Raw genomic sequence first — 62712 nt, 5'->3', positions numbered from 1 at the left:
CTCGTTTGATGCTTCTGCCTTCGTCCTGGAAGAAGACGGTAAAGCTCAACAAGGAGACGGCCATAGTTCTCTAGGGATCTCTAGAGAGATGTAGTTCACTAAGCGATCTCATACAAAACCTAATGTTGTTCAGCTTATTTACGTCAAATAATTTATCTCTTGACGTGAAAAATTATCTTTTAAATTCACACACATCATATGTGAAATTCATGCCACAATTCGATCGGGACCAAAAAATAATTATTATCTCTCCATAGACTGCCGTTCATATTTTTTCGAAAGATAGGTCCCATAACCCGGAAGTAGGGGGGCGGGACTTCGCCTCTCTATTAGTTCCAAAACATGCGCTGGCTGTCATGTTCTTCTATGGGACAGACAGCAGCGATTGCATTATTGAACGGTAAATATAAAATAAAACACACACCCAAGTACTTTTTCAGCTGTTATTACATTATTGCATTTTTGTTAACTAGTGCAGTGCCCGTCGGCACTATTCCTATGGGAATGGCTAGGCGCTACGTCATCATGCCCAAAAAAGCCACTTCCGTGTCCATTCGCTAATATTCTAACGGTTACGGTGCTCTGTCAAACTGGACTACAACGGCATTAAAATGGTGCAGATCTCTTATTACCGATTTCCCCTCGACGAAAAAGAGAAGAAGAGATGGCTGAAGTTACGGTAAGTTGGATCTCAAATGATGAACATTAATAATAATAACAAAAATAATAATAATAACCGGCTAGTGATTACTAGCGAGCTAACGTTACTAGCTTACTGTTATTTTGATTAGACTATACCCAATTATTTCACATTTAAACACAATATCTAAATAAAAAATAATACATTTAAATACCACCAGCCATCTCATCTTCAGCAGAATTTACATGCACAAAACTATCCTGTTTTATTCTTATCTAATGTATGTTGGGAAAGTTACTAGCGAGCTAACGTTACTAGTTACTAGTAGTACCTAGCTAGTAACGTTAGCTCGCTAGTAATCGCTAGCCGGTTATTATTATTATTTTTGTTATTAATGTTCATCATTTGAGATCCAACTTACCCTATCAACTTCTTCTCTTTTTCGTCAAGGGGAAATCGGTAATAAGAGATCGTTTTGTTCACGTCGTTTTTGTTATTGCAACACAGGACACAGCACTGCACCATTTTAATGCCGTTTATTTTAACTATTTCGTGTATTGAATTGTGTTTTATTTTAAACAATTTGTACGGTGACCTTGAGTGTCGTGAAAGGCGCCTATAAATAAAATGTATTATTATTATTATTATTATTTAGTCCAGTTTGACAGAGCACCGTAACCGTTAGAATATTAGCGAATGGACACGGACGTGGCTTTTTTGGACATGATGACGTCACTGAAGAGCTGGGAGCTGAAGAAGATTTTTCAGTTGTGACCATTGTCGTGACCCATGTCTCCTCCCCACAAAGACATTAATTGTAGTGTTTTTACTGGTGGTTTTAATTGTATATACACATAGTAACATACAAAATACAAATGTAGAATCAGAATCAGAAATACAGTAGCCTATGTACATTTACAAATAAATAAATAGTGTTCAACAGAGTGACTGCTTGGGGAAAGAAGCTGTCTTTGTGTTGGCTGGTTTTGGTAAACATCTTCGTGCCCGTAGCGAGACACCTGCCCAGTTTCAAATCAATCGGGCCAACGGTTCGCGAGATATGCGTGCCACAGACACACACACACACACACACACACACACACACACACACACACACACACACACACAAACTCACCAAATAAGTTAAAAGAAATTCTTGATTTATAGATAGATGATAAAATCACTCATGTTTTGTCTGTCTTGCTGTTGCGATGAATAAACTGTAAAATAACGTTGAGTCTCCGTTGCCATGGTTACCATCTAGCGTTTGAGCCAGCACAATAATTTAGAACTGTCATCAGTTAGAGCGGAGAAAACCTATTTTACCGATATATTTTACATTTCTTATCCAAACAACGTCAAACTTAGCAGTGCACATCTTCGTGCCCGTAGCGAGGCACCTGCCCAGTTTCAAATCAATCGGGCCAACGGTTCGCGAGATATGCGTGCCACAGACAGACAGACAGACACACAGACGCTTCTTGATTTATAGATAGACTAGTGCAGTGCCCGTCGGAAGTATGTATTCCTATAGTGGGAGCCTACAGGTGCTGTGTATGAGGATTAGTGGAAATATTAGAGCGGAGAAAACCTATTTTACCGATATATTTTACATTTCTTATCCAAACAACGTCAAACTTAGCAATGCACAACTTCGTGCCCGTAGCGAGACACCTGCCCAGTTTCAAATCAATCGGGCCAACGGTTCGCGAGATATGCGTGCCACAGACACACACACAGACGCTTCTTGATTTATAGATAGATGGCGGACTACATGCTAGTTTTCCTGCCGGAGAAGATATTGAGCCTATTAGGGTTACCAGGGCAAAATGTCATTTCTCCTTGAGTTTGGTTTCTTCTAAAGCCGATTTGTAAACAGTGCTCAAGATTTGTGCGCATGCTCCGCCTCTTCCTCTCCGTTTTTGGTGAATTTCTGAAAGTGGCTGTTTTTGATGCCATGGCAACCGGAGTAGTGGAAATATTAGAGCGGAGAAAACCTATTTTACCGATATATTTTACATTTCTTATCCAAACAACGTCAAACTTAGCAGTGCACATCTTCGTGCCCGTAGCGAGACACCTGCCCAGTTTCAAATCCATCGGGCCAACGGTTCGCGAGATATGCGTGCCACAGACAAACAGACACACAGACAGACGCTCCTTGCATTATTAGATAGATGGCGGACTACATGCTAGTTTTCCTGCCGGAGAAGATATTGAGCCTATTAGGGTTACCAGGGCAAAATATAATTTCTCCTTGAGTTTGGTTTCTTCTAAAGCCGATCTGTAAACAGTGCTCAAGATTTGTGCGCATGCTCCGCCTCTTCCTCTCCGTTTTTGGTGAATTTTTGAAAGTGGCTGTTTTTGATGCCATGGCAACTGGAGTAGTGGAAATATTAGAGCGGAGAAAACCTATTTTACTGATATATTTTACATTTCTTATCCAAACAACGTCAAACTTAGCAGTGCACATCTTCGTGCCTGTAGCGAGACACCTGCCCAGTTTCAAATCAATCGGGCCAACGGTTCGCGAGATATGCGTGCCACAGACAGACACACAGACGCTTCTTGATTTATAGATAGATGTCAGTTTTGCATTTGGAGAGGCAGGGTGACAACGAAAAACTTACTTAGATAAGTTTTAGGCTACATGGAGAGAAAAGCTTTGTGTTCATGTTCGCATGGGTAGTAGCACTGGCTTTAGAGGCTCTAACTTAATTTTTCCATATCATTCATCTGATGGTAGACATCTCATGATATTCATTTGAGCACAACTGGGCTGTATTAGGCTATTGATTCCCGTGATTTTGCTTATAAATTCCGATTCAGCTATTAGCCTACCTTCGTGATAACGCAAAGAGGTCTGCCATGGCGGTCCGTTCAGAATTCGCCTAGAAGCTAGCTCACTTCTTCTGATGAGTGGCCACCCCCAGGACCACAACGCCAAACTCGCCAGTCCTAAAATTCCCATCATTCCTAATTAAATAACCCTCGCTCAAATCGCGAGTCACGACAATGCCTTGACATACGGGATAGCAATCTATCAGCATCTCATCAAGCATCAGCAAGTAGGGCTGGGCAAATTGTACACTAGCCAAGTGAACATGGAACAGGAACAGTACAACAAATTAAGTACAGCCAACACGTCACATAATGAAAAGTTAGTATATCCCAAAATTCAATTAAATAAAAGTTGCTATAAAGGTGGTAGCGATTCATTACCGAACTACCTTCACAGCAGGGTAAGTCGCGCTGGCTAATTAGCTAGCAGGCAATGCTAGAAAATTGGTTGAAACAACCAAGATAAAATATAAATAATTACGCTGTGCATATACAAATGAAGACCAGTATAAGCATCGCAAAGGGCCTCTGATACAATATAGACAGTTGACAATTCAAAAGAGGTCCATATTTCAGCAACTTACCTCTAGAACAACTCGATGCGCAGCAATGTAAGTGAATGAGGTCCAACGCCCAAATGACAGTGTTAGGAACTAATACGATTTTCAAATCCCGGAAGTAGGCGGTCAAAAGCGCCGCCATTTTTTACAACGGAGGTCTATGGGAGTGTCGCAACTCTCTCTCTCTATGGCTCTGGTCACCACTTCTTTAGCTAATTGGTGTCGCGACCACTGGCGGTCCTAGTAGTCAATTTACGAAAATTGTACACACAAATGACCTTGACAAATTGACCTTTGGCTAAGCCCCGCCCCCCTTAGTTACTGTTGCTACGTCCGACATTCTCTTCTGGGCTGTGGTTTTCTGGTTATCTATAAGGCTCTGGTATCAATATCAAGGAGCAACACTGTTCATGCAAAGCTGGGTACGTCTCTATTCACTTCTATAATCGTTATTACGAAGCAAACGGACTAACGTCACGCACGTATAACGTTGTATTTCTTCAGCGTGTGCTAGCGTATCAACAACTATGCAACTTAAGCTGTAACGGTGATGTTTTGGTTAGCTCCACAGGGTTTTGCGCGCACATCATTGGGCTTATCCATACCCTGGATGCTGGATATATACCGACAGTATAGCCTGCCGAGACCGAAAATATGAGATGCCTGCGTTAAAGTCAATGGAGCGCTGTGGAAAAAGTGTCGGACCCCTGTGGGAGCTCTCTTGGCTGTGATTGGTCAATCTACATTCTAGGGCGGGGCTTAGCCAAAGGTCAATTCCGAATACATAATGGCTTGCTGTGCATTCTAACAGACCTTTCAAGAAATCTGCTCTCTAGTTTTTTCGGTGAGTGAAACACTGGTTTTATTTTAAATATGTTCGTACTAATTAGCAAGTATTGTGTTTGCGCTTAAAACAGGCGCGTTAGCTCAGCTTTTTAGGTAGCTTGTTAGCTAGCTAATGAATTAGCCTTCAGGTAACGTTTGAGCCGCTTTGCCCAATGCTCCTGCAAACGGGAGCACATTGTTAGTTGCCACGTTTATTAAACCGACTTGTATTGAAATCATTACGTAATATAGAATTGTTGGACTTTATGATGATGATACTTTTAAACCTACTATTAGGCATATGCTTTTGTATGAGGTTGGGAAAAGAAGTTCAGCTCATAAGTTAGCTAACATGTATGTAGTGTTGATCTTGAACTTGCTTTTGGCAATATAATGTTAACAGGTAACGGAACGTTAATGCCAGAATAGCGTAAAATCATTAAAAAGTGGTGACCTATGTGCAATTACAATATGATTTGTGTAACTTAAAATGATTGATGACACAATGCCGCATGGTACCAGACACAACTTTAGTCTAGATGTTACAAGGTTGTATAGAGCATCACAGTCCCGCCCACAGCTGGTGCCGGAAGTAAAAATCCAATGCAATATCTCCATTGACAGTTCGGATATAAGCCATAAAAACTTAACTGCACATGGTTGACTTAAAACCAGCTACGGCTGTACTAAGCGATTGTATATGCTCATGTAGACACCAAAAGTTCATGGGGCACTAACCTTGTTTTGAGATAAATGCCTTTTATTCGCGATGTCTTGGATAAGTACTTCATTACCCACAATCCTGAACAATCCCACAATCCCACAGTGATGCATCTGATTGGTGGAACTCGTCTGGTTAAACCCCGCGAAGACTGAAGAGTCTGTGCTGCTGTGTGTCGACTTCAGTAGGCGTGTTCGACTCATGGTTCGACTTCATGCAGATCTGTGCAGATCTGACTTGACGTGATGCATGCTGGGTTGTTCATGCTCATAGACCTCGAATATGATTGGTTAAAATGAACTTGTTCAACCCAGCATGCATCACGTCACATCACTTCAGTGAGGCGCGGTGGTTTATGGGATGAATAGTTCCCTCTCTCGGAAATGAAAATATGTACACAGTCTTGTACCTTTGACTTTTTTTGGACTTTCTCTTTGTTTTTTCACTCGAAGTGATATGTTATATGTTTATGAGTTCAGCCGTAGCTGGTTATCCTAAGACATGCTCTAAAACTCTTTAGATACGGATTTTTCCAAACGTCAATGGGAAAAATGAATGGGAACCGTACTTCCGGCACCACCGCTCTCTTTGGCTGTGGGCGGGACTGTGATGCTCTATATTGTGCCTGAGCTTATTATTTAACAATAGATAATGTAATTGATAGAATATGAAAACTGTGACCCACACCCTTTTCCTTAAATACATTAACCATAACCCATAAATACTGAAATAATTTAAGTAATATTGTTTTCTGTAACAGAGTCTGTAAAGGAGGTCACCTTACACAAATATTACTTAACAAGTGTGTCTGTGTAAAGTTTTCCTTTAGGTGACCCAGAAAGGCTGGACCAGTGGATGCTGAACATGAGGAGGAAGAACTGGACCCCTAAAAGGATTTCTAGACCGTGCAGTGACCACTTTGAGAATCGTAACTTCATCGCTGATCACGGTACAGAGAATCAAACAACTTATTGTTGTAATGAATGTCCTTGACATATTACGTATAGTGTGGTTCAGCTGCATACTATTACATTCATACTCCAGTTTTTGTTGTTTGTTCAATGTTAAAAATTAAAACCACATTCAGACACAACGCAGAATATCTAAAGGATATAAGCACACACACCTATTTTATGGATAGCATCTGCGCACTCTGCTATAATGTCATGGTTTTTTAACATTTATTGTAATTTTCTTAGGTTAGAACATGCCTGAAGTACCCCGCTGTGCCTACCATCTTTGCTTACTGCAAGGGCAAAGAAGAGCAGCCAACAGAAGAAAAACTGGTAAGTAGCAAGGAGGTAAGTGACATTGTAAACAGGAATGTGGAAGTTGCACATGTAGACAACAGCAGTAGTTCCATTAGTATTGCTGCCAGGGTGCGTAGTTCCAACCTAGACATCATGCATATGAGACCTCACTTTCTCCATCCTGAGGATCACACTCAGAAAGTCCATGCCATTCTGGATCCATGTCACATGCTCAAGCTTCTACGAAATTTTTACTCAACAGTTGAGGTTCTAATTAGAGAAGATGGCCAGCAGATACGGTGGCAGTACATCAAAGAGCTCCACAAGCTTCAGGAAAAGGAAGGCTTGCGTCTTGGGAACAAACTGAAAATTGCGCACATTCAGTGACAAAATCAAAAAATGAAAGCCCATCTTTCGGCCCACCTCTTTAGCAGCAGTTTTGCTGATGCAAATGAATATTGTGAGCAGGAGTTGAAATACCCTCAGTTCATTGGATGTGCAGCCACAGTCCAGTTCCTGCGCACCATTGATGCGGCCTTCGATGTCCTAAACAGCCGTAACTCGCTTGCAAAAGCACACAAAGCAGCCATTAAGCCTGCAACTAAACACTTTGCCATGGCTATTTTGGAAGAAACAGAGTCACTTCTCCGTGGGCTCAAAATGCAAGGAAGAGACAACAGACTTGTACATGTGCATCTAACATAGAAAAAGACACCAATATATGGTTTCGTAGCTTGATTCAGAAGTGTGGTGGGTATCTGTGATGACCTGTTAGAGCAGCCAGCTGCCCCATGTCGATACCTTTTGACCTACAAACTCAGTCGGGATCACTTGAAGCTATTCTTCTCTGTGGTCTTCACATGGAGGTTACAACAACAACCCCAATGTAAGGCAGTTCCGAGGGGCATACAAGTGCCTCCTTGTACGACATCAGGTTAAAACAGGCACAGGCAATTGTCTCATTCGTGACGACACAGCCATCCTCGATTCAACATCTATGACTGTGAACATGGCATGCAGGGTGGACATGCAGCCTGTGGAAGTGCTTGTGTACAAGGAAGCTGCCATTCCTTACATTACAGGCTTCATTGAAGGAAAATTAAACAGAAGGTCACTTGCCTGCCTTGTTCTCTGGCACTGACCACAGATGAGTCAGTGCATCACTTCCTGAGTTTAAAGGACAGAGGTGGTCTTCAGAAACCATCACCTTGAATTACAGCAGTTTGCCAAGCTCCTGAAAAATGCTTCCAGCGGCTCCTAAAAGCCAATGAGGGAAAGGCTCCATAGGGAAGAGGAACAACTGCAGCCATTGTCACCCAGGTTCTCTCTGATTGTTCTGAGAAGAATCTCTTACCACAGTTGCACAGCCACATGTTTGGCATGTGTGATGGAGCTAACCATGTACATGTTCTAGTGAAGATGGCTTCTGCGTGGTACTGCAAAATTCGTTTAAACCATATAGCAATACGGGAATCAGAAAATAAAAGATTGAAAGTTTTACTTAGAGCCTGCATGAACGGGGCCTAAGTAACTTTGAATGTCTGCTGTATAGCAAACACGTGTTGTCTCAAATCTCGAATGTTAGATGCACCTAGTTCAAATGTGAACATTTGTTTAATATAAACTTAGAGCCTGCATAAACGGGGCCTAAGCTTATCCAGAAAAAGCGCTTGCATGCAGAGAACCCACTGATTCCTCGGATGTTTTTTAGTTGGAGTCCGCATGAACGGGGCCCAACTACAGAAATGTTCTTGAAAATTAGGACGTAGGGATGCTATACAAACACAAAATGATTTACGTATGGGACCTTCCTGAATCCACACAGATTGCTGCCTAAATTTGTATGGGCTATTTCAAAGACAGATTTATATCTCTTAGAGTCTAAGATGATACTGATCCTGCTGATTTTACTGTGTGAAATACATATGCAACTTCCCGGTTTTTGGTGTAAATTACTTAAGGAACATTTGAATAAATAATAAACAGAAAACAGTTCATATTTTTCAGATTACTTTATTCAAAGAACCAACAATGTCAAAACATAGGTTTTTGTTAAAATAATAGTGTTGTTGGTTACGTTCAACTTTATCTCACTTAAGCAGAAATGGCTTTCAGTCCTCTTTTTATTTGAATAGTTCCTTTAGTGGTTTGACTGCTGTTTTTATCAGGGCTTTTATTGTGTTATGTTACCAATGTTTACCCAAAATTTGTTCTGATTTTTGAATAATCCGTTTTTGCATTAGAGGTATTATGTGATCATTCAGTGTATTATGTCATGTTGTTCCTATTACCCAAACTCAGTTTTCACCAGGTTCTCCAGTGTTAGGTCTATTTTTATTTTTGTTTTTTATCCTTATGGCCTCGTGCTTTTTAGTTTCTTATATGTTTGTCCCGTGTTCTCACTCCTGGCCTGCATCTTGTCGTGGTGAGTGGGCTTTTAACTAAGACAGGCCATGGTATTTCTTTCTGCCACTGTTGTTAACCAGTTACCTTTTCATCTGTAGGACACTCTGGGAAAGATACATCTGGGCAACAAACAACAATAACAATAAAGAGGTTGAAAACATTACTTATTTCACAAAACATGTGAAAGAACATTAAAGCAAACTAAATAACTTGGAAATGTGTTGTCTATAATATTCATGTTTCCCTGAATGCATGATTTGATCATAACTTGTTAAACCACTGCTTGTATAACAGTAATAGTTTTTGTTATTAAAATAGAAAAGACCAAATATAATTTAAATTAACAGCAAATGTTGTACTTGCTGACATTTATCGGTTTTCAGTGTTAATATTGTGGTCATTTTAACAGTTTTTTATTTATTTATTTATTTTTACCTTTCTACGTAAACTACAATTATGTATTCTATCTCGTGTGTTGAACACCATTGCCTGTTGTTCTCTTACTTTCAGATTAACAGTGACATTTGTGAAATATCTACAGTAAGCATAAAAGACAAAAGGAGTGCAAATACAAACAGGATTTTAATATATTTAAAAAAATTTGTTGTAGAACATAAAATATTAAATTCTGTACAATATAAGATTAAGGTCGTGGGAAAGGATGTAAAGGGTGGGATTTTAGGACTAAGGAAGAACAAATGTAGTAACAATGTCATGGCTGTAGATATTTATAACAATCTTAATAAACAAATTATAAACAACATTAGCCGTGACAGCCAAGGCTATGTTTATGCTAAACAAACACGATGAGCCACAAGGGCTGCATTCAAAAGCAGTGACTACTAACTGTAACAGTTCACTGCATTTGGAGGTGGTCTTTGAGGCACATAGCTAATGTACTTAAAAACATACAATTTCCCCTGGGTGTGAAATTAACTCCATCTGCCAAAAGTAACCCTGGACTGTCATGTCTAATGTGAGGGTGCTCAATCATGGCACCATTTATGCTACAAACAAATGCAGCCATGCAGCCGGCTGTGTCGATCTTTGCTGGATTATAAACAGCTTTCCACCGGCACCTTTGTGTTAAAGCTGAAAAACTAATTTTCATGCCAGAGTCTTGGTCGTGAAGCTGTTGGAGGTCTTCCTTCATTTGACCAACCAGGTTTACGTTGCTGACTGCCCCCATGTCGTTGCCGCCACAGTAAACGATCAGGAGGTCAGGAGCTGCTCTTCCTCGCAGGGAGAGGGCAGAAAAGGGGAGAAGACCTTTCCTCTACCACCCCAGCCAAACCAACAGATGCGGACATGTGGTTGCTTCCCATGATGGTGGCAGCTCTCTGCGCCCCACGCCGGACATAGCTGTCACCAATTATCCACACTGTATCTATGGTAGGAAAAAAATATATAAGTTAACAAAACTATTATGTCACATTTGAAGGGTGAAATAGAAAAACTAATACGAGTACATACAGTGGGGAAAATAAGTATTTGATACACCGCCGATTTTGCAAGTTTCCCCCCTTATAAAGAATGGAGATGTCTGTAATTTTCATCATAGGTACACTTCAACTGTGAGAGACAGAATCTAAAATAAAAATCCAGAAAATCACATTGTATGATTTTTAAATAATTAATTTGTATTTTATTGCATGAAATAAGTATTTGATCACTTACCAACCAGCAAGGATTATGGCTCTCACAGACCTGTTAGTTTGTCTTTAAGAAGCCCTCCTATCCTCCACTCATTACCTGTATTAACTGCACCAGTTTGAACTCGTTATCTGTATAAAAGACACCTGTCCACACACACAATCGATCACACTCCAACCGCTCCACCATGGACAAGACCATAGAGCTGTCTAAGGCAGTGTTTTTCAAACTTTTTTGAGCCAGGGTACTTTTTTTGTTATTGAAATAATCATAAGGCACACCACCAACCGAAAATGTTAAAAAAAAATTAAACTCTGTAGCCTATATTAACAATATAAAGTCATTCTTGTCAAAGTGTCTTGAATAGGAATCAAATAAACACAAAGAAAAAAGTCAGATATATATATATATATATACACAGACACTTGACAATGGCATATTATTTGCAGATAATAATTAATTTGTTTCAAAAAGTGGTTTTTAGATCAATTAGGTGACATTGCATAATTTCCCACGGCACAGCTGATGATCTCTCACGGCACACTAGTGTGCCATGGCACAGTGGTTGAAAAACACTGGTCTAAGGACACCAGAGACAAAATTGTAGACCTGCACAAGGCTGGGGTAGGCTACAGGACAATAGGCAAGCAGCTTGGCGAGAAGCCAACAACTGTTGGTGCAATTATTAGAAAATGGAAGGGACTCAAGATGACTCAGTCTCCCTTGCATCGGGGTAGAAACATAATGCTTTGGTGGTACTTTTCTGCAAAGGGACCAGGACGAGTGCACCGTATTGAGGAGAGGATGGATGGGGTCATGTATTGCGAGATTTTGGGCAACAACCCTCAGTAAGAGCATTGAAGATGGGTCGTGGCTGGGTCTTCCACCATGACAATGACCCAAAACACACGGCCATGGCAACTAAGGAGTGGCTCTGAATGAAGCATTTCAATGTCCTGGAGTGGCCTAGTCAGTCTCTAGACTTAAACCCAATAGAAAATCTTTGGAGGGAGATGAAACTCCGTGTTGCCCAGCTACAGCCTCGAAACCTGAAAGATCTGGAGGAGATCTGTATGGAGGAGTGGGCCAAAATCCCTGCTGCAGTGTGTGCAAACCTGGTCAAGAACTATAGGAGACATTGAGGAAAACTTATTTACCACTCCAATACAAGCAATTATAGCTGACTCTAAACTGCAACATTATATAGACAGGTCTGATAATCCATGGGTCAATTTGACCCTTAAGGTGTGGAAAAGTATTATCAGAGAATATAAATTAGAAGGAGACCTACTGTCGCTTAAATGGTGCGGATATGACTCAGACTTTACCCCAAACAAAATGGACACCAGATTCAAAAAGTGGAGAACTAGTGGAATAACAGTCCTATGCAATATTATGAATGGAAACATATTGTTTAGTTTTGAAATGATTCAAGAAAATTATCTATTGGAGAAACAGGATTTCTTTAGATATTTACAGCTACGGCATTATGTTAGCACAAATGCTAAAAATGTGACAGAGGCTAATTCCAGTCTCATAGAATTGTTTAAAAGAGTATATAAGTCAAATATTAGTAAAGGAGTGATATCAGCTGTATATAAATGCTTTATGGATCTTAAAACTCATTCAACAACATACATTAAAACAAAATGGGAAAAGGAGGCTGGGGTAGATATTTCTGAGGAAGAATGGACATTAATATGGGAGAACCAATGGAAATGTACCAGCTCAATGAGCTGGCGAGAGTTTAACTGGAAAAATAATATAAGATATTTCATTACACCATCTCAGACAGGTCATTATAGCGATAACATCCCTATTTGCTGGAGAAAGTGTGGACACCAAGGTGCAAACCATTTCCATATCTTCTGGGACTGTCCCAGCATTAAAAACTTTTGGAAGGAGATACACAATGCCTTACAGGACATATTTTGTGAGGACATTCCTTTGGACTTTAAGACTCTATATCTTGGAAATATACCTCAAGGTTGGCTGAAAGGGGACAAACACTTGATGAATGCAATGCTGGTGGCCAGTAAAAAGACTATAACTAGAAAATGGCTACTACCAGAGTGTCCAACAATTACTTCGTGGAGAGACATTGTAACAGAAATCTATAGAATGGAGCAGATAACAGCTCATGTTAACCAAAGAATGGAAATATTCTTTGAGCACTGGCAAAAGTGGTGCAATTATGTCACAAATAAATGGCCTGACTGTATTTCTTTACTTTACTGAAGATGACATATCCCTGTTTCATTTGTAATTTTGTCATTGTTGTGTTTTTTCAATTGTATGTTTAAACTGTTTTTTTTTATATACCTGAAAAAGTAAGAGAATAAGTTTATTGTTTGTTATAGAATATGGAAATCTGGAATAGATGTATGTGAGATTCTGAACACTAATAAAATACAAATTAAAAAAACAAAAAAAAAAAAAAAAGAACTATAGGAAACGTTTGATCTCTGTAATTGGATCTGTACTAAATATTAAGTTCTGTTTTTCTAGTGTATCAAATACTTATTTCATGCAATATAATGCAAATTAATTATTTAAAAATCATACAATGTGATTTTCTGGATTTTTGTTTTAGATTCTGTCTCACACAGTTGAAGTGTACCTATCATGAAAATTACAGACCTCTCCATTCTTTATAAGGGGGGAAACTTGCAAAATCTGCGGTGTATCAAATACTTATTTTCCCCACTGTAATGGCAGCCTTTAAATAAATGTTTGTCCTTTTAAGACACTAATATCAGCAGTCAACTATCAAGCCAAGATGATACTTGCATTTGCATGTCATTTATGGTAAGAACTTTCAACAGCAACGATAGTAAACATATTCAAGGAATATCCAATGCACTAAAATTGTGTAAAATATGAATTCAGTGATAAAAATATAACTTAAACATTTAAATGTGAAGTCATTTGAGTCAGGTTCTTGGGTAGAATACTGTAGACGTGTATATTGATAATGTTTTACGATAACTTGACAAAGTTCTGCAACACTCGACAAAATCTACAGCTGTAATTTAACCAAGTTACTACATTTATTAGTTTATTTGTATAGTATAACTAAAATTAAGACTTAAATCATTATTTCGAGTGTTATATAGCTTCAGGTAAACTTAACTCAAGCAAGATAGGGGGTGCTGGGGAGGTAAAAGGAATTGGCGCGCTTTGCCACGTTAGCCGGTTGCTAGCTAGTGATGTGCAGATCGATACTGAAATATCGATACCTTTGATACTTCAGTCATTTGAAGTAATCTATATCGTTAACAGGAACACACTGGAAAGTAACTAAACCATTGAGATCTTGTCGAAATGATACACGGTTGATGGGAACTACTTTTTCTTCCGCCTGGGTAAGTATAACGCATAAGCGCAATCAGTCAGTCAATCACTCGGTCTGCAATGGAAGAGCGTAAATGGAGTCATGTATGGAGCTATTTCAGCTCTTAGATTTAGACTCAGATAAACTTAGTTGATCCACAAGGGAATTTGCTTGGTCACAGTAGCTTAGTTGCACATAAAAACACTCTTAAGAACCACAAGTAAAAGATAGATTAAGTAAAATGAAAATAAGTAGAATAAAATCTACTAAAATAATAGTATAAGCAAAAATGTACAAATTAGCATATGAACAAATGTACAAGAAATAGAGACGGAAGAATATATATTCTATACATAGGAATGATAGTAAGGTGCAGTAGTGTCCATTAACATAAATAACTTGGAGTTACCTGTTACAGAAATTGTATTCTTTATGAAGCTATGATTTGAAATACACTACGACTACTAGATTTATCGACACATTTGCACAAAGTATCAGTATCAGATCGGTATCGTCTATACCAGCCTGAATCGGATCGGAAAGGAAATCGGTGGTATCGAACATCACTAGAGTAAAGGGTTAGTGCACCAACATAAATGGGTTTAGTACCCATGTGGTTTACAAAACCTTTTTAAACAGTCAGGCACCGTACTTTTAACTCAGCCAAGATAGTTGCTGTTTATGACTTGAAAGGAGGACTTTCCAGAGTTGGGACATATGTATATTTTTTTATTTTTTTTATTTTTTATTGTCTTTGCACTAAATTGCTTCGATTCTTCCTACATTCTAGTCATGCTAGAGCCATGGCATTGAGGGTGGAAGGTCAATTTCTATAAATAACCATCCCATCTGCTCTAAGACTCCAGGTTCATTGTGTGGTGCTTGTGTTAACTGGATTGACTACAAATGTGCTGGACAATAGTGTTGGCTATGTACCACATGCAACATAATAGGACATAATACATCTGTTTGTACCTATAGCTACTCACCCTCTTTCTTTCTTTTCACAAGTACAATAACAACACTCATGTCATTTTGGTGCAATACTTGGAAATGAAGAGCAATCCTTGTATTGGAGTTTGTCTTGTCAAGTTATTTATGAATGTCATTATGTATATTCAGCCTCCTACCACTTGACCTTTCCATTAACATTGGCTGGTATTTCACCAACTGTAGTTATAGTTGTGTTAGTAGTAATAGATGGATAGCTACTTTAAACCTGGTACCTTTAACATATTTACTTGTGTATAGCTTTTCTTGTCTTACTTGTCTTTCCCTGGCGCTGTAACACTTTAATTTCCCCGTGGGAATCAATATAGTCCTATCTTAACATAAGCCACAGGCACAATTAGGGATTACCCGCATTACAACTTCACCTTGAGGCCTTGTCCTCTGGAGTGACCAATATTAAATTGTAGTGTAAAAGAGTTTATTATTTCAGCTCATTACTTGGATGTTCCTTAAATCTAAATAAATCTAAATGTGTGCCCACAATCAGATTACTTTACACTCATTTAAACTGTGTTTTGAATCCCTCAGTGTCAATTATTTTCAGTGGCCATAGAGATTTTTTTCTGGTCGCACTTTCATTCACACAGTCTTCAAAAATGTCAAAGCAGCCACAAAATGGAAGTTCACTGACCCAAAATCAAAACTACTTGCACACATAAATAATTGTTTCTAAGGGTGGATTTGGATTCTCTTTTGAATGTAATCTGAGAAAAAGATTAGTGATTAAGATAATAATAGTAATAACAAAAATCAGTCAGGATTTCACAGATTTCCTTCCTTTAATATAATTTAAAAATTGATTTTCCTTAATACTTTAACAAATAGGAATGATCACCTGAAAATGAAAATGATCTCATCACTGCATCAGTTTGAAACATGGGCCAAATGAAAGTCTACAATACTACAAGATATAAAAAGATAATAACTGTGTATATACAGTCATTGAGGCATGCGCCCTCATGCAGTTTTTATAAATGGACATTAAATCATCAACTCTTTTCTAACAATAGAAACTGAGGTGACAAGCACTGCTCAAAGAAAAAACAGACTAGCTGGTGCATACGTAGTACTGTGACAGTTTGGGAATGAATATATTAGATGATGAGGAAAAGACACCAAGCTGCCTCCTTGCTAACATTTCAGCACTTAGAGTTACGAGTCATAACAGTTTTGTATTGGCAAAATCCCCTCGAAGTATTTTCCCGGAAATTATGATCCTGAAAGCAGATCTGAACCAGCTGTAGAAGAAAGCATAAACAAATGGATTGAGCATTGAATTTGACCAGCCAAGCCACTTAAAAGTCTCAATCATAGGGACCGGTATAGTATAATTGCTAACAGAGTTAAAGGTTACACAAAGAAAAAAAGGAGTCCAACATGTGAGAAACACTCCTATCACTATAGCCAGAGTTTTGGTGGCCTTCCTCTCCATCTTATTAACAGCTGCTCTACACTTTGTTGTGTTCTGGATGCTGCGTGCCTGCCTCTGTGCTACCATAAATATCTTTAGGTAGACAGTGAAAATGATTATAGCTGGAATGTAAAATGCAAAAACAGCCCCTATAATGGTTAAATTTGTGTTTTGGAAAATATTACACTTAGATGATAGCTGTTGGTTTAGTCCCCGAATAGTGATGCCAATTCCAAGTAGAGCAGAAACAGTCCAGCTAACCAGAATCATGATGGCAGTGCTGCGGACGTTCATCTTCGCTCTATATGTCAGAGGCTGACACACTACATAATATCTGTCAACTGAGATGAAGCACAAGTTCAGAATAGAGGACATGCACAATAACATGTCAAAGCCGCCCCGCACCTTGCAGAATAAATCTTTAAGATACCAGCTTGAGCTTACAGACAGCACAGTGCTGAAAGGCAAAACTAAAAGCCCAACCAGCAGGTCAGCCACAGCTAGAGAGAGGATGAGATAGTTAGTAGGACTGTGGAGCTGCTTGAAGTAAATGATGGAGGTGATTACGAGAAGGTTTCCACATGTTATGAGAACTGACATAGAGCCTACAAAAACGTATAACAAATATGAAGTGGTAACGGTTTGCCCAGGCACGGTTGCTGATTCATTACAGAGTAGTTTGACTTCAGTGTCCTCACTGGTCCTGTTGACAGAGAATGATTCCATAAATAAATCATCAGTAAATCTAAGTTCGGAGGATTTCTAAAACCGGTGTGTCCAGTTTTCTGTAGAGAGGTTTTCAGTTAATGTTCCACATATATTTCCCACCTCACCCAGTATAGCACGAAGTAGGCAATGCAGTGATAGATGTGTTGGGTCTCTGAACACCACCTCTAGATTGTCTGTGCTCGTTAATATATAGATTATCTGTGCTCATTAATATATGAAGTTCAAAGGAGTGGCTATGGGCGTTTCTGGTCATTCTGGTACTTCAGACAGGAAGTCTAACATTTGTTATATCCAGTATTTAATTTTAATAATAATAGTAATAATACATTTTGTTTAAAAGCGCTTTTCAAGATACTCAAAGACACTTTACATAAAAAGAACATCATATCAGCAAATTTTGGTTTATTGTTCAACCAACCGTCTGCACTTTAGGTGTAGCTGAGCTGAGTGCACTTTATGATGAGTGCATGAGTTCAAAGCTCCCCTGCATGTAATATTCTGGTGGTCTTTTAACTAAACTAGTCAATTTGTACTCAGTCTACTCAGTCACCTTCATTCTAATGCCACTTTCCAGACCTGCTGTTCTCATTCAAGCCACAAGATGCCCTCTTTCCGGTCCCAGTCACCTGTCTGTTAGCTCTTGTAAACAAATACCAGATTTCTACTGTTCTTACCAATCCCCCAGTCTTGTCATGTGCCTTTGCCATACATCTCTTGATCATGTGGAGGTTGTTCCAGAAGCCTGTGTGTGCCACCTCCACTGACACAGGGGTGGCTGTGGCTCAGAAGAAGGGTAAGCGGTTTTGTCCCCGACACTTGCCACATGCCACATGTGTAACTAATGGTGTGTTGTTGACATCCCTTCCAGTAGTCCTTTAGAAGGACAGAACTGTGATCCTGTGAACATTCAAAGTTTTATAACTAACTTTATGCCTGATCCATGTGAAAGCTCAAGGTGTACAGAGGTCTACAGAGAATTGCTTTAACATGGACTTTAGAGAATGAACATTTTGTCTTTCAAGGTTGGGTACATCCAGCTGAGCCAAGATAGCTTCTCTACCTGTGACCTCTGGATGGGACACATGCATGTATGTAGGGAACCAAAGAGTGTAAACCTACATTTAATGTACTGAGCCTGTGGTATGTACCACTCTCATTTTGGCCTAACCCTTTCTTCCCTTTGAACCAGAAGTAAGTCAAAGTGCCATTGATCAAGTCTAGTTTGTCCAGTTTATGTGCGGTGGTTCTTCAGAACTGTGACTTTTGATGTCAATGTGTCAACAGATGGTGAACACAAACATCAATACCATTTTTTTATAATAAGATAAGACTGACAAGAACATTCAAACCAGTTTCAGCCTGGCTTCAGTTCTTTACTTTCCTCAGAGAAATGCTTGAATGTATGATTTCAAAGTGATCAACGCTGGTGTTACAGCCATTTCATTCTTTCTGTCTTTGTTTCTGTCTTGTTTTTTTTAACAGTCACCCTAATCATTTTCCTTTGCCCACTGCTGTTATAGTTGTGAAATGTAGGCAACGAAGTTGGTCTGGCTTCCAATCTACTTTATTTCCTCCATTTTTGCAATGTTGCATTGATTTATAAAGGGATGCACATTTCAAAAGTCATAATTTTCTTGAAGTTCATTTTAATATATGTTTCAGTTCATATCCTGGACATGCAAACCGCAACTTTAATAAAATCAGTTGAATTCTTGTGGGCGGCACAGTGGAGAGGTCTTTAGCACTGATGCCTCACAGCGAGAAGGTCCTCCCACCCTCCAAAGACATGCTCATTAGGTTAATTGGTGATTCTAAATTGGCCGTAGGTGTGAGTGTGAATGTGAATGGTTGTCTGTCTCTCTGTGTTACCCCTGTGATATACTGGCGACCTGTCCAGGGGTGTACCACGCCCCTCGCCAGCTGGGTTAGGCTCCAGCAGACCCCGCGACCCTTAACAGGAATGAACGGTTACAGAAGAATGACTGAATTCTTGTATAACATTCTCTTCATCAGTGGGCCACATAGATCAAATTACTTGTTATATGTCATGTATCCAGGATTAGTTCCTGGCTCACTAGTGCTGAGTCACATCACAGCATGATGAAAACATATTAAACATATGTTATTTCACATTAGATATAAGAGAGCTGATCCTTTTTGTGGTTCCAAATCCTCTTTCTTAGTCCACTGCTGTTGCCATTGTGAACTGTCATTTTTTTAATTGCTGTTCATTTGTTTAAAAAAAAAATAATAATAATGGAATCCGTTTGGGGGGCTAACACAGACAAATGTAAATGGCCTTGCTTTTATATAGCGCTTTTCTACGTATTGGTACTCAAAGAGCTTTACAGTCACAGACACATCTACCCTTGCTTTTTTTTTTTTATATAGCGCTTTTCTACCTATTGGTACTCAAAGCGCTTTTACAGTCACAGACACATCCACTCATTCGTTCTCACAAGCACACACATTCACACACCAGTGCCATGCACTGGGAGCAACTGGGGGTTCAGTGTCTTCCTGAAGGACACTTCGGCATGTTGCACATTCTGGGGATCGAACCGCTAACCTACCTACTGAGCCACAGCCGCCCCACAGCAACCATTCACACACTCACCTACGGCCAATTTAGAATCACAAATTAACCTAACCTTATGGGCCAACTACCACAAAGTGACAGGAGTAATAACCAACTGTCTCTCTCTTTCTATACATTCAATTCAAAATCCCTGTTATACATACACAGCATACTTCCGTCTTTCCAGTTAAAATTAAATTAAATCACATTTGAGTTAAGTGACTCATTTATAACAATTTTGCATTAGTAAAGTTGCCAGTGAATACTTTTCCAGAGATGATTAATCTGACAGCTGACCTGAACCAGCTGTAAAAGAATCCATAGACAAATGGATTAAGCATTGAATTTGACCAGCCAAGCCAAACCAGAGTTTCAGTCAGAGGTGAAGGGATTGAATAATCAGTCACAGGATTAAAGGTTAACGAGAGGAAGAAAGGAGTCCAGCAGAAAAGGAAAACTCCCATAACAATAGCCAGAGTTTTGGTGGCCTTCCTGTCCATCTTACTGACAGTCAGTGCAGACTTTCTACTCTGGATGGTTGTGTTCTGGATGCTGCGTATTTGTTTCTGCGCCACAAAGAAAATCTTTAGATAGATGCTGAGCATTATGGTGACTGGAAGGTAAAATGAAACAACAGGGCCTAATATGTTTGAGTAAGGAATATTAAATATGAAACACCTTCCCCCACAGACAGCATTTTTAAGTCCTCCAAATACAATGACAAATCCTGACAGAGCAGAAACACTCCAGCTCGCCAGGATCATGATCACAACGACACAATGAGTGATTTTAGTTTGATATGTCAGAGGATGACACACTGCATGATATCTGTCAATAGAAATACAACATAGGTTGAGAATAGATGTTGTCATAAGTGAAATATCTAAACTTCGGCGCATTTTACAGACCAAATCCCCAAAATACACACATGACTTCACAGACAGTGCCATGTTAAACATCAGAACTAAGGCTCCAACCAGCAGGTCAGCCACAGCCAGAGAGAGGATGAGAGAGTTAGTGGGACTGTGCAGCTGTTTGAAGTAAGCAATAGAGATGATTACTAGCAGGTTGCCACTTATTGTTATAACAGATACAGTAATGCCAATAAACATATACAAAAAGGCACGTGTTGTTGAAGGGGTTATTTCCATTATGCAAGAGACATTCCCTGACTGATCACAGAAATTCACCTTGCCACCGTCAGTCTTGTTGAGGATCATTCCAAGTTCCATGCTTCCTGAATCCACTACTTTCATACATCATCTTCAATGAAACACATTAACAAATGAAGCTGGTACAATGGACATGCATGACAAATGACACCCATACCTGATCATTATCCCAGACTAGTGTTTCCCAGAACTCCTCACATAACTTAATATATCCAGCACCTTGTCATGATTGGCTAATTCCTTAATCCCCTCCCCTGAACCATGACATCCAATCATGGCTTGTTGCAGAAATCCCGAATAGACACTGCCATTGGAGTAATATTTTAAAGTACAATTTTGAGATACTTGTACTCGAGTATTTACTTTCCATACTACTTTAAAATTCCTCTTCATGACCTTTCAGAAAGAAATGTGACATTGCTCTACTACATTTTTTTGGACAATTTTAGCATGAGTTATTTACAAGATTTTAACTTTAAGATTACAGGACAAAAACCATAGTAAATACAATTAAGTACATTTTCAGTGTAAAATAAAAGCAGTTTAAGAACCCCTTTGATTTGATTACAGCACCCTGTGTAGTTTGGATAAGAGTATCAGCTTGGAACATCTTGACTTAGTCGTATTTTCCCCCTTTTTTTTTCAAAAAACGTTCCAGGTCTGTCAAATAGTCTTTTATTTGGTTTGCAGAATTTATTGGTCTACATGTTTAGTTCAGTACTGTGACATTTGATGTTATTGTGTCAAGAGATGCAACCAGTTTCAGCCTGGCTTCAGTTCTTTACATCCCTACGACTACCGCCTGCTTGAATGTAAGATTACAATCTGATCTACGCTGGTGAATGTCCCAATAGCTCACATGGTTTAGCGGGTGCTACGCAATTCAGGCGTCCTTGACCTGTGAGCTTTTCCTATATTATGTCCACTGATGTCTCTGTATGGAGCTATTCACAAAAAAAAAGAATGAAAGAAAAAGAATAACAAGATCAGCACTCCCGAAACCTGATGATCCCAAAGGATACATTGCTATGTTGCTATCCCGAATAAACTGTGGGACTTTACGCGTTAATTACGATTAATTACAAAAAAAAAGTCATGGAAGCCTTGATAAAAGTGTGTTTTTGTGCAAATTGTGCAAAAAAAAAAAGAAAAAAAAAAGTTTGCATATTTCCAAAGCACTTCAACCCAACGGTGCCATCTAAATGCAAAGCATGTTGCAGTGAGCACAGAAACCACCGGAGCTGTTAGCGCTACTAATTCCGGTCCGAGTACATACAAGACGTGTCAGCAGCCCAAACTTTTGTTTTACCATTTAAGGTCAATACTGTTTTGAAAAAGTACTTAACGTACTTAAAATGGCACTTTAACTTTAGCTCTGTTCAGTCTTGGCCAAGGATATTTTCTTTCTTTTTCTACTGTTTTAAATTGAAATGCAATTAAATGCATTTTTCCAGACACTGAAAGAGCTTGAGCTTACAAAATTCATGTCTGTGTCTATTATTTGATTCAGTCGTCCCCTAAAATCCATTTAAATTAAAAAAATGTTGCTTTGTGGTTCAAATATTGTTATGCGATTAAAATGTGATTAATCAAGATTAATTAATTACAAAGCCTACAATTAATTACATAAATATTTTTAATCCACCAAGGTGAGTACCAAACCATGGTCTGTGCGAAATGGTGGCTATAACTGACACTGTAGTGGAGTCTAATGGTTGTATTAAAATAAACTTTTGAAAGGTGTCAAAGAGTGGAAACACATAGATAGACGCCCATGTGGGGACTGATGGAGCAACTTGGAGGGGAGTGATTGGGAGGAACGGCCTGCCTGAACTTAACTCAAGCTTTGTTTTGTTTTTGGACTTCTGTGCTGGTCACGGATTGTCCATAACAAACACCATGTTTTTGAGGATACGGTGCTTCATAAGTGTACTTAGTTTCACACCACCTTAGGCCAAAGGTCAATGATAGACTTTGTGGTCATGTCATCAGATCTTCAGCCGAATGTCTTGGGCACTCAGGTGAAGACAAGTGCAGAGCTGTCAGCTGATCACCACAGGGTGGTGAGTTGGATCAGATGGCAGGGAAGGCTGCCGGTCAGACCTGGTAAACCCAAATGTGTAGCAAGGGTGAACTGAAAATGACTGGCAGAGGAACATGTTTGTGCGACCTTCAACTCCAGAAGATCTTCTCATACATCCTGGGGGAGGTTGGGGACATGGAATCTAAGTGGGCCATGTTCAAATCCTCCATTGCAGAAGTGGCTGGTGGAAGCTGTGGCCAAAAGGTTGTCTGTGCCTGCTGTGGTGGCAACTTTCAAACTCACTAGTGGACACCAGGGCGGAGGGAAGTGGTCAGGCTGAAGGAGGAGACCTTTCGGGCCTGGTTGGCCCAGGGGACTCTGAAAGCAGGCAGGTATTGGGAGGCCAGGCGGGCTGCAGCTTCTGCAATCTCAGAAGCAAAATCTTAGGTGTGGGAGGAGTTCGGAGAGGCTATGGAAAACAACTTTCAGCTGAACTCTGAACCCCTGAACTTGACTTCTACAAGTCCAGCTGCCCTTGTTTTTGGATACTTAGTGTTTACAAAAATACTGTTGGTGTAATATGTAGTGTGGGAGTCTTTAGATTTACATACACACACATTTATATATATTTCCTATCCGGGTCATGGTATATATATAAGTATTTAGAACAAATCCACTGCAATTGCAAATCAAATGATTTGAAGTTAACTTTGAATAATGAGTCTGGCCTTCACAGTTTGTTTACAGCATCATACATCCTAACCTGTCCCCTATTAAAGGTCCTTCTAAATACCCATAACAAGCACATTCAATTACCATTTGGCTACTATTGAGGGACAAGTCAAGCATTGTAGCAACCATTTGTTTACTCCCTCATCTTCTTACATACAGTACAAACTAGGGATGGCTCGATCCAACTTTTTCATGTCCGATACCGATACTGCAATTTGGAGTATCTGCCGATACCGATATCAATCCGATACCTTCTTTTCTCCTCTGTTAAGTTGTTTATGATACATATAGTTTGTATAGATGTACTTTGCTTAATATGGACATCTAAAAACACCATGGTCAAACTGCAACAAATATTCTGCTCCCCTAAGGGAAGAAATAAAACAGCCCACGATGTGCCTCAAGCCATAAGCTCTTTATTTAAATTTCAAATCAGTGCAAACTGCAAACTTGAATGTTTCTTCTTTCACATGTAACCTCTGGGGTTGAACTGTATGTAAAACACCCATATCAAACTAGATATAGAATGGACTTAGTTTCAATGTTCCATTGAAGACTATAGGACAGGGGTGCCCACACTTCCTTGGCTTGCGAGCTGCTTTTACAATGACCAAGTCAAAGTGATCTACCTGTGTATCCTAAGTCATATTAATTGTTGCTACAGTGTTAAAAGCTCTATCCATCTTTGTTTTTACTTTTATCAGGAAAAATTGGTGCACTACACCTTTAGAAAAATAGCGCTGTCTCTTTAAGAAAGACGGTAGTCTTCAGTTGTTGTTGAAGTTGTGCGTGGCTGTGGATGTGTGCTGCTGAACTGAGGGCATGTTGCAATTTGCAAATGTAAAGTAGAAATAAATAAAGATGAATGTTTGTCTTGCTGTTTGTTTTGGAGGTGCAACAGTTAATTGTTAAGCCAGACTAACATCTAAAACATTTTATTTTTTCCAATGGCACGCGATCTACCCGCACCGGTCGATCGCGATCGAAGTAATGGGCACCCTGCTATAGGACATATAGCTGCTTTAAGTGACTACTAACTTTAAATAACTGTCACAAACACTTGCGTCCAGTGCTGCTGCCTATGAGGGGCCGTCTGGGACATTATTCAGAATTAGCTTGCATATACACAAGTGAAACCAAAGTCATTCACACACTATAGTGAAACCTCGCACATACACATATGAAACCATTCACGCACTACAGTGAAACCTCGCACATACACGTATGAAATGCTCTCACTCACTATAGTGAAACCTCGCACATACACATATGAAACCATTCACGCACTACAGTGAAACCTCACACACACATATGAAATGCTCAGTTGACTAACCGGTCGACCACACGAGCAGCGACCCAGAAGTTCATATGGTTCAGTTGATATGGACCGAGTAATGTTTTAGGAACTATAGGATACCGGAAATAAAAATGATCAACCTACAGAGGGCTGAATTCAAAGACACCCTGAAAATCAAAGTGAAAACATGATGCGTCAGGCTAGTCCAAAATAGTATCCTCCCAGCTCCTGGACAGGAAAAGGAAAATGAATGACACAACGTTTTGCACAAACAGCTATGTTTTATTATAACAATATAAGTGAAACAGAAACTTATATTTTTCAATTGCACAAATCCTTCAATAGAACATTTGAAAATCACACTTAAGAGAATCCAGTTATTCAAGAGGTGGGTGGCTCATCCTGACCAGTGGCAGAGGATGCTCCAAAATATTTCAGGGAGGAACAATTAGCTCCTTGGTTACTGCCTCAAATTCTATGCTTGGCGCACTTTTAGTTATGACTGGTTAAACTATGTTTTGTCATGAAATACAGTTGTAGCAAATGGCAAATGTTCATCTCTGAAACTACCTACAGATATGAAAATTCCGTTGGCTAATTACAGGACCCAATGTGATGGAAATAAATAATAACTGAACTTGTAACAGTTTTGTTGCAAAGCACAATCTTAGGGTGAAATTAGATCTGGAGTTAAGACGAATTACTGTTGTATAAGCATTGCAAGCATCATAGCAAAAAGGCTAACAGACGTATACCACCAACTAAGGAACTCCAGGAACAGTCATGCTGAACGATGGTACATGTAGCATAATGTTCTCCATGGCTTCTTCAGACCCATTCACGGACGTCACATATACTCAAGGTGCACCTGCTCTCATCTGTGAAAAGCACATGGTGCCAGACTTTCTGTGACTGTGCTTGGGGACAAAGCAAACCTTCTGGTAATAGCACATATGGCAGGAGAAGAGGGCATCAGGTTGATATCTGAAATTACAAACTTGTTTTGTGATACTGTAATATTGGGAACTATAACTGACTGGTTCAATGCACACAGGCAGTCCATGAGATAAATAATAGTCCATTTGTGAAGCAAGTACTGTACAGAACAAGACAGAATGGAATCTGTGTTAATATTTACTGTAATTATTATGCACATGGACAGTCAGTGCAGATTTGTGTTAGTAAAATCACCTTGAAAAATCTTTCCAGTAATCATCATCCTGAAAGCTGATCTAAACCAGCGGTAGAAGAAAGCATAAATAAATGGATTTAACATTGAATTTGTAAGTGCAAACCAGTTAAAGGGTTCAATTAAATCAGTAACAATGTTACTCAAAAGATAAAAGGGGTAAGTGATAAAAAGAGGCAGCCAGCATATCAAAAATAATCCCATGACTATAGTCATTGTTTTGGTGGCCTTTCTCTCCTTCTTACTGGCAACTGGTCCAGACTGGGAGGTTGCATTCTGGATGCTGTATGCTTGTTTCAGTGCAACCAGCAGAATTTTAGAGTAGACACAAAGCAATATTATTGTTGGGACACAAAATGTTATAAAATCTAAAATACAAAGAATGATGAAACACTCTATGTTACATAAATCATAAGAAAAATCAATTACAAAGTGCAAAATTCCCCAAAAAATTGAAAGAGCCCAGCTCCCCAGGCCCATCATCACGGAAACATGATCAGTTAATTTAGCTGTGTATATCAGAGGATGACACACTGCATAGTACCTGTCAATAGAAATACAGCACAAGTTTAGAACGGAGGATGAACTGATTGTAAAGTCTAAGCCTTTTCTTATTTTGCATTTTGAAGTGTTCTGATAGTAACATGTTGTTACAGAAAATGCCATATTAAAAGGAAAGATTATAGCTCCTATTAGCAGGTCAGCCACTGCTAGGGAGAGGATGAGGTAGTTAGTAGGAGTGTGGAGCTGTTTAAAATAAATGATAGACATTATCACAAGAAGATTGCCACATACTGTCACAGCAGTCCACAAGGAAAGAAAAATATATAACAACATACAGAAGTAATTTTCTGACTGACAGAAATTCCAGTTCATGTCATTATCTGTTGTATTGAGAAACTGCATGGTGCCATACTAGGGAGATCTCAACATATGACTTAGTTTTCCATGAATAAAAACAGTAAAATTATAACATCAGTCAATGAAACATATCTATTAAAGAGAATAAATGCAAGACATTTGGTTAAAAGGATACATACAAATTACATTGATGTGTAGTTCATTTACTTTCTCATTTCTTACACTGCATGACTGTCACTTTTGAAATTTCCCAGCTAATTTCAATAAATAATTAATAATTTGCTGAGCCAATCAGCTATGAGAAACCATAAGCTGTCTTTGTGGCATTATGACATCAATTTTAAATAATTTTTTTTTTATGTCCACACTGCCATCTAATAACCCTTGATAATTATGTCTTGGTAGTCACAGAAACACTTACACAGTTAAGACACTTTAAAGTAGGATCTTTAACCAACTTCTGTAAGATGCTGAAACATAACCATCTAAATGTTATTTATGTGTTAGTTGCTACAAACCTATATTAGGTAACAAAAACTACTGTCAGTGTGGTATGTAGAATGTGGGAATACTTTTTTACTTTTCTTTTCTGTTGATTGTTCATGTTTAGAGCATAATACAACTTAACCTGTCCCCTATTAAAGGTGTGAAAAACAGTTCAGTCTTTGGTCCCTGAGGTGCTCTGATGGTACACAGAGCTCTGCTCCTCCCCAAGGCGCACTCTATGAACAAACTAATCTGTAACAAGGTAATTATGTAATGCTTACATGGGCAAAGTTCAGTGTTTCCTCTAGGATTCTGATAAGCCCAGGCCGGTCGCGTTCGCCTCGTGGCCGCTCAATTTGTGATCCGCTGCGTAAATCCTTCGGCCGGCCGACCTTCCCCTCTTCCCCTCAAAAAAGTATAAGAAAGAGGTATTAAAACAATAAAGGTAAAATAAAAATAGAGCAAAAAACAAAACAAAACAAATAAATAAATAAAATAATAATAATAAATAAAAACAATAAAAAAATATAAATACAAATTAAATATATACAAAACGTATATACAGTAGCGGTTTTAGGCACGGGCGAACCGGGCAGCCGCCCGGGGCGGCATTTTTTCGTTACACAAGGGGGGCGGCACGAGCAGTTGGAAAAAAAATTAAAGAAATAAACAAATAAATCTGCGCCGCTACGTGGTTTTCTATTATCTGTCATATCTGTGTAGGGAATTGGCAAATTGGCGCCCCCTGCAGCTGCAGTCGCCCCTACTGCTGAGAAGGTGCCATGCACAGAAGCTGTGCGTGAGAAAGGGATGGGGAGGGGGGCGCGGGGGACAGTTCACCTCTGGGTCTCTCCCAAATTGAACGGACGGGGGGGTCCACTGTATAAAAATAAAAGTTAGTAACACCTTCACTTTCTTCCATGTAACGCACATTTCATTCATAATATAATAAATACAGGCCTATAATTCATGCACGTTTGGTTTTTATGAATTGTGTGAAATGGCCAAATAAAAATAGGTAATTATGTGGTCACCAAGGTGAATTGGTTTAGTCTTGACTTCTGGTCGTGAGTGACAGCGTTGGAGGATGGAAATCTGTTGATTGTCGAGTGTCAAATAAACGCAGAGATGGACAGAAACAGGAAAGATAAAAGGTATGTTCTCTCTGTATGATTACAGTATCATATGTCATGAATGAAGGGCTAATGTTAACTGGTGCTATACGTTTGTTAGCCTTTTTACTATGATGCTTGCTTATACAACAGTAATTCGTCTTAACAAACACCAGATGTAATTTCACCATAAGATTGTGCTTTGCAACAAAACTGTTACAAGTTCAGTTATTATTTATTTCCACCACGTTGGGTCCTGTAATTAGCCAACGAAATTTTATATCTGTAGGTAGTTTCAAAGATGAACATTTGCCATTTGCTACAACTCTATTTCATGTCAAAACATAGTTTAACCAACCAAAAGTGTGCCAAGCATAGAATTGGAGGCAGTAACCAAGGAGCTAATGGTTCCTCCCTGAAAGATAGATTAATATAGCGTCTAATGACAGACACTTTGAGTCTAAGGGCATATTTATTTAAATTTGCAATTCATGGATGCTCTTTTCTTTAAGCGCGCGCGTGCCGGGGGGGGTTGCGCTCGGAGGTGGTCTCGCCCGGGGAGCAATTCACTGTAGAACCGCCACTGGTAGCAGGGACAAGTCAGTAAACAAGTTAATAAGGATTAGGAATCATGTCTCACATGTCAGTACAATAAATCTTGAGTTTTGCAACGATTCATTCAGGACTCACATCACTACTCAGACAGAGAATAGTCTGCTGAACAAACAAAACTAACGTTTCCTGAAATACAACAAATGAACTACTGCAATTCACACTGATCTGAAAACTCATCCACTAACGCTAGCAGAGGCACTGTCCAAATCCTCTCAACAGCAGTCAGTTAACAACTTTACCAAACGTCCTGTGGTAACAGAGAGAAGGAGGCTGCGCATCAACAATTTGTTGGTGAATTTCATTGTCTAAAGTTATTAGATCTTTGATGCTATACATGGAAAAGGATTCAGAGATACCGTTTTTTTTTTTAGTCCCGGCTACATTATCCTATCTCACAACAAGCTGTGAAGTACTATTAAACGCTACTGACATTGCCGATTTTACAGGCTATACAAATGTGCAGCACACGGTATTGATAAGCTCATGTCATGTTCTGTTGTGTTACCAGTTCTATTACTTGACATTGTTGCTGTGGTTGTAAAGCGTGTTCTTTTCCCCTGAGCGAGAGTTGCATATTACATGTCAGACTGACAGTGTTTATGGTCTAGACGTGGTCTACGACCGACAGTAGCCCGTGTTCAAGTTTTAATAAACTTGCAGAAAAGCCTCCGTAGCTTTTCTTGTGTGGAGCGCTACAATATGTATTTAGGTCAAGAACATAGATTTTATTGTTACAAAGCATTACTTTCTACTGTGTTTTTATGTGTGACATCATCAACTAGTCGACGTGAACTCGACTCATTGATGATGTCCCCTGCCACCTAGACCAGACCAGGCACCCCCACCCCATAGCAATGAGCAACCTTTGCAATCATTCATTTTTATATTTGCACTAAGGAGTTACATAGGGCTCTGTGATTGAACAAGTGATTGATTTCCCATCCACACCATTTTTTCTTGTCTTTTTTTCTATTCCAGGTGATGTGGTCCTGTTTCAAACATGCTGACCCGTTGTTTGACGAGCAGGAGAATCACAGTCTGATCTCTGTGGCTTTTTCCTTCCCTGCTTGTTCTATGATGTCAAACTGAAATATGCCAGACCAGGCAACCCCACCCCATAGCAATGACACTCCTTGATGGCAGCAGCCATCCCCAGCAGGATGCAGCCTGACACAGACACACACACAAAAACACTTGAGGAACAACTCAAAAAAACATGAAAAACAGCACAAGGTGTTGACGTGGCCTCCAAATTAACTAGATCTCAAACTGATCAAATTATCTGTGGGATGCACTGGACCAAGCCTGATCCTCAGAAGTCCCTCCCCTCAACCCATAGGCCCCCACTAACAACATTCTGTTGCCAGACACCACAGGACACCCTCAGGAGGCCCATGTCCATTCTCTGATGAGTCACAACTACTTTGGAGGCAAAAGAGACCTACACAATATTAGAAAGGTGGTCATAATGTTATGGTTGATCGGTGTATATACATATATATGCTGAATTTGTGGGCACACCTTGCAGAACTGTATAGACCCTTATGGTATATTACAATTCAGTACAGGATAGAGCAGTGGCTTTGTCCTTGCCGCACTGTCATATACACCATGGCTGTTCAGAGTTCTCCTGATGGTGGATGAATTAAAGTTAATATTGGCTAAGGTGAGAGAGGCCGTTAGCTGCTTTGAAGTTACCCTTGGTTCCTTTGTGACCTCTGAGACTATTATGTGTCTTGCTTTTGGAGTGATCTTTGTTGGCTGACTACTCCTGTGGAGGGTAACAGTCGCCTTTCGTTTCCTCCGTTTGGTCACTATCTGCCTGACTGTGGATTTGTGGATTCAAATCTCTTTACAGATTGTTTTATAACCTTTTCCAGCCTGATGAGCAACAACAACTCTTTTTGCGAGGTCCTCAGAAAGCTACTTTTTCTGCATGATCATAGACAGACAGATCACAGATTTCTTAAACAAAACGGTGCACTGAACAACACCAGCCTCATTACACTGACTGGAAACACTTCTGAACAGATGAACTAAAATATGGCCTTGACATTAACTTGTAATCCTTAAAGTGTACTTCATTTTGCAGCATGTAGAAATGCACATTCATTTTCATGAATAAACTAGTTTGTTAATTAACTCACAAGTATAATAATTGTGTATCATTTGTCTGATAAGGTTCTCATTGTTCCTGCTTTGAGTAGTTGTGAGAAAATCTGCTGATGCTTTGAGTCACTCTTATTCAGAGAAGTAGAGGATTTTGAAGGGCACAAAAACTTTTACGCAGCACTGTATCTTCTGGATTATGTTCATGCAGTTATAGTCTCCTGATCAAATATAGCAACTGACTAGGTCTAGCTTGCCAAACAGAGAACCCTCTGAAGCATCACACTTTGAGGACTGTCTGGGCAACAGGTCTGATCCAATAAGACTGCCCTTCAAACAACTAGTACTGCCATTACCAGCTTTACATCAGCTTTCTATGTTTAATGTCTGTGTTTAGTCAGCTTAACAAGGTTCACGTGTATAAAAGTGACAACAGCAGTCTAAGATTATTAAGTTTATTTCTATAAGATTTTGTTACCTACCATTTCATGTTAGTTATTTTTATTTTACTGCCTTTATTCATGTACGCGTGTGTACTGTATTCAATATTTTATACTTTATTTATTACAATATAATGTCCATATAATTATAACTAGTGCTGTTAATACCTTGTTCACGACCACGATTATCTTGTCTTGTCTTGTCTTGTTATTGTCAATATATTAAAGAATATAGTAAGCACAACCAGCTAGGTATAATCTTGTTAGCATTGTTTTTTGACTTTCATTCATTTGTCTCCTTCTTGTACACATGTATTGCATAAACATTGTGTTTCGTTGCACACTAGTACATAAAGACATGACTCTTGTGTCTGGTGGCGACTCAAAACTAATCATCAATAGGTAAATGTAAATTAATACTTATAATTTAAATTTTTCACAAACATGCTGACATTTATAGATCATTTATAAACATTAAATCATCCTTACTCAGAGAAGCACAGGGAGCAGTAATAATTTATACATTAATTAATAATGTATTTATTTGTGTGGTGACAGTGACAATTTTGTGATAATATATGAAATGCAAAGTGAACAACTTGTGAATACCTTAACCTGTATATGTACAAGATATGCATAATGTGCAGTGTATGCAGGCCATAATAATGCAAATATGGCATGGCATATGATATAATAATATAAGAATAGAGAGTAATAAATGAAATAAGTAGTTTGAATTATGTCAGTGCAGATTTGTGTTAGTAAAATCACCTTGAAATATCTTTCCAGTAATCATCATCCTGAAAGCTGATCTAAACCAGCGGTAGAAGAAAGCATAAATAAATGGATTTAACATTGAATTTGAAAGTGCAAACCAGTTAAAGGGTTCAAGCAAATCAGTAACAATGTTACTCAATTGATGCAAGGGGTAAGTGATAAAAAAAGGCAGCCAGCATATCAAAAATAATCCCATGACTATAGCCATCGTTTTGGTGGCCTTTCTCTCCTTCTTACTGGCAACTGGTCCAGACTGGGAGGTTGCATTGTGGATGCTGTATGCTTGTTTCAGTGCAACCAGCAGAATTTTAGAGTAGACACAAAGCAATATTATTGTTGGGACACAAAATGTTAAAAAACCTAAAATACAAAGAAGGATGAAACACTCTATGTTACATAAATCATAAGAAAACTCAATTACAAAGTGCGATATTCCAAAAAATAATGAAAGAGCCCAGCTCCCCAGGCCCATCATCACGGAAACATGATCAGTTAATTTAGTTGTGTATATCAGAGGATGACACACTGCATAGTACCTGTCAACAGAAATACAGCACAAGTTTAGAACGGAAGATGAACTGATTGTAAAGTCAAAGGCATTTCTTATTTTGCATTTTGAAGTGTTCTGATAGTAACAAGATGTTAGAGAGAACGCCATATTGAAAGGAAACATTAAAACTCCTATTAGCAGGTCAGCCACTGCTAGGGAGAGGATGAGGTAGTTAGTAGGAGTGTGGAGCTGTTTAAAATAAATGATAGACATTATCACAAGGAGATTGCCACATACTGTCACAGCAGTCAGTAAGGAAAGAAAAATATATAACAACACACATAAGTAATTTTCTGACTGACAGAAATTCCAGTTCATGTCATTATCTGTTGTATTGAGAAACTGCATGGTGCCATACTAGGGAGATCTCAACATATGACTTAGATTTCCATGAATAAAACAATAAAATTATAACAGCAGTCAATGAAACATATCTATTAGTAAGAATAAATGCAAGACATTTTGTTAAAAGGATACATACAAGTTACATAGATGTGTAGTTCATTTACTTTCTCATTCCTTACACTGCATGAAGGCTTGCTGGCATCTCTGTATGTCTCACTCATGCTCAGCAGAGACTTTGGACTTGACTGTCACTTTTGAAATTTCCCAGCTAATTTCAATAAATAATTAATAATTTGCTGAGCCAATTAGCTGTGAGAAACCATAAGCTGCCTTTGTGGCATTATGACATCAATTTTAAATTAGTTTTTTTTTTTTTTATGTCCACACTGCCATCTAATAACCCTTGATATTTATGTCTTGGTAGTCACAGAAACACTTACACAGTTAAGACACTTTAAAGTAGGATCTTTAACCAACTTCTGTAATATGCTAAAACATAACCATCTAAATGTTATTTATGTGATAGTTACTACGAACTAATATTAGGTAACAAAAACTACTGTCAGTGTGGTATGTAGAATGTGGGAATATTCAGATTTACACATACACACAATTTTTAAATTTCTTTTTTTTACTTTTCTTTTATCTTGATTGTTCATGTTTAGAGCATGACACAACTTAACCTGTCCCCTGTTAAAGGTGTGAAAAACAGATCAGTCTTTGGTCCCTGAGGTGCTCTGGTGGTACACAGAGCTCTGCTCCTCCCCAAGGTGCACTCTATGAACAAACTAATCTGTCACAAGGTAGTTATGTAATGCTTACATGGATAAAGTTACAAACAAAGTTACAAACTGGAATAACACAAGAACAGCTGAGTTACACTGTGTTTAAGGTACAGAATGCTTGGCATTTTTAGTAGCTCACATTACACACAAAAAGTCAAATCCTTATGAAATAACTTTCTTGTCTTGTATTTGTTCATGGACAAACCTGACTCTAACCTGTATAAATACAATATTTATTGCAAGAGATGGGCCCACCAAAGACTGATTCATTGCCTTTGATGGAATGGCCTAAAATGAACTGCAGTAAATTTCTCCAGAGCAGGAAAACTGGGTCTCCCACCAGGTCCCAGACCAGGAAGGGACCTTCCCGGCAACCTTCTGGTGTCCAGGCTTACTTCCAAGGGGAATGGCTGGGCACAGACCAAAGAAAAAACATAGAGCTGCCTCCCTGTGGACCCACAACTGGCAGGGGAAGGCATCAGGGTCGGGTGCAGCACGAGCTGGGCAGCAGGTGACGGGGAGGACCTGGGAGTGCTGACCTCTGGCAACTTGCAAACTTGTTCTTGGCACGTGGCATGTCAACTTGTCAAGCTGGGGAAGGAACCCCAGCCCCAGCTGGGGAAGGAACCTAAGCTTGACAAGCTCTTAAAGACATTTCACCACTCATCCGAGTAGCTTCTTCAGTTCTAAGGGACTGGCGAGGAGTTGAGGTTTAAATCGGAATTAAAAAGAAATTGCACGACTATTGTCTGTTAACGGCTAGGTACTTACCTGTCGTTGAGGGGGTTGGGGGCGAACAGGATTACAACATCCAATCAGGAATAAGATCATGATCACTGACAGGAGAAATCAATAACATTGACCATCTTGTGACAATACAATGTTCTGCTGGGTAACTTTTGGACCTGGCATTCGTGTGGATATTACTTAGACATGTACCACCCACCTATTAGGGGTTGTACCGACTAGTCGACTTTACTGCCCTGCCATGAGCAGCATCATGCTAAACTAGCAGCGGTTCATCAAGTGTGTGGAAATACTTCACTAAAGATGAAGCCCATTCTACTGTGACATGCAGAATGTGTAAGTCAGTCCTGAAATACAACAAATGCACTACTGCAATTCACACTGATCTGAAAACTCATCCACTAACACTAGCAGAGGAACGGTCCAAATCCTCTCAACAGCAGTCACTTAACAACTTTACCAAACGTCCTGTGGTAACAGAGAGAAGGAGGCAACAATTTGTTGGTGAATTTCATTGTCAAAAGTTATTAGACCTTTGAGGCTATATATGGAAAAGGATTCAGAGATACCGTTTTTTTTTTTGTTTTGTTTTTTATATCCCGGCTACATTATCCTATCTTACAACAAGCTGTGAAGTACTATTAAACATTTCTGACATTGCCCATTTTACAGGCTCTACAAATCTGCAGCGCACAGTTTTGATAATCTCATGTCATGTTCTGTTGTGTTCTATTACCTGACATTGTTGCTGTGGTTGTAAAGCGTGTTTTTTTCCCCCGAGCAAGAGTTGCATATTACATGTCAGACTGACAGTGTTTATGGTCTAGACGTGATTTATGACCGACAGTAGCCCGTGTTCAAGCTTCAATAAACTTGCAGAAAAGCCTCCGTAGCTTCTCTTGTGTGGAATGCTACAATATGTATTCAGGTCAAGAACATATTACTTTCTACTGTGTTTTTGTTTGTGTGACATCATCAACTACTGGACGTCAACTCCACTTACACCACATTTTAGTCGACTTTAAAAAATCTGAAGTCGTTCAACCCCTGCCACCAAGACCAGACCATATAGTGAAACCTCGCACATACACATATGAAATGCTCTCACACACTATAGTGAAACCTCGCACATACACATATGAAATGCTCTCACGTACTATAGTGAAACCTCGCACATACACATATGAAATGCTCTCACGCACTATAGTGAAACCTTGCACATACACATATGAAACCATTCATAGTCACTACTGAAACCTTTTCGAATATTGAAATGCTCTCACCCATACTAGTGAAATGCGAATACAAATCTGAAAAACTCTAGCGAGTTCAACATTTTCAGTTGTATGTGTGTGAGCATTTCACTAGCGTGTATGTGTAACGGGTGTGTGGTTGAGGCATGAAAAAGGAGAAGGCACTGTTTCCTCGATTTCTTTATTCCTGCAGAAGGACATTAACAAATATTATAATCCTCCTGTCTCTTCCTCTGCACCTCTGCTCCCTCAACAACACAAAACGGGACTGTCAGGGCAGAGCTTTAAGATATTCACAGAAAAACATTGCCACCTGGTGGCGAAAGGAACACAGAACGTGGGGTGGAGTAGCTAACCAGAAACAACATTAAACTTAATAAAGAAAAAAAACATACCTGCAGAAGGACATTAACAAATATTATAATCCTCCTGTCTCTTCCTCTGCACCTCTGCTCCTAAACATGCAAACATGCCGTATTAACACCAGGAAGTGCAAGCTAGTGCTGCATAGGCTACACAAACACAGATCGCGCCAGAAACGTGAAACTAAAAACACCCATTAAACTTATAAACAACACAAAACAGCGTGGTAACATAAAGTATGCAAATGAGAACAATATACACCAAAGATTTCAACATAAATGACTTAATTTCCAAAGAAAATAATACAACATTATGGTAGCATTTTCACACACAACTTACCCTCAACAACACAAAACGGGACTGTGAGGGCAGCGGGGAGGGGCTACAGAAGCCCAGGAGGTTCGCAAAAGGCAGAGTGCAGGAAGGTAATTTCCACAGGAAAAGTTAATAAAATAATAGTAAATGAAAATAACTCATAGAGATAAAATTCACAAATACTCAAAATAATTATAATAAATAAAACTTACAAATACAAATTGGAAATAATAATTAGTAGTGCATTTTTAACTCTGTTACATCTGCGTGACAATTTCAGTGTAAACGGAAGGTATAGCCGAAGTCCCGCCCCTTCTGATTGCCTCCATGGGACCTATCTTTCTAAAAAAATATGAACGGCAGTCCATGGCGAAAGATACATTATTTTCTGGTCCCGATCGACTTGTGCCTTGGATTACCGTATTTTCCGGACTATAAGGCACACCTGAATATAAGCCGCACCAGCTAAATTTTGGGGAAACTACAGATTGTGCCATATATAAGCCGCACCCGACTATAAGCCGCACCCGACTATAAACCGCTGGTGTTTTAATGTTTAATTACCGTAAGAGTTTCTTCTACCACGGAGGGGATCGTCGGGACAGAAATGACTGTTTTGAAACGCAAAGCGTCCCATTTATTTACATTTGACAAACATAAATCTTTCGATCAATCAAACAAAAAAATCAATCGATCAAACTTTCACATCTTTGACATTACAAACAGCATTCGTTCAGTGCACAAATAATACAACGGTGCGCTCCTAGCGCACTTCCTGCAGTCATAGTACCGTAGTAGTGCAGTATAACAAAAAACAAAGCTTACAACGCTTGACGAGGCAATAACGTTAAATGGCTAAATTTAATTTGTTTGTAAAAGTGCTTGCCTGTAACACAGCAGCAAAAGTGCAGTAACCCGGCTGCTCAACAAAATAACCAGCATCTTTTTCGAAAACAGCCAACACAGCAGTAAAGGTGCAGTAACACGGCCGTTTACTGTATCAAAATAACCAGCCTACTATACCAGAAAAGTCAGTTCTTAATCCTCGTGTCACCGTCTATGACATGATAGTGCGCCCCTGGTGACCGTTAGCTGTAAAAATCCATTCGCCGTTGTATGAGCCGCAGGTTCCAAAGCAAGTGACAAAAGTAGCGGCTTATAGTCCGGAATTTACGGGATACATATATTGTTTTTCAGAATTAAAAACGATTTTACATGTCAAGAATATGTGTATGTGCGAGGTTTCACTATAGTGCGTGAATGGTTTCATATGTGTATGTGCGAGGTTTCACTATAGTGTGTGAGAGCATTTCATATGTGTATGTGTATGTGCAAGGTTTCACTATAGTGCGTGAGAGCATTTCATATGTGTATGTGCGAGGTTTCACTGTAGTGTGTGAATGGTTTCATATGTGTATGTGCGAGGTTTCACTATAGTGTGTGAATGACTTTGGTTTCACTTGTGTATATGCAAGCTAATTCTGAATAATGTCCCAGACGGCCCCTCATACGATGCAGCCTGACACAGACACACACACAAAAACGCTTTAGGGTATCAGGTTAAGAAATATCTGGGTGAATCCACCTCTCTCGCACGTTTCAGCCCAATATGGGGTAATCAATTTTTCCCTCCAGGCAGAGCAGACCCTGGTTTTAGGAAGTGGGCTGACAAAGGTTTAAAGACAATAGGGGATCTCATGGGATCAGAGGGTGAGATTTTGATGTCATTTGAGGAGTTGATTGCCAAGTATGATATTCCATGCAAACATCGATTTAAATATCTACAAGTGAGAAACTTTATTAGATCATCTCAAAATCAGTGTTTGTCAATCCCTCCGTTGTCCACTTTGGAAACAGAAATGAAAAGAGACTGCTTTGGAAAGGGAATAATCTCCAAACTATATAATATGTTAGTAGAGGGTTCCCTTGAATCTTCTTTAGGAAAACTTAATGCCTGGAGGGAAGATTTACAGGAGGACTTATCCTCCGAAGACTGGGAGGAGGTATGTGCTGAAGCACAAACACAAACTACCAGTACTCGTCTCAAAGTACTGCAATATAATTGGCTAATGAGGACATATGTGACTCCAGAAAAGCTTAATAAGTATAATGGTGATATCCCAGACTTGTGTTTCAGGTGTGGAGAGGAGAAAGGGACGTTCTTCCACTGTGTCTGGGAATGCAATAAAGTACAACAGTTTTGGAAAGAAATTAAACAAGCTCTGGACACTATATTGGGTATACAATTAGCTCTTGACCCTAAACTTTTTATTTTAGGTTTATATCCTGATGGACATCTTATGTCTAGAAAGATAATTACTGCCCTGGACTTATGTCTACTGCTGGGAAAAAGAGTCATAGCACTCTCATGGAGGAAGACCAGTAAACCAAAACTCATTAACTGGATTAAGGAATTGTCCACAACTTTACCAATGGAAAAAATTACTTACATTATCAAGGGGAAACTATCACTTTTTCAAAACATTTGGAGTCCCTTTATGCAATATATGGAAAATGTGGATCTTAGTAGTATGGTGAATGAGGCAGATGAGGTGTAATTGTTGTTGGTCCTCTGCAGTTTCCTAAACTAATTCCTTTTATTTAAATACTTGATTTTTAATGCTGTGTGAATTGTACATTTGAGTTTGTAATTTTGAACCATGCACAACAGTGCAATTGAGTTGAAGTTGAGCAACCCTTGGAAAATAGAGAAACTTTTTGTTGTTGTTTTTTTGTTTTTTTGTTTGTTTGTTTGTTGTTGTTTTTTTGTGTTTTTCTTTTATTTGATTAAGTTCGTATTTACAGGTCATATATTTTGTACTTCCACTTAAATGTTGCTCTATCATCTTATAAATGTCTGATTTGCAAGGAAGGGCGATTGACTGTTATACACTAATTTAGGACACCCTCAGGAGGCCCATGTCGATTTTCTGATGAGTCACAACTGTTTTGGAGGCACAAAGGAGACCTTCACAATATTAGGAAGGTGGTCATAATGTTATTGTTGATCGGTGTATACACATATATATGCTGTATATATGGGCAATATATATTACAATTCAGTACAGGATAGAGCAGTGGCTTTGTCCTTGCCGCACTGTCACATACACCCTGGCTGTTCAGAGTTCTCCTGATGGTGGGTGAATTAAAGTTAATATTGGCTAAGGTGAGAGAGGCCGTTAGCTGCTTTGAAGTTACCTTTGGTTAAACTAGTTTGTTAATTAACTCACAAGTATAATAATTGTGTATCATTTGTCTGACTAGGTTCTCATTGTTCCTACTTTGATGATGCTTTGAGTCATTCTTATTCAGAGAAGTAGAGGATTTTGAAGGGCACAAAAACTTTTACGCAGCACTGTATCGTCTGGATTATGTTCAGCTTTACATTAGCTTTCTATGTTTAATGTCTGTGTTTAGTCAGCTTAACATGTTTTTTTTTTTTTGGTAATGTATTGATCCCACAAGGGGAAATTATCTCTCAGCATTTTGACCCATCCAGTCATTCACACACAGTAGTGTTTACAGTCGGAGCAATGTGCTGCAGCCTCTAAGGACCGCCCTCGGTACTAAGCTGCATCTCTAACCACTACCCCATGGCTCCCCACAAACAACTCCACAGCTCGCTGCTAGGTTCACGTGTATAATAAGTGACAGCAGCAGTCTCTTTAAAGGTTCCTTTAACATTTCATTTTGTTATCTGCTACTTTCAAAATGATGAGCTGCATCTGAGCTGAATTTCAGCAGGTTATTGCTCCTTCACCTACTACGCATTATTGTTATTATTAAGATTATCTATTTCTATAAGATTTTGTTACCTACCATTTCATGTTGGTTATTTTTATTTTCCTACCTTATTCATGTATGCATGTGTACTGTATTCAATATTTTATACTACAATATAATAGCTATATCAATACCTTATTCATGACCATGATTATCTTATCTTGTCTTATTATTGACAATATATTTAAGAATATAGTAAGCACAACCAGCTAGGTATAATCTTGTTAGAAATTTTTTCTGACTTCATTTGTCTCCTTCTACACATATATGGCATAAACATTGTGTTTTATTAGCACACTAGTACATAAAGACATGACTCTTGTGTCTGGTGGCGACTCAAAACTAATCATCAATAGGTAAATATAAATTAATACTTATAATTGAAAATTTTCACAAACAAGCTGACATGAATGTGCATAGTAACTGTTCTGTACGGGTTGTGGTCTATTGACGGTGACAGTGTAAGCCATCATCTGTATAAACACGTAAAATGTCCTGCTGATACTGAGATCACACATTGCAACAATCTCTTTATGGGGGTTTATATGTAATAGCCAGTTAAAACATCTTTACTCAGAGAAGCACAGGGAACAGTAATATTTTATACATTTATAGATCATTTATAAACGTTAAAACATCTTTGCTCGAGAAGCACAGGCTATTTGAACTCATTCATTCTTCCAGGTGACAGTGACAATTTTGTGATAATATATGAAATGCAAAGTGAACAACTTGTGAATATCTTAAACCTGTGCATCTACAAAATATGCATAATGTGCTGTATGTGCAGGCCATAATAATGCAAATATGACATAGCATATGATGTAAGAATGTAATAATAAATGAAATAAGTAATTTGAATTATTTGTTCAATTACATGAGGTACATGGACAGTCAGTGCAGATTTGTGTTAGTAAAATCACCTTGAAATATTTTTCCAGTAATCATCATCCTGAAAGCTGATCTAAACCAGCGGTAGAAGAAAGCATAAATAAATGGATTTAACATTGAATTTGAAATTGCAAACCAGTTAAAGGGTTCAAGCAAATCAGTAACAATGTTACTCAAAAGCTGAAAAGGGTAAGTGATAAAAAGAGGCAGCCAGCATATCAAAAATAATCCCATGACTATAGCCATCGTTTTGGTGGCCTTTCTCTCCTTCTTACTGGCAACTGGTCCAGACTGGGAGGTTGCATTCTGGATGCTGTATGCTTGTTTCAGTGCAACCAGCAGAATTTTAGAGTAGACACAAAATAATATTATTGTTGGGACATAAAATGTTAAAAAACTTATAATACAAAGAAGGATGAAACACTCTATGTTACATAAATCATAAGAAAACTCAACTAGACAGTGCAAAATTCCCCAAAAAAATGAAAGAGCCCAGCTCCCCAGGCCCATCGTCACGGAAACATGATCAGTTAATTTAGTTGTGTATATCAGAGGATGACACACTGCATAGTACCTGTCAATAGAAATACAGCACAAGTTTAGAATGGAAGATGAACTGATTGTAAAGTCAAAGGCATTTCGTATTTTGCATGTTAAAGTGTTCTGATACAAACATGATGTTAGAGAGAACGCCATATTAAAAGGAAAGATTAAAGCTCCTATTAGCAGGTCAGCCACTGCTAGGGAGAGGATGAGGTAGTTCGTAGGAGTGTGGAGCTGTTTAAAATAAATGATAGACATTATCACAAGGAGATTGCCACATACTGTCACAGCAGTCAGTGAGGAAAGAAAAATGTATAACAACACACACAATATGTCATTGTTTACTTGACAAAAATTCCAGTCTATATCTGTCATATTAAAAGACTCCATGAGGCCACCCTCCTGAAATCTCAACAAGCAGCTCAGTTTTCATAAACAGGTAACAATGAAGAAATAACTGCATTCAAAATATTATTTCTTTCTGTGAGAACAGACCAATGTCAACTATAACACACATAAGACACACATACAAAGAATTTCAGGTCATCCTCACGTCTTACTCATCAAGTCCCTGTGCTGGAAGTCCCTGTGTTGATGAATGTGCTTGGTCTCAGTCATACTGAGCAGAGTCTCTGGACCTGGCTGTCACTTTTATAGGTTCCCAGCTCATTCCAATATATGATGAAATATTTGCTTAACCAATAAGCTTTGACAAACTATGCCTGTTGCTTACATAATATTACAACCAAAAGATCTGATGATGATTTTTTTAAACCAAAAGATGTTTATTCAAAAAATGACTTGTGGCTCAGTTAACATAATAAAATTATGGAAAATATTTCCACCCAAGTAAAACGCGTTAACTTAGCCAGAAACAATTTTGTTGAGTGACCTAAATGTAAATATGTTGGGTCAACATAATGTATTTGAGTTACTGTTACTTAATTACCATGGTTCAGGCCAGCTAGATTTGTAAGGGTAAATGTGTCACACTGATGTATTTTTCTTGGGCCATTTAAACTTGTATGATATGATTAGGGCTGGGCGATATGGCTGAAAAATGTATCACAATATAAGTGTTTCATATCGGTCGATATCGATAATTATTGATTCGTTTTCTTAACTTATTCTACCCAGACTTCTCAACTGTGCTGAGCGGGAGCGTGTCCTTCGCTAGATGATACGCCACTGCATCGGTTATTGCTTTGATGCTTTGTCGTATGGCACTGCTGCCATGTACGTCTTGATCAGAGGTTGCGCTAGACTTTTTCGTTGTCTGTCATTTTGACTGACAGGGTCATAAAAATCCCGTCATAACCCATTTTTACCTGTCACTTTATTTTTTTTTTAAAACTGATAACAATGACATATTCAATAGCATTTAATTTTCATTCATTTTAACTCATTTTCAGTAGCGGTGGAAAAAAAGATTCGGCTCATATAACCGGCCATCAAAGACGACTCAAGAATCATGAATCTAGACGTCTATTTAACCGGCTCAGTTGAGTCCTACCACGTTTGATTGATATAAACGGCACCATTCAAACATCTTACATCTCACTCAACAGAGAAACAAAACGTACTACCCGACTTGACCACTAGCAAACTAAGGCCTCGTCCACACGTACGAAAACGATCTTTTCCCTATCCGTTTTCCCTGGCATCGTTTCAAGAATATCTGCGTCCACACGGATCCGTTTGAAAACGCTACTTCATATTCCAGGCCTATAGGTGGCGCTGTTTCCGTTTCAGAAATTCACCAAAAACGGAGAGGAAGAGGCGGAGCATGAGCGCTGTTTACAGATCGGCTTTAGAAGAAACCAAACTCAAGGAGAAATTATATTTTGCCGTAGTAACCCTATATTCAATATCTTCTCCAGCAGGAACGCGAGCATGTAGTCCACCATTGTTGTTGATGTTGTTATGAGACGTCTTGCGGGATATAAGAGGTGGAAGGCTGCTCGAGGGGTGTGGCGATGGTGGCGATGACATCATCGTATGTGTTTCTCTCCGTTTTTCCCTGTCCACACAAAAACGCAAGAGGTGCTTTTTCGAATTTTTCCACCCTGGGACCCGGTTTCAAAAAAGTGCGTTTTAGGGCTATGTGTTTACAGGATTCGTGTGGACGATCGGCCAAAACGATGCAAAACATCTGCGTTTACACCAAAAAGCGTTTCTGTGTGGACGGCCCCTAAAGCACTCATTCACTTCCACAGAAGAGGAACACCTGGGCCAATCGGAGTGGCTCTTACGATGTACGTTGTGATGACACAATGCCTCAGCCAGTTAGAGTGGCGTTGACTGGTTCAAATCATAATGGCCGGGTTCCGCACAGCCTACACTCCACGAATTCGCACATATTTCGCCCGATATGACTGTGGCGCAGAACTCGGTTAAACTTAGCCAGACCTTGGATTGGTTCCACAAACTGCGATCCAGAGACCCTTAAATAAACCAGTAGGAAAAACATGAAAATGTAAATGTAAATGTACTTTATTTATATAGCACCTTACATCGACGATAGGTGAACCAAGGTGCATTACAAAAGATTAAACAACGATTTAAAACAACACACCGGAAAACAAGTACGGTAATAAAACAAAGCTAAAAAAAGAAACTATAAACAATAAATGAGAGGATAAAAAGTAAAATAAAAATAGAATAAAAATAAATAAAAATAAATCACCACACTACTGGGTACTAAAAGCCATTTTAAAAAGATGCGTTTTAAGTCTTGATTTAAAAAGGCCCAGGTCAGTAATGATACGCATGTCACTGGGGAGCTTATTCCAGAGCTTAGGTCCAGCAACTGAAAAGGCTCGGTCTCCCCAGTGTTTAAGTTTTGACCTGGGCACTTCCAACATGAGTTGATTTGACGACCTCAAAGTTCTATCGTAATCGCGAATGGTCAGCATCTCGGATAAGTAAGATGGGGCGAGGCAGTTAAGAACTTTAAAAACAAACAAAAGTTTAAAATGAATTCTAAAATGGACCGGGAGCCAATGGAGGGAATAGAGAATAGGAGTAATGTGCTCTCGTTTTTTAGCGCTCGTTAAAAGACGGGCAGCTGCATTTTGGACAAGTTGAAGACGGCCAACAGAGGACTGGGAGACACCAGTATACAGGGCATTGCAGTAGTCCAGTCTGGAGCTTATTAGAGTGTGAATAGCCTTCTCGAGGTCATGATGGTTTAAAAAGGTTTTTATTTTTGCCAGAAGGCGCAGTTGAAAAAAGCTGAACTTGACAACATTGTCAATTTGTTTGTTGAATTTCATAGAACTGTCAAAAATCACTCCTAAGTTTCTTACAGTCTGAGTGGCAGTTGAAGGCCAGGTACCAAATCCGTTTGACACAGACTCTCCAAACACAATATATTCGGTTTTATCTTCATCATCATTTAAGTGCAGAAAATTTTGGACGAAACACTGCTTAATGTCGGCAATGCAGTCAACTAAAGTGTTTCGTGCATTGCCAGGCTTCAGTGGCAGATAGATTTTCAGATCATCTGCATAATAGTGAAAAGATAGGTTGTGCCTGGCTATAATTGACCCAAGTGGTAGCATGTATAATTAAAACAGAATAAGGCCAAGAATGGAACCTTGCGGGACTCCACAGGAGAGAGAAGCACAAGAAAAAGACAAGTCACCAGTCTTCACAGAGAAGGTTCTATTGGAGAGGTATGACACAAACAATTTAAGTGCAGTGCCATGGATGCCAACATAGTGCTTCAGGCGTGACAGGAGGACTGTATGGTCCACCGTGTCAAAGGCTGCTGTGAGATCCAGCAGCACTAAGGCAACAGGACACTTGGTGTCAACAGACAGCATATTATCATTGTGCACCTTTAATAAAATGTAAAATAACAAAATATCGTAAATAAATAAATAATAAAAAATAATGTTTAATCTCAAATCAACAATGAATATAAATTATTTATAATTCATATTCATTAATCATGTTGATAACAACAATTTTGATATTTGTCTTAAATTAAAAAAAAAAAAAAAATACATTTGTCAATTTCCTGCACCTGTCTTCCAGGTCCACATGACCTCAAAAAAGTTATCTAATCTGACGATCAAATGCTGAACCGAATACTGACGTCCAAGTGGGGTCATGGTTAGACGTCCAAACAGCGGACCTAGTTTGCACGTATTGTAGAAGCTCACCTTGTTCCCACTCATGATGTTTCATCTCAAGATAACTTTGCCAGGGACACACCTTTGACCATTGTCTTGGACTGAAAATTGAGAGGGGCACTCCTAATTAAGAATATACATGTTACTGCCGCATACTGGTCTGGAGTTGTAAGCAGACGTGATTTGCAAGTTGCTCATTAGAATTAGCATTAACATAAATTAGTCTAGACAATTTAAACAGCATTTAATAGTTCTTCATAGCGTGTTGTAAGGTGGTATAATGTAGCCAGGTATATAGTGAAGTATTTCCACACACTTGATGAACCGCTGCTAGTTTCCTGCAATGACCCACTCACCTGTCTTCTAGGAGGCATCCATGTTTTTAATGTCACGTGACCAGTGACTAGTCGACTTCCTGCTTAAAGCGTCATGGCACAGCAGTAAAATTGACCAGTCGTCTAGTCGGTTCAACCCCTATTAGCGACTATCTGGAATATAAAATGTTGATGGCCAGAAACTTGCCAGGTCATACTCTGTAGCATCTTCAGGAATGATCCAGTGTCCACACGTATAACTTATTTGGACTGTTCTTTACTGAACCAACTTGACTTGTACATTATACATACGTTACGAACTCTCTGGCTGAGTAACATGTTTGTTGTCCTTGACCTCTATAACAGTCTTAGTACGCCCTCTGCTGGACTCTTAGGTACTGCAACACCTTATTACTGTCGAAAACTCAACGTAAACAAACTAAAAATAATGTGTATACTTGCAGCAATTAGTAATAACGGCACAAACATAAATATGTTAATCATAAATGATTAGCTGCGATACCACATACTCTTTTTTTTGTATAATTTTCTGAAATAAACCCTTTATTTTTGCAGTTCTGATGTCTGGTCTCCACTTGATGCTGTTGCCCTTGAGTCGGGTCGTAACAGCGTGCTCGATTCAAAAATAAAACACAGACTGTACATCCAACGAAGAGAGCAATCAAATGTCTTCAGGCTTGTGCAACGCAATATATTTACAGGTCAAATAAGAGGAAGTGTACAGACAGACCTATAGTGCCAACCCAAGCTGTGATGATAACCATGATAATACACATATATTCATACAACTAATGCAACAATGTACACACCCAAAATGGCGTTTCACATATTTTCAGCAAACTCCTTTGTAAGCTGGCACTGCTTACTGCTTGTAACCCAGTCAGCATTGTTGCTGATGCACGGGCACAATCCTGACACTTGCTGGTAAAACAGCGCTCATTCAAGCAGAAAGTCAGCAGTCACCAAATCACCTTTTTATACCTGTCCTGCCAGAATGTAAATGTCCAGTGAAGACTCACTTGTCTGTTTTTTATTATGATTGTTTATTATGTAAATCCAGAGACACTCCAAAAGCCCTCATTCACAAAAAGATTACTGCGTGATGAACTGCATGTAAACATTACTGATCGTGATATTTGGAGGTTCTGGTGAAAAGAAAAACATCATAACCCCAGGCTGCAAAATACTCCAAACAGGACATGAGATATCTCATTACAACAAACACACACCCAAAAGTTTATTTACTAGCTGTTATTAACAGATTCTTCACATAATACATGAATACTTATACAAAATGCTTTATTATAGGCTGTATAATGTCAGTATAATGATTCTATAATCTATATTTTGGGCGTAGAGTAGTATAGCTTTATTTGCACGTTAGTATTTCAGCAATAAATGTTCAAAGCAATTTTGTATCAGCTAAATTACTGTGAAATATTTTTCCAGAAATGATCATTCTGAACGCAGATCTGAACCAGCTGTAAAAGAAGGCATAAATTAATGGATTCAGCATTGAATTTGACAGTGTGAGCCAGTTTAGTGTTTCAATCACAGGAACTGATGGAGGGTTATAAGCTAAAGGCTGAAAAACAACACAAATAAAATAGGGAGTTAAACATAAAAGAAAAACTCCCATAACAATAGCCAGAGTTTTGGTGGCCTTTCTCTCCGTCTTACTGACAGTAGCTCCTGACTTTGTGCTCTGACAAGCTGTGTTCTGGATGCTCTTTACTTGTTTCTGTGCAACAAGGAAAATCTTTAGGTAAATACAGAGCATTATGATCGCTGGAAGGTAAAATGAAAAAACTGGTCCAATAGTGTTTGCCACTACAACATCAACTAAGCACGTTTCCTCACACGTACCTTGGCTGAAACCTGCAAATATGATCCCAATTCCAATTAGTACTGAAACACCCCAGCTCAAGAGGATCATGGTTAAAGTAACGTGTGCATTGATTTTAGTTCTGTATGTCAGAGGATGGCACACGGCGTAGTATCTGTCAATGGAAATGCAGCACAGGTTCAGAATAGAAGATGTGCACAGCGACACATCGAAGCTGTCCCGTATTTTGCAAATAAGACTTTCATGATAGAGACATGAGGTCACAGTGAATGCCATGCTGTAAGGGAAAACTAAAACACCGACGAGCAGGTCAGCCACAGCCAGAGAGAGGATAAGGTAGTTAGTAGGAGTGTGCAGCTGTTTGAAGTACATGATGGAGATTATTACAAGAAGGTTTCCACATATTGTGACAAGAGATAATGAGCCGAGGAAAACATATAATAATACACATGCAATGGAAGGGTTGCTTGTAAATATGTAAGTTAAATTGTGTGATTCATAGCAGGGATGTATGTCATCAGCAACGTAACTGCTGCTGATATTCAGCTCTGAATTCATGCTTGGAGATTCCTGCAACATCAATCTGTAATGCAAAGAAAATGTTTTAATTTCAGCATGTATAATATGAACATCAGAACCATAGAAATGTACATTTTAGATTCAACTGTTTTGAGTTCATCAAGCTTCCTCACCTTGTAATACGTACTTATAGTCCATGCGAGGGGAATGATGTGTAGACACTGTGTCAATGTGTAGAACATCGGACTTTGGTATTTAACATCCCCTACTTCATACATATAATTAACATATAATTTCATCCTCCAATCAGATATGGGCAACCAACCAATGTCTTGTTTGCATGATGTACAAAATTACAAAATGATGAGTAATGACATATATGTATGTGTGTGTATGTGTGTATGTGTGTTTGTGTTTATTCTTACAGTTGTCAATTTTGATTTCTAGTCTAAAGCCTACTGTAACAATTAGATGGTGTAAAAATGACTAATACAAAGGGGGAATGGTACAAACGATAAACTAAGAAGTAATTAGGACAATTTAGTTTGAATATAATTTGACTTTAGAGTGGCAATCTAACTTAATGGGAGAGAGTAGAGAAAAGGAAGCTGAAGTGGAGAGAGCTGTGGAGCATGGAGGCCAGCAGGATTAGATTGATAATAGGGACTACTTATGATGTGCTGCCAACTCCCCAGAACCTAAACCAGTGGGTAGGTGAGGATGCTGCCTGCCCACTGTGCAATTGTGTATGTATGCTTAACCATATTCTGACAGGTCGTAGGGTCTTACCCAAGGACGTTACACCTGGCGTCACAACCAAGTACTGAAATTAGTGATGTTACGAGACGTGCCGAAGCTTCGAAGCGTGTGTCGAGCATTGACTGTATATACTATATACATGGGCGTAGCGGACGCGGGGTACACGGGGGACATGTCTCCCGCACTTCCTGTATCTGTGCCCTCCGTCCCCTGCACTTTATACAGCCGTTACAACCACTTAATTCATTTTTAACATGTTGAAACGCGTTTTTCCGAGCCGCCTCTAAACGCATCATGAGTATCGCGGAGCTAAGGTGGCAAACAAACGCCGCTGACGTGTGTCAGCAGAGAGGGACGTTGTGCTTCAAACATGTCCAGCAAACCAGCCAAGAGGCAAAAAACTTTAGACAGTTTTTCCAAACAAACCGTGTAAGCTGAGTAATGCTGTTACATGTAGATAATGTTTAACTAAAACAGAGACATTCTATATTGTATATTATTGCCTAGGACTTTGGCTAAAAGATGACAAATAGATGTCAATTTAGTTAGCTAAGCTAGCTAGTTATAAACCCACTCCTCCTTAATTTCTGCACACAACATGTGCTCACTATTTTTTTGCACATATTTTTTAAATCTTTATACAATAGAAAGAGCAGGGTGAGGGAGGAGAAAGTGGGCCAGAGGCCAGCAGCAGGGATGGTCACGGAGGGTCTTCACAGCAGGTGAGGAGAAAATAACTTAAGTCCTTATAATGTCTCTGGCTGAGAGAAAATATTGATAGCATAAAAGGGATTATTTGGTTAAATTCTAATACTACTGTATTCCTAATTCTGTTTCAAAATGTTGCTTTCCACTTTTTTTTAAAAAATCTTTATTGCCACAATAGAAAGAGCAGGGTGAGAGAGGAGACAGTGGACCAGAGGCCAACAGGGATGATTATGCAGGGTCACAGGTGAGAAAAAAATATAACTTGCTGAGAAAAAATATCAATAGCAAAAAACTGACTTTGTGATTCATTTCCACAGCTATGTCACCACTACTATTCTTAATTCTATTTATAACTTTTGCTTTGCACATTTATTATCTATATTATTGTACGAGAAATTGTAACTGGCTAAGGAAATGTATATAGGATAAGAGTTACTCTAAGTTTAGCATTTCCACTGCTATTTCAGAACTGTTTGCAAATGTTTGTGTCAGAAGAGAAAGCCATCTGAAATAGGAGTGGCTATGTGACTCCAACCAATGGCTTTGTTGCATATCTAATACCAAACATCAATATGCAATCAATCAATACCTTTTCAATCCCATTTAATTTTGGTGCTGATGATTTTAAACAGGAATGGTGTTTTACAGAACTTTTGGTGTTCAGTGTTTTCCTTTGGCGCTAAATTATCTGGCTACTCACCCTGTACTGCAGATGCCCCAGGGTCATTCAATGTCAACTCAACCAGAGTTTGGCAGCTTTAGAGTTTAGATTTGACTTTGATAGTATATCATTTTTAAAGAGCTAAAGTCGGTTTCCTGGTGCTGTGCTGTTTGTGTTTGTGTGGTTCTTTAGCTGCTAAGGAGAGGTGCAATTGAATGCGAGAGGATGATAAATCACTCAATAAACCTCTGAACAATTTGTCCCCCTCACTTCTAAAATGATGGCTACGCCCCTGACTATATATATATGTGTGTGTGTGTGTGTGTGTGTGTGTGTCGAGTAACGGAGGGGGCGTTTCTGCGAAGCGCGCATCGAGGCTTGCTACATTTAGGGGAGGGGCCGAAAATAATGACGTCCGAAGCCTCGCTGCCCGGCTGTACCACGTGACTGCTTCAGCAACATAAACCCCTCGGGATTTTTGATAGAGAGTTGCGGTCAATTCAGAGTTTGGATAGAGTTTTGATAGTTTGGATAGCGTTTATATAGTTTGGAGATAGTTTGGAGAGTTTAGAGAGAGAGATATGGTTTGAAGATTTAGGAGAGTGAGGAGAGAAAGATACGTAAGAGGATGGAGCCAGCTAGGAAGAGACATATTCAGTGCCCTCTTCCTAGTTCCACAAGCACTTTCACTGTCCTCTGCTTGCTTAAGCCCATGCCATTTGCCTAAACTGACAGAAAAACATTACACAACCTGCCATATCATATGATACTACCATTTTGGGAAAATTTACACACAGAATACATTAAAAATATATTTTATCATACACATGTGATTTAAGCAGTTTAACACGATAATTTAAGTAGAGAAATTATTTGGTCATACATTTGTTTGTAATTCATAGTCATTCCCAAGAGCCATTACAGACACAAAAATTCAATGCATCACACATTATGTGGTAAAGAGCTACAGCTGCCTGTGATTATACACCTGGCCAGTAGGTGTTTTCGTGTGCACATGAAGCTTCGAGAGATGAACACTTTCTCGAACCAATTGGCTCAAGTGGTTCGATGCCTCATGAGGCTTCATCTCACCATCACTAACTGAAATGTTTAGCAGCTGCAATTGAGAAAAATCAGTTCAAAGTAAATTCCACGGCTGTTAACAAAGAGAATAGACACATCATTTTTGTACAGGAGGGAGAAAAGGCTAGACTAGTAAGCATCAGGCATAACACGGGCAGCTAAGAGTAGGAGGAGCCTGGGAGATGAGGGTGGACTTAAATGAGCAGCTAGTTATTCCAATCCATATAGCTAGTACTCCACTACGGCCAGATCTGCTGTTGTGAAGATAGTCTGTTTCATTGAACTTACTGTCCCTTGGGAGAGCAGAATGGCTGGAGGGCTTGTGTTCGCCCTGTGGAGGTATGCTGCCGTGGATTTGTGGCTAGATCCACCATTGCTCTCCTAAACGCGCTGGGCATACGCGGCAAAAGTCAGAGGACTGCAGTAAGCAACATGTCCTACTACTGAAAGTGGAGGGGAAGATTTTCTTCTCAGTGGTGGTGAAACGAATGACCAGCCATCTCCTAGAAAACAGCTACATCGATACCAGCTGCCAGAAGGCAGGCATTCTGGGGTTTCCCGGCTGCAGGTTTTGCCGACAGCCTTCAAACTCATGCTGATTAGCAGCAGACAAATGGTACGAGGAGTGAGGTCACAGTCAGGCCAACGACTACAAGCCCTGCGGAGCTACATGGACGATGTAACAAGCCTTCTCTAAACAGTGGTCTGCCCGGCTGCATGGCTACTGAAAATGTTGGAAGAACTCCTCGGATGGGTCAGAATGAGAATAAAACCACCAAAGTCTTGTAGTTTCTCAATCCGGAAGGGAGCCAGGAATGACCTCATCTCCTTCACAGTGAATGGAGAAAGGATTCCACTACTGGCAGAACAGTCTGTCCAAAGTTTGGGAAGACTGTATACGGCCGATCAGCTACCCTACTGGCACTGTCGGAGGTGCGTCAGGTGGAAACACCCTGCAGGTAGCCCTTACCTGTGCTTACATCTAGATACAATTTACTGTTTAATTTTCAGTTTTAGTTTAGTTTTTGACTTGTTTCTGTCTGACAGTGTGTCGTAACAATGTGCAGGACAATGGACACCTCAACCGTCCAATGGCAATGCTGCTAACATGAGGATATTCTTCAGTACCACCATTCACCAGTTGTATGTTTGAAGGGTAAACCGGCAGAGTTAAGGGTACAGAGATGAGGAACTCAAGCAAGTGTGTAGAGAATGTGGTTATGCCAGTATCGGGCATGGTCACTGACTAACAAGATGGACACTGGCTCTGGCTAGTGCACAGCTTGAGTGCTGGTAGTATATTGCGTTATATCTGAAGTAGACATTGCTGAACAGTAAAATACCAGCAACTTGGAAATAGCCTAAAGTCAGGTTTGTTGTCTCTGTTAAGTCCAAATGGTGTTATTCAGGGCATGTTTTTACGAAGGCCAATATCTAAAGCTCTGATGTTGAATAGATTGGCCATCCTTCCTGGGATCCAGATGTAGATTATATTAGTTTTGATAATGTTTTGAAATACCTCCTGTCCTTGCTCTCAGGCAACCTCTACGTATTCATACACATGGATATAGAGATTGGTGTTTAACCTATTGCCTCATTACACTTTTAGACATGCTGCTCATGATTCCATCAAAAACATAAATCTACATGGAGCAAAGGGTAATAGGACTCTTCACTGCATTTAAAGGTTAAAAAATAGAAATCACTTTATCTTCACCAGTCCTTACAGTTTGTTTATTTTTTTTTTTTTATTTTTTTTCAACTTGATGTGTCACATTAAATTTGACAATAATGTGGTGGACGTCCGTAATAGTTTTTTCAGACCTGAAATTTGCAGAGAAAAACTTAATATTTTTTCCGCCACGATTTGCACTGCTTTTTAAAATAACTCCTTCAGATGTTTGTGTGGATCAGTTGCTTCGCGGGTGAACATCGTTATTTCCCTCCAGATTGAGCGAAACTCGTGTCTATGCTTACAGCTGGAAAAATTATGCGTTCAGTCCACAAAAATATGAACTTCAGCCTATTCACTGAAGTGTGCTGGACCCGGGTCAACACATCACTGATTCATTTTTAAAATTAGATTTATATGTGCCAGCTTAAGGTAGGGTTTACATTGGTCCATTACATCAAATTTAGTGTCAGGTTTTGTACAGTCATGACCAACTTTGTTTGGAATAACTGTGGAACAATTAAGGGGAGTAACTTCATCATCATGGAGAAAAATTACTTTGATATTATCTACTTTAAAAAAAAAAAACAAAAAAAAAACAGTGCTCTAGTAAATATTATGTGGAGAGCCATGAATAACTGTGTGACAGTGTGGTAATGGTTACAATACATGGTGATGGGTGTATATATATATCTATGTATATGTGGAACATATATATATAGATATATATGTATATATATATCTATATATATACAATTGTTTGATAAATGTATGTGGAAGTTTACATCATCAGACATTCACATAGTAAAAAAAATATTCTGTCACTGCAGTTTGCTTTGAACTATTTATTTTTGACAACCAATTTACTCAAGAAAATAATATCATGTTACTATGAAATGAAATCACATAATGGTGCAGCACATATAATTCAGACTTAGGAGTTAGGTGATGAGTGTTCAGCTTCAGTATCTGTTAAAGTCAGTAAAGACACTTCTCTGGATTGAGACACATGACAGAAACCTGTTGTTGGCTCCTCTGTCCTGCACTGGAAAATGTCCCGTTGTGTTTGAATCAACCTCCCATATATACTCACATATCATGCTTCTTCTCATCTCTGTGTCAAAACTGCTGTGACAGAAAAAAAAGTTTCCATGAAGAACTTCAGTGAACCAGGTGAATATAGCCAAGTTACTAATGTGAGTAAAAGGCACCAGAACTTTAATTTATTGTCTCTTCATCAGAACGTAGAATGGACTTTAAGGAGCACTGTTTGGTTAGTCACTGGTAGCATTAAATTCTACATATGGGATTGGTGGGTGACTTCATCTTCAAGAAGCCCAGCACCTCCAGCAGTTTTCAAGCAGAGCTTACAAAATGGGCACTACAATTGTAGCCTCAGCTGTGCCACTCCATGTAATATGCTGGTTAAACTGTACACTATACTCAACCTTAAGTAAAATATAATGCTATGTTAATTTTTACAAGCATGGCAGCAGAGTTTTCCGGCAAAATAACCAATTCATTAAAGCAGTTTGGAGTTGGTAAAATTACCAAATATAATTTTTCCAGAAATGATCATTCTAAAAGCTGATCTGAACCAGCTGTAAAAGAAGGCATAAATTAATGGATTCAGCATTGAATTTGACAGTGCAAGCCAGTTTAGTGTTTCAATCACAGGAACTGATGGAGGGTTATAAGCTAAAGGCTGAAAAACAACACAAATAAAATAGGGAGTTAAACATAAAAGAAAGACTCCCATAACAATAGCCAGAGTTTTGGTGGCCTTTCTCTCCGTCTTACTGACAGTAGCTCCTGACTTTGTGCTCTGACAAGCTGTGTTCTGGATGCTCTTTACTTGTTTCTGTGCAACAAGGAAAATCTTTAGGTAAATACAGAGCATTATGATCGCTGGAAGGTAAAATGAAAAAACTGGTCCAATAGTGTTTGCCACTACAACATCGGCTGAGCACATTTCCTCACATGTACCTTGGCTGAAACCTGCAATTATGATCCCAATTCCAATAAGTACTGAAACACCCCAGCTCAAGAGGATCATGGTTGAAGTAACATGTGCATTGATTTTAGTTCTGTATGTCAGAGGATGGCACACGGCGTAGTATCTGTCAATGGAAATGCAGCACAGGTTCAGAATAGAAGATGTGCACAGCGACACATCGAAGCTGTCCCGTATTTTGCAAATAAGAGTTTCATGATAGAGACATGAGGTCACAGTGAATGCCATGCTGTAAGGGAAAACTAAAACACCGACGAGCAGGTCAGCCACAGCCAGAGAGAGGATAAGGTAGTTAGTAGGAGTGTGCAGCTGTTTGAAGTACATGATGGAGATTATTACAAGAAGGTTTCCACATATTGTGACAAGAGATAATGAGCCGAGGAAAACATATAATAATACACATACAATGGAAGGGTTGCTTGTAAATATGTAAGTTAAATTGTGTGGTTCATAGCAGGGATGTACGTCATCGGCAACGTAACTGCTGCTGATATTCAGCTCTGAATTCATGCTTGGAGATTCCTGCAACATCAATCTGTAGTGCAAAGAAAATGTGTATATTTCAGCATGTATAATATGCACATCAAAACCATAGAAATGTACATTTTAGATTCAAATGTTTTGAGTTTATCAAGCTTTCTCACCTTGTAATACGTACTTATAGTCCATGCGAGGGGAATGATGTGTAGACACTGTGTCAGTGTGTAGAACATTGGACTTTGGTATTTAAAGTCCCCCACCTCATACATATAATTAACACAAGATTTGATCCTCCAATCAGATGTGTGCAACTGACCAATGTCCTCTTTGCATGACGTACAAAATTACAAAATGATGAGTAATGACATATGTATGGGTGTGTATGTGTGCTTGTGTGAGTGTGTTTATTCTTACAGTTTCTGTACAATGACTGTTTTGTCTGTTTTGATCTCTAGTCTCATATAAAGCATACCGTAACAAATAGTAGGTTTAGAAATGACTAATACAAAGGGGAAATGGAAATTAGCACAATTTAGTCTGAATATAATTTGACTTTAGAGTGGCAATCTAACTTGGGGCATGGTTACCTCTGAGCTTCCACTTGGTCTTTGGCACACTCGGGAACAGCTTATCAGTTTATCCGAGAGAACAGGTGGGTGTATGAAGGTGTAGCAGCTCAGAGAGGTAGGGCGGAGTGAGATTTAAAAGCAACTAAAACAACAACGCTAAAACGGGGGTGATGTGCTCGTATTTATGTGTGCCAGTTAAAAGACGTTCAGCGGCATTCTGTACCATCAGGAGACGGGCAGTAGAGGACCCACTAAGTCCCACATACAGCCCAGCAATCCAGCCCAGTGGTGACGGAAAGCATACTGTCGTCTAAGGCTACATATGGCTACAGAGATCTTGTAATAGCCAGCGTGGCATATGCCAATGCTGAGGTATTGCTCACCTATTACTTTTCGTTTATAATCATTATAAGTAGTTGGTTTGTTTGTTCAGTAAAATAAATTATTTCACCAGGCAAGAAAAATATGCAGTGTTCTGCACCCATGAACATGTTACCAGTTCAATAAGGAGAAATCAAAGGGATGAGAGATGAATTACAAAATGCGGAAATTACATGGAAGACGAGTATTATTTGGGAAGGTTCACTAAGTATTTGGAATGTCCTATGTTCAACATGGTTGCTGAACGCACCATAGTCTTGTGTCGTAAATGAGTTCCGGTAGCTGACGTCACCCTACGCCAGCAGTCGCAGCACCGCCATATTGGCAGGAAAGCGCACTTTTCGAACTTCTATGCGGTTGGCACCTGCGAGCAACTAACTAACTTGTCCTTGTACCAGTTACATCCAGAAATAGTCGATAGCTGTTGTGCCCCAGGATGCCAGAACAGTCGGGGACAAGCAAAGGGGAAATCGTTTTCTAGGATTCCCAAAGATCCTGCAAGACAGCAGATGTGGATTACTGCAATAAAACGCGCAAGAAGCAGGCACGAGAAAACGGAGCGGTGGGATCCCTCAAGAAACGGACTTCGCTTCTGTAGCGATCACTTTATATCAGGTACAGAATCCAGCGTTTAGTGTTTTAAGTTAATATGCTTTAGTTACGTGCCTACCTGCACGACTTAGTGAATTTGTTTGCTGGAGAGACTGGACGCTCAGTGGGAGCCTTTTCCGTGGGGAATTCTACTTAATTGATGCAACCGTGACCAGGCTGTGGACTGTTGCTAGCTAGCTGTGCTAACAGTATGAGAGACTTGTTGATGGGAAACACTTACTGCACCAAGCTGCTGAGAACCTACTGGATGCTTACAAACGTGGACGGAGCCTGAGGACATATTTCTTCACCAACAGCATTCTGCGTCCCAGGAACTGTGAGTACAGTTAAGACACTGCGAACTCGACAGTTTGGTACCATAGACTTAATTAACTTAGAATCTTTTCAAAATACATTTTTTGGTTTTGATATTAAATTGAAATATGGGGACCACCTGGTCAGAAATGTTATGTGTGCTTTTAGAAGTGCCTTTGTGATAATGTATTTCCTGGTAACTAGTAGGGACCTATGGGGCTGCAGTGGTTTTGTTACTGTATGGGAGGCTGAGCTCTCCTGGGCAGCATAGCTGGTTTCGTAAACCCGTCATCCATTCACCTCCCATGCAAAGAGTGATTACTCAGAATAGTTTTGAGGCAGTTTACCCACCCACCTGCAAAATAAGAGAACAGAGTGTTACAAAAGTAACTGCTGTTCCTAAGTTGTCCACTGTTTTCGTAGGAGTAGCGGACAGAACACAACATCCAGAACTAAACGGCAGACAGCAATACAGTTGCACTTTATTTTTTCAAAGAAATTCCAGGTTGTTCATAAAATGTTTTCGTAAACGGATAGCTCATTAAATGTAAACATTTTCATTACGTAATTGTACTTTTTACACTATTATTTATCGATTACTATAATGTAAGGTTCATTTCAGATTTTTCCAGCTATTATTGTTGTTTTTTATGTAGAATTGCCTTTTCTACCGTTTCTGTTTTGTCATTCCGTCCTTTTGTTCTTTTTAATTAGATTCAGTTGGATTTGAAGTATTAGACATGTTACACAAACTAGAAGGTTATTGTTTTATTATTTATTTGTTGTAATAATTGCTATAGCACAATTAACAAACTGGTGACAATAAATAGGGGTTCACCAATCAGTGAGAAAAGGGATAGCAAGAGATGAGACAGTCCTTCTGATGCTGCTGGGCCAGTGTTCTGTTCCTGGGGTATTGGCCAAGATACTGTATGTACTGGTGCACTTTTTCTTTCCTGGATCTTAACAGAGTTCCCTTAAGAAAAGAAAGCTAACATGTGGCATTGTTTTGAGTAAGAGCATTGCAATAGTAATATATAAAGCTCAGAGAGCCACGGAATCCAAAATCATCTCAGTCCCATCTTCAAGGTCTCCATCTGAAGTGTTGCCTCATCTATTGTATGGCACCAGACCCAAACACACAATCACTATAGCTAAAACAAACTAAAAGCTGAGGCATAAAAATGTATGTTCCATGTCACATTTACTTGTGTAGTGTGGGTCACATGCACGTTCTTATGCTGCTATTTTTTGATTGTTTTCACCACTTTTTCAGCAAATATATTTATATTTCTTTGGAGTCTGAAGCACAGTATGTGAATTTAATTATTGTCTTTTGACAGATATTACAAAATTGTGATACTAAAAGAGTGGAGTAGTTTAGCGTTATTAAACAGCACTTAAGCAGTCAAAATAACATTCAAAGCAGTCTTGTGTTTGCAAAGTCACCCCGGAATATTTTTCCCGAAAGGATGATTCTGAAAGCTGACCTGAACCAGCTGTAAAAGAAAGCATAAATAAATGGATTAAGCATCGAATTGGACAGTGTCAACCAATTTAGTGTTTCAATCACAGCGATAGGTGTTACACTGTGTGTTAAAGGCTGAAAGACCATGCAAATGAAGTAAGGAGTCCAACATAAGAGAAAAACTCCCATAACAATAGCCAGAGTTTTGGTAGCTTTTCTCTCCATCTTACTGACAGCTCCCCTGGACTTTGTGCTCTGAAAGGTTGTGTTTTGGATGCTGTTCACTTGTTTCTGTGCAACAAGGAAAATCTTTAGGTAGATACTGAGCATAATTACAACTGGGATATAAAAGGAGAAAATACACGCTAATGTGGTTGATATGAGAGCATCAAGTAAACAACTTGTTTCACATTTTCCTTGATTAAAACCTGCAATTATGATTCCAATTCCAATCAGAGAGGCAACTCCCCAGCTCACCAGAATCATCAACCCTGTGACACGATCATTTATTTTACTTTTGTATGTCAGAGGCTGACATACTGCGTAATATCTGTCAATAGAAATGCAACACAGATTTAGAATCGAAGCTGTGCTCAGTGTCACATCAAAGCTCCCTCGCACTTTACAAAACAAACCTTCGTGATACCAACAAGAGGTCACAGTGAATGCCATGCTGAAAGGAAACACTAAAACTCCGACCAGCAGGTCAGCCATAGCCAGAGAGAGGATGAGATAGTTTGTCGGGCTGCGGAGCTGTTTGAAGTAAATGATGGAGACTATTACAAGAAGATTTCCACATATTGTGAAAAGAGATAATGAACCAAGGAAAATATATAAAACTACACATATAATGGAAGGACTGCTTGTAAATATATACATAGAATCATACAATTCATAGCAGGGGTGTATGTCATTAGAAGTCCTGTTCACAGTCAGCTCTGGTTCCATGCTTGTAAATTCCTGCAATGAATGTTCAATAACATTAAATTACATTGAGAAATCATTTTTAATAGTTTAAATGCAGCACGCTGTATGTAACCACATCAACATCAGTGCTCCTTTGACATCAACTGTGAAAAACATAAAATAGTTCTGTTTTCTGTAAGTACCATACCGTATGCTGGGAGTTAGTTGACTCTTCGCTGTTGTTTGTCACGAACATGTGTTCTTAATCATTGTGCCACTGTGCAGATATATTGGACTTCTTTAAATATTAAACCCCACCTATTTATCATAATACAAACATCTCCTGTCCAGTCAGATGCAGCGCACTACTTTCTGTTAGCATGTGATCTAATTAATATTACAGACTGTGACTCTGTGCCGTTGAGTTTTAATTATATTTCAAATAATTTTTACATGAATTATTAATTAATTTAGACAAGAAAATCCCCTAAAATTATAAGGTTGGGAGATTTTGTGATTGTTTTTAGTAGTCATGGTCCTGAGCTAAAGAAGGCTATTTTTTCCAATTTCCAATAATCCAAAAAAGCATTTAAACAAGGCAACTGGACTTGTTGAGTTTTGAGAAGACGTTTCACCACTCATCCGAGTAGCTTCTTCAGTTCTAGGGGACTGCTGGGAAGTTTGAGGCTTAAGTAGGAAACTTCTACTGAAACTTGCTTGTTGTGTAAACAACCAGAAACCGATGCAGGTAATTTCGGTTAAATTGTTAAATACCAGGGGGTGATTCCCACCGAGAGAGGAGCCTACAAGGCCCTCCCCCTTTCCCACCTCGGTGCCCCTGACCACAACGTTTCAAGACTTCAGGAGCCTGTAGATCTCTCTTGTCAGCCATGGCTTCTGACTGGCCCGAACAGTGATGGTCACAGAGACACACTTGGCTATGTAGGCAGTGGCAGTCTCTGTGTACTCCTGGGGGTCTGTGGTGTTGTTGTACGTGGCAGCCTGCTTGAACATATTCCAGTTGGTGGCACAGAAACAGTCTTGAAGTGCCTCTGAAGACCCTTCCAGCCACACCTATACCTGCTTCCAAACTGGTTTAGTTACTTTAACCAGTGGTATGTAAGCTGGCATGGTCCCTTAAAATGTGGGAGGCACATATACAAACTGTTGTAATTCCTACACCGTTCACCTGATTTGAATGTAAATACCCTCAAATTAAAGCTGAAAGTCTGGAGTTAAAGCACATCTTGTTCGTTGCATTTCAAATCCATTGTGGTGGTGTATAGAGCCAAAAAGATTAGAATTGTGTCGATGTCCCAATATTTATGGACCTGACTGTAAAGTAGGGGTGGGAAAAAAAATCGATTCTCCGATTTATTTCGATTCTATCCTGAACGATTCTGTCTCGATTCAAATAAGTTCATAATCGGAATTTTAAAATTAAAATTTTTAATTAGTTCGCCCGCTGCAATATTCTGTGCGCCTGCTGCGGAGCTCAACAGAAAACTCTCCTCTCTGGCCTGCTGATTCTCTGCTATACGCGCATGCGCACACACGTGCCAGTTGTTTACATGCGGCGATAAAATGGCTGCAACAGCGAGCGGTAGACTAGTGATGGGAACGGCAGTTCTTTTGACTGTACTGAATCTCTAGAATCTTGACTTGACTTGACTTGACTATAGTGCATTGTTCTCAAACTCCCTAAACTGATAAAAAGCCAAACGATCCGTATTACGTTGCAGTACGTTCGCGAATCATGAGTGAGTGACAGCGCGAACGAGAATCACGTCCTCAGCGCCAGTTCTCTGTTTGCAGTTTTTTTAAATAAACTTTATTTAAACCGTTTATAATATACAGTATGATATAATATAAATATAAAAGATAAAATGAACAAACAAACAGATATGGAATGCAAATAT

The 62712-nt window shown here is 39.2% G+C and overlaps 7 protein-coding genes across 7 annotated transcripts; all 7 read right to left on the bottom strand.

Annotated features, from left to right (window-relative positions):
* Positions 1-16168: 16168 nt before the first annotated feature.
* Positions 16169-17506, bottom strand: LOC311499537 (trace amine-associated receptor 1-like). The gene has a single exon (XM_084560552.1). It carries the CDS (start codon positions 17376-17378, stop codon positions 16401-16403), a length of 978 nt encoding a protein of 325 aa, XP_084416678.1. The 5' UTR covers positions 17379-17506; the 3' UTR covers positions 16169-16400.
* Positions 17507-20186: 2680 nt separating this feature from the next.
* On the bottom strand, positions 20187-21796 carry LOC311499536 (trace amine-associated receptor 1-like; the record flags this gene model as incomplete). Its single annotated transcript, XM_084560551.1, has 1 exon — positions 20187-21796. Exon 1 carries the CDS (start codon positions 21213-21215, stop codon positions 20187-20189), a length of 1029 nt encoding a protein of 342 aa, XP_084416677.1. The 5' UTR covers positions 21216-21796.
* Positions 21797-26334: 4538 nt separating this feature from the next.
* Positions 26335-27341, bottom strand: LOC311499538 (trace amine-associated receptor 7h-like). The gene has a single exon (XM_084560553.1). The coding sequence runs from the start codon at positions 27276-27278 to the stop codon at positions 26346-26348; it is 933 nt and encodes a 310-aa protein (XP_084416679.1). The 5' UTR covers positions 27279-27341; the 3' UTR covers positions 26335-26345.
* A 5396-nt stretch (positions 27342-32737) lies between these two features.
* On the bottom strand, positions 32738-34018 carry LOC311499870 (trace amine-associated receptor 1-like; the record flags this gene model as incomplete). The annotated part of the gene is made up of 2 exons (XM_084561006.1): positions 33444-34018; positions 32738-33308 (listed from the first exon to the last, which is right to left on the bottom strand). Exons 1-2 carry the CDS (start codon positions 33668-33670, stop codon positions 32738-32740), a joined length of 798 nt encoding a protein of 265 aa, XP_084417132.1. The 5' UTR covers positions 33671-34018.
* A 7723-nt stretch (positions 34019-41741) lies between these two features.
* Positions 41742-43890, bottom strand: LOC311499263 (trace amine-associated receptor 2-like). Its single transcript, XM_084560183.1, has one exon. The coding sequence runs from the start codon at positions 42735-42737 to the stop codon at positions 41808-41810; it is 930 nt and encodes a 309-aa protein (XP_084416309.1). The 5' UTR covers positions 42738-43890; the 3' UTR covers positions 41742-41807.
* A 3702-nt stretch (positions 43891-47592) lies between these two features.
* LOC311499261 (trace amine-associated receptor 1-like) lies at positions 47593-61185 on the bottom strand. Its single transcript, XM_084560181.1, has 2 exons — positions 60641-61185; positions 47593-49024 (listed from the first exon to the last, which is right to left on the bottom strand). Exons 1-2 carry the CDS (start codon positions 60833-60835, stop codon positions 48224-48226), a joined length of 996 nt encoding a protein of 331 aa, XP_084416307.1. The 5' UTR covers positions 60836-61185; the 3' UTR covers positions 47593-48223.
* LOC311499262 (trace amine-associated receptor 1-like) lies at positions 55592-56593 on the bottom strand (the record flags this gene model as incomplete). Its single annotated transcript, XM_084560182.1, has 1 exon — positions 55592-56593. The coding sequence occupies one exon, from the start codon at positions 56591-56593 to the stop codon at positions 55592-55594; it is 1002 nt and encodes a 333-aa protein (XP_084416308.1).
* Positions 61186-62712: the final 1527 nt, after the last annotated feature.

Source organism: Chelon labrosus (assembly GCF_963514085.1).
Source record: "Chelon labrosus genome assembly, chromosome: 14".
Lineage (NCBI taxonomy): Eukaryota > Metazoa > Chordata > Actinopteri > Mugiliformes > Mugilidae > Chelon > Chelon labrosus.
This window is presented reverse-complemented; position numbering and strand designations above follow the sequence as displayed.

Bases quoted from the DNA above. Each gene is read 5' to 3' on its own strand.
- LOC311499261 (XM_084560181.1), bottom strand. From the start codon at position 60,835: ATGGAACCAGAGCTGACTGTGAACAGGACTTCTAATGACATACACCCC. The intron at 49,025-60,640 runs CTCCGCAGCCCG...TACTTCAAACAG, and splicing joins CCATCATTTACTTCAAACAG to CTGCACACTCCTACTAACTA.
- LOC311499537 (XM_084560552.1), bottom strand. From the start codon at position 17,378: ATGGAATCATTCTCTGTCAACAGGACCAGTGAGGACACTGAAGTCAAA.
- LOC311499263 (XM_084560183.1), bottom strand. From the start codon at position 42,737: ATGGAGTCTTTTAATATGACAGATATAGACTGGAATTTTTGTCAAGTA.
- LOC311499538 (XM_084560553.1), bottom strand. From the start codon at position 27,278: ATGCAGTTTCTCAATACAACAGATAATGACATGAACTGGAATTTCTGT.